Below are 72,089 nucleotides of genomic sequence, written 5' to 3'. Positions count from 1 at the left end.
CATTCACGGCTGGATGTGGCAGGACTGCAGAGCTTAGATCTGATCCATTGGTTATGGGATCGCTTACCTCTGTCTATCACATGCTGCTTACACAGTTTGGCATGCAGATAGTCCTGTATTGTAGCTTCACCAGGTTGAGACCTCATTTTGAGGTATGCCTAGTGCTGCTCCTGGCATGCCCTCCTGCACTCTTCATTGAACCAGGGTTAGTCTCCCGGCTTGATGGTAATGGTAGAGTGGGGGATATGCCAGGCCATGGGGTTACAGATAGTGGTTGAGTACGATTCTGCTGCTGCTGATGGCCCACAGCGCCTCATGGATGCCCAGTTTTGCATTGCTAAATCTGTTCGAAATCTATCCCATTTAGCACGGTGATAGTGCCAGACAACACGATGGACGGTATCCTCAATGTGAAGGCAGGACTTCGTCACTCCTACCAATACAGTCATGGACAGGAGCATCTGCAGCAGGCAGATTGGTGAGGACGAGGTCAAATATGTTTTTCCCTCGTGTTGGTTGCCCCACCACCTGCCGCAGACCCAGACTAGCAGCCATGTCCTTTAGGACTCGGCGAGCTCGGTCAGTAGTGGTGCTACCGAGCCACTCTTGGTGATGGACATTGAGGTCCCCCACCCAGAATACATTTTGTGCCCTTGCCACCCTCAGTGCTTCCTCCATGGTGTTCAACATGGAGGAGTACCGAGTCATCAGCTGAGGGAGGGCGGTAGGTGGTAATCAGTCGGAGGTTATCTTGCCCATGTTTGACCTGATGCCATGAGACTTCATGGGGTCCAGAGTCGACGTTGAGGACTCCCAGGGCAACTCCCTCCCTACTGTATACCTCTGTGCCACCACCTCTGGTTGGTCTGTCCTGCCGGTGGGACAGGCCATACCCGGGGATAGTGATGGCAGTGTCTGGGACATTGTCTGTAAGGTATGATTCCGTGAGTATGACTATGTCAGGCTGTTGCTTGACTAGTCTGTGGGACAGCTCTCCCAACTTTGGCACAAGCCCCCAGTTGTTAGTAAGGAGGAATTTGCAGGGTCGACAGGGCTGGGTTTGCTGTTGTCGTTTCTGGTGCCTAGGTCGATGCCGGGTGGTCCGTCCGGTTTCATTCCTTTTTATTGACTTCGTAGCGGTTAGGTACAACCGAGTGGCTTGCTAGGCCATTTCAGAGGGCATGTAAGAGTTAACCACATTACTGTGGGTCTGGAGTCACATGTAAGCCAGACCAGGTAAGGACAGCAGATTTCCTTCCCTGAAGGACATTAGTGAACCAAATGGGTTTTTACAACAATCGACAATGGTTTCATGGCCATCATTAGACTAGCTTATAATTCCTGATTTTTATTAATTAAATTCAAATTCCACCTTCTGCTGTGGTGGGATTTGAACCCATGTCCCCAGAGATATACCCTGTCTCTCTGGGTTACTAGTTTAGTGATAATACCACTATGCCACCGCCTCGCCCTTTTGATAAATATTGATAATATTGATAAAATGGTTAAAGTGTGATTGTTGAATATCTAATATCCAAACAGAAAATGTTGGAAATACACAATAGTTCTGTCAACATCCGGAAACAGAAAAGGGCAGGTTAATGTTTTGGTTGGAGAATTTGCATCAAAACATCAAAATGTTCCCTGATAATATTACATGCATAACACAACTCCTTTGCAATAATTTTTTGAGTGTTCTATAGATATATTTATACCTGCATGCCAAATATTTCATTTACTTCTATTACAGTACCGAGGTGGAAACTACAGAATGAAGGTTTACGAGAGGCCTGACTTTGGAGGACAGATGATGGAATTCATGGATGACTGTCCATCTGTCTATGATCGTTTCCGTTACCGTGACATTCACTCCTGCCATGTGATGGATGGTTACTGGATCTTCTATGAACATCCCAACTACAGAGGCCGACAGTACTTCATGAGACCCGGTGAATACAAGAGATACAGTGACTGGGGCGGCTACAACTCAACTGTCGGATCTTTCAGGCGTATGAGGGATTTCTAATTCCTTGTTGAAAATTAGCTGTTTTCATGCTGAAATATTCCTAAACATAATAAATGTGCTATCATCAGAACTGATTTCCTTTTTGTTATTGTATCTCAGTGCCTCTGCTGTTACAGACATTTTATGATCTTGAGAGGACAATAATTATGGAGAAACATTTTTTGACCATGACATTGAAAAAAGAGAATACAAAGGAACGGATGTTAATTTTCTTTCTTTCAGTTATTCATTCAGACAGCTATTCAGATGGATGGACCCTACCATGTTTTATGCAAAGTGAAATGATTTAACTTGAAAGCAACATGTAAAGAAATTGTAAGATCAAATTTTAAAAACGTACCATCCAGCTAATAGAGCCCATTCCTTTCCATCGGCCTTTAACTTCATTTGCAATATACTTTGGCTAACCTATTCATTTACAAGAGGCAGCAAATAACATTAAAATGTTCCATTCAGTTCCAGAAGGAAGCACGTGGTAGGTACCAACGACCTAGGTAGGACCAAGAAAGAGGTTCTGCTTAGACAGTATGAAGAGCTAGGCACCAGGCTGAAGAGCAGAACCTCAAGGGTAATAATCTCTGGATTAATACTTCAGCCACGAACCAATTGTCAGATGGCACATAGATTAGTGAAATGAATATGTGGCTCAAAGACTGGTGTGGGAGAAGTGGGTTTTGGTTTGTGAGGCACTGGCACCAGTACTGGGAAAAGTGGGTGCTGTACTGTTGGGATGGTCTGTACCTGAACCGTGCTGGGACCAGTGTTTGAGCAAACTCAATAACTAGGGCAGTAGCGAGTACTTTAAACTAACAAGGGGGGGTGAGTGATCAAGCCTGGATAAATGTAGCAAACCAAGGGGTAGAGTCAAGGCAGGAGAGCAGAATAGTAATATGGGAAATGAAGGTCAGAGAATGGCAGGAAGGGACAGATAGAAAAAAAACTAAGAACACACAGTCATGACTAGATGTTACAAAGATATCAAAAAGACAAAACTAAAGGCTCTGTCGCTGAACGCACAAAGCATTCACAACAAAGTAGGCGAACATTGAAGTAAATAAATATGACCTGATAGCCATTATGGAGACGAGGCTACAGAATGAAAAGGATTGGGTCCTGAATATTGAGGGGTATATGATGTTCAAGAAGAATAGGAAACTAGGTAAAGGTGGTGGGGGGGTGGGGGTAGCACTTTTAATCAAGGATGGCATTGGTGCAATAGTTAGAAACGACCTTGGTTCAGGAGATCAGGATATAGAATCAGTTTGGGTGGAGATGGGGAAAGAAGTCACTAGCGGGAGTGATGTACAGGCTCCTAATAGTAACCATAATTTAGGACGAAGTATACTAGAAGAAATATTGGGTGCTTGTGATAAAGGGATGGCAGTAATTATGGGTGATTTTAATCTACATATAAACTGGAAAAATCAGATTGGCAATAGTAGCCGGACTGAAGAGTTCATAGAATGCTTTCGAGTTAGTTTCTTAGAGCAGCATGTTCTGGAACCAACCAGAGAGCAGGTTATATTAGACTTGGTATTGTGTAATGTGACAGGATTAATTACCTCAGAGTAAAGGCATCTCTAGGTAGCAGAGACCACAATATGATTGAATTTTACATCCAGTTTGAAAGAGAGAAAAGTGAATCTAAGACTAGTATTTTAAACTTGAATAAGGGTAACCATGCGGGCATGAAAGCTGAGTTAACTGAAGTGTACTGGGTTGCTATGCTAGGAGATAGATCAATAGAGAAGCAGTGTCAGATATTTAAGGGGATATTTCAGAATACTCAGAATAAGTATATCCCTACTATAAAGAAAATTTCTAAGGGGAGGACCCACCATCCATGGTTAACTAATGAAGTTAGGGAAAGCACCAAACTTAAGGAAAAAGCATATACTTGCGCAATGATGTGTGGCAGGTCAGATGATTGGTCAGAATATAAAGAACGGCAGAGAATGACTAAAAGATTAATCAGGAGAAAGAAACTATTGTATGAGAGGAAGGTAGCTAGAAATGTAAAAATGGAGAGCAAGAGTTTCTATAGGTATTTAAAAAGGAAAAGAGTAAGTAAAGTGAGTGTTAGTCCTCCAGAGAGTGAGAATGGGGAGTTAATAGAAGATAATAAGGAAATGGCAGGTGAAATAAACAAATATTTTGCTTCTGTCTTCACTGTAGAGGATACAAATAAAATTCCAGTAATAGCTGTAAATCAGGAGGTGGAAGGAAGAGAGGAACTTGGTGAAATTACAATCACCAGGGAAGCAGTACTGAGCAAATTGATGGAGCTGCAGGCTGACAAGTCCCCAGGTCCTGATGGGTTTCATCCTAGGGTCTTAAAAGAGGTGGCTAATGATGTAATAGATGCATTGCTGCTAATTTTTCAAAATTCGCTCAATTCAAGAAAATTTCCACCAGACTGGAAAATAGCAAATATTCAAGAAGGAGGGGAGGCAGAAAACAGGTAACTATAGGCCAGTTAGCTTGACGTCTGCCGTGGGGAAGGTGTTAGAATTGATCATTAATGAGTCTATAGCTGGGCATTTAGAAAAACACAAGGTAATCAGGGATAGTTAGCATGGCATTGTGAAAGGGAGATCGTGTTTAACCAATTTATTGGAGTTCTTTGAAGGACTAACATTTGCAATGGATAAAAGGCAGCCTATTGATTTCCAGAAGGCATGTGACAAGGTGCCACATAAAAGGACATTGCACAAAGTTGGAGCTCATGGTGTAGTGGGTAACATATTCGCATGGATAGAAGATTGGTTGGCTGGCAGAAAACAGAGAGTATGCATAAATGGGTCCTTCTCTGATTGGCAGGATGTGACAAGCGGATTCCGCAGGGGTCTGTGCTGGGGCCTCAACTTTTTACAAATTATATCAATGACTTAGATGAGGGGAGTGATGGCATGGTAGCTAAGTTTCCGAATGACACAAAGATAGGTAGAAAAGTACATTGTGAAGACGACAAAAGAAGCTTGCAGACCGATTATAGATAGGTTTAGTGAGTGGGCAAAAATCTGGCAGATGGAGTATAATGTGGGAAAATGTGAAGTTGTTCACTTTGGTGGGAAGAATAAAAAAGCAGAGTGACACTCAGCAGAGTCAATCATACACACAGGACTGAATTTTCCTGCCCCTGAGCTTGGAGGTGGGGACCGGGTTAATAGGGGGAGTTATGTTGGGACTGGTGAGGAACTTTCTTGGGGGCGGGAGGGGAATTGGATCGGCTGCCCACTCCACGGAGCTGGGCAGCTCATTAACATTGTTAAGACTCCAATTAGGGTGATTTTGTGGACTCAGCAGCATTTTGCTGACAGCGGAGGGAGCTCTGTCGCGTGTAAAGGTGTCCAGCTCAATGTAAGTGGCCTCCCTGTGGCAGGCCCAGGGTCCATCGCAGCCACCGATGTGATCGCTGGCAGGAAAGGATGCACCCACAGCCCAAACTATCAACCCTGGCGTCTTCCCCTCCGCTCCGAGGGGACTACTTTTCTGCCCCTCAGAATTATTTATTTAATTTTACCCCTTCAAGGATGCCTCCATGTTGAGGTCCCCTCGCAGTCTCTGTACTGCCTTAGCAGTGGCCACCTTGCCCCATGAGGCTCCCAAGACTCTAAAGCTGCCAGCAATCTGATTGAGAGACCGCCCACTGTCTTTAATTGGACAGGAGCGTCTAGTCAGCCAATTAGGAGGCGTCTTTCAGGAAGATTGTGTCACCGATCTCACTGCTTGCAAGTGGGGGCTCAGAATCCTCATTTTGTCCCAGCGTCAGGGTCACGAAGCCTTCTGGAAAGTTCTGCTCAAAGTTTTCAAGGATGGTATTACCCAAACCTTTGGCAACAGTGCAACATGAACTGTCCTGTTCAAAAATCTGCTGCATTTCGCTCTGTTCGTGCTCTTACACTCGATTCCTTTTCCTTATAGAGGTATACAGCATAAATATTCTTGCATCGGCTGAAAATCACTGGCTCCTCCCTATCTAGTTTGAACCTGCCACTCTCTTCCACACAATATGGCCGGAATTTTACAGCCCCCCATAGGAGTGGGCTGGTGGTGGGGGCCGTGAAATTGAGTGTAGAAATTGAGTGTAGATGGGGAGGTGCCATTCCCGATGCCTTCCTGCTGCTGTTTTATGTGGGGCGGTGGCGGCGAGAAATGGCTCGCCTGACTCAGGCCAATCAAGGTCCTTAAGTGGCCATTTAACTGCCACTAAAGGGCCTCCTCCCGCTGCCGCTGGAATTTTACAAGTGGCGGTCGAGCAGCAAAGACCCCCAGAACGCCGCCAGGTTTTACCTGGCGGCCTTCTTGCGGGCTGGAGGGGGCCCTCCTGATTGGGCAGCCTGTGGCCCACAGAGCGCCCCACCGATGGCGTCACCCCCACTGCACAACACTCCGCATCCCCTGCTAAGCAAACGCCCCTGCCTCGCCAGAGCCTGGCCGATTGTCTCCGGTGATGCCCCAAAGACGTACTTTCTTTCCAGGGCTGTCATTCCTCTTGCTGCCTTTGGCTGGGTGCTATTCTAGCAGTGGCCACTGCTCCTGTTGGCGCTGCTGGGACTGAGAGCTGCTGACCTGCTGATTGGCCGGCAGCTCCATTAGGTGGAACTTCCTGCCTCAAGGAGGTGGAATCCTGCCCAAAGCCAATTAAGGGCCTGGGGAGTGTAAAATCCCAATGGGGCTCCCCAGGCCTGGCGGAGGCGGGCTCGCCCCTGACCTTTTGGCTGGTGGGCGGGGCCTCCCGCCCAACATAAAATTCCAGCCTATGTCTCCTTGTTTGCCTAAAATTAGGTCTAACTTGCATTTAATCAACCATCAAAGCATCCAGTTGATACATTGATAACAGTTGACAATGTTAAGGCCATCTAACAGTCATTGATGTGCTGTATGTACCCTGTGTGGCTCCACTCTGTCGAGCTTTGACCATTTTTTTTCATTTGTTCATGGGATGTGGGCATTGCTGGCAAGGCCAGATTTATTCGCCACCTCTACTTGCCCTGGAGAAGGTGGTGGTGAGCAACCTTCTTGAATCTCTGTTGTCTGTGTGGTGCAGGCCTCTCACAGTGTTGTTGGGTAGGGAGCTGTAGGATTTTGACACAGCGAAAATGAAAGAAAGGTGATACATTTCAAAGTCAGGATGGTGTGTCACTTGTAGGGGAACTTGCAGGTGGTGGTGTTCCCATGCACCTGCTGACCTCATTCTTCTAGGTGGTAGATATAGAATCGCAGAATCGTTACAGCACAGAAGAAGGCCATTCAACCCATTGTGTCTGTGCTGGCCCTCCTTAGGAGCAATTCACATACTGCCACTGCTCCTCCCCCTCCCTACATCCCTGCGCATTCCTCCTCTTCAGATATTTAGAATATCTGGAAAACATAGAAAAATTTACAACACAGAAGGAGGCTACTCTGCCCATCCTGTCGTGCTGTCTGAAAAACGAGCCACCCAGCCTAATCCCATTTTCCAGCACTTAGCCCGTATCCCTGGAAGTTACAGGACTTCAGGTGCATATCCAGACACCTTTTAAATGAGTTGAGGGTTTCTGCCTCTACTACCCTTTCAGGCAGTGAGTTCCAGACCCCTACCACCCTCTGGGTGAAAACTCTTTCCTCATCTCCCCTTTAATCCTTCTCCCAATCACTTTAAATCAATGCCCCCTGGTCACTGACCTCTCTGCTAAGGTAAACAGATCCTTCCCATCCACTCTATCCAGGACTCTCACAACCTTGTACACCTCAATCAAATCTCCCCTCAGCCTCCTCAGCTTCAAGGAGAACAACACCAGCCTGTCCAATCTTTCCGCATAGCTGCAATTTTCCAGTCTTGGCAACATCCTTGTAAATCTCCTCTGTACCCTCTCTAGTGCAATTACATCCTTTCTCTAATGTGGTGACCAGAACTGCATGCAGTACTCAAGTTGTGGCCTACCTAGTGTTTTATATAGCACCAACATACCCTTCCTGCTCTTATATTCTATGCCTCGGCTAATGATGGAAAGTATTCCATATGCCCTCTTGACCACCTTATCGACCAGTCCTGCCACCTTCAGGGATCTGTGGACATGCACTCCAAGGTCCCTCACATCCTCTACTCCTCTCAGTATCCTCCCATTTATTATGTATTCCTTTGCCTTGTTTGACTTCCCCAAATGCATCACCTCACACTTCTCCTGGCTGAATTCCATTTGACACTTTTCTGCCCACCTGAGCAGTCCATTGATATATTCCTGCAGTCTATAGCTATCCTCCTCACTATCAACCACATGACCATTTTTTGTGTTGTCTGCAAACTTCTTGATCATGCCCCCTATATTTAAGTCAAAATCATTAATATATACCACAAAAAGCAGGGGACCTAGTACTGAGCCCTGCGGGATGCCACTGGCAACAGCCTTCCAGTCGCAAAAACATTTGTCAACCATTATCTTTTGTTTCCTGCCACTGAGCTAATTTTGTATCCAATTTGCTACATTCCCCTGGATCCTATGGAATTTATTCTTTTAACCAGTCTGCCATGTGGGACCTTGTCAAAAACCTTGCTAAAATCCATGTAGACCACATTAACAGCACTACCCTCATCAATCTTCCTGGTGAACTCCTCAAAAGATTCAATCAAGTTAGTCAGACAGGATCTTCCCTTCACAAATCCATGCTGACTGTCCTTCATTTCTCCATGCCTTTCTAAGTGACAGTCTATCCTGGCTCTCAGAATTGATTCCAATAATTTTCCCACTACTGAGGTTAGACTAACTGCCTGCGATTATTCAGTTTATCCCTCACTCCACTTTTAAACAAAGGTACAATGTTAACAGCCCTCTAATCCTCCAGCACCACACCTGTATCCAATGAGGATTGGAAAATGATGGTCAGAGCATCTGTTATTTCCTCCCTGACTTCTTTTAACAGCCTGGGGTACATTTCATCTGGCCCTGGTGGTTTATCCTCTCTCCCTATGTTTATCACATCCAATATTCCTACTCCTCACTCCTACTCCTTAACTACAATGCCTGCATCATCCCCTTCTTTTGTGAAGATAAACACAAAGTATTCATTAAGAACAATACCCACATCTTCCGCCTCTACACATAGGTTACCTTTTTGGTCTTTTAAGGGCCCTACTCTTTCCTTAGTTATCCTCTTACTCTTAACGTATTGATAAAACATCTTTTGGTTCTCCTTAATTTTACTAGCCAATATTCTTTCATGCCCTCTCTTTGCTTTCCTAATTTCCTTTTTGATTCCACCCCTGCACTTTCTTTACTCCTCTTAGCTTTCCGCAGTATTGCGTTCCCAATGCCAGACATAAGCTTTCCATTTCTTATCTTACCCTGTAAGCTCCTTGCCACCCAGGGGGCTCTAAATTTGGCCAACCTACCCTTTTTCTTTGTGGGAACATGATTACCCTGAACCCCTTGAATCTCCCCTTTGAATGCCTCCCACTGCTCTGACACTGATTTACCTTCAAGTAGCTGTTTCCAGTCCACTTTTTCTAAATCACTCCTCAGCTTAGTAAAATTGGCCTTACCTCAATTTACAACTTTAACTCTTGTTCTATCTTTGCCCTTTTCCATAATTATGCTAAAACTATCTGAATTATGATCACTACCACCAAAATGCTTTTCCACTGCCACTCCTTCTGTCATGAGTTTCTTTGTGTTATCTAAAGCAACACAATGCGGTACATGGATTCCAGTTCCTTGAAGATCTCTGGGTTTATTAACAGCTAAACTAGTATATACAATACAGAACAAACTATATATAGAACGTTTTGTCCAGGGTGTCCCTGTGCAGAGTGACTATGGCTTCTAGTCACATGACTACATCCTGGTACTTAGCTCATTGGCATACTGAGTTTTTAAAGGGACATCACTCTTAAAGAGATCATACAACATCCCCTTTCTTTCCAAACATAAATTTCATATGCTACAAATAAAAACACATAGAATTGGATAATATCAAAATTATTATACAGGATAGAGATTTTAAAATTTACAGGTATAAGGATAGGGATTGTGACATTTATGAGTGTAGAAGCTAAAGAGTCCTTATATCATTCCAGTGGTTTGACATCCCTTCCAGATCTTGTTATGGCATAACCTTCTGGGGTTGTGGATTTCACCCTTGGCTGTTCTTGGCTTGCAGATATGTTGTCAGTATGTTGGTTGTTGTCTTGTTGTTCCGTCATGCCCTCATCGCGGAGTGTGTTCTTTCGAGTCCACTGTGCGCAATTGGAGTATTGCACACTTCTCTTAATTGGCTTAGGTTCCTCCTCAACACTGCTCCATTAGATGTTGTAACCTCGTAGGACCCAGGCTCACTGCATACTTTGGATACCTTTGCAGGTAACCATGTTCTCATTGTGGGATGTATGTCCCTGATCTTTTGTTCTATGTGTAGTTGAGGTAGTTCCGCCCCTGCATGTCAGTCATGCACCATCTTCATTCTCCCTTGTTTGTCAAGCAGTGTCTCCTGCATCTCGGAGAATTTGGACTGATGATGGTTTTGAAGAATCGTTCTCATCTGTCTGCCAAACATGATCTCTACTGGTGACGGTGAGCCCATATCCATATGTGTAGCTCTGAGGTGTAAGATGGCAACATGAAAATCTTGTTTCATTGTCCTGCATTTAAGGATAAGTGATTTAACTGTGCGAACCATTTGCTCGGCAAGACCATGAGATCTAGGGTAATGTGGTGAGGACATCACATGGTTTATGCCCCATTTAGCGCACATATTCTTGAAAGGTCAGCCTGTATACTGTGCCCATTGTCTGAAATAATTTCTTCAGGTGCACCAAATAGACTGAATGCACTCAATGTGTCTGTACTTGAAATATCTTTTACCTGTCTGACAACTGGAAATTTGGAGAAATAATTGGTGACTAAGATAACGTCGTCTCTATTAACGGTAAATAGATCACTGGTGATTTTGGACCATGGGACTGACGGAAATGCGTGAGGGTGTACAGGCTCTTTACGTAATTGTGGCTGGTGGCTCTGGCATGCCTCGCACATCCTCACTAAATTTTCGATGTCACCATTGATCACTGGCCAATAAACTGTGTCTCGTGCCGGTCATCTCATTTGCTCTACATCCGTATGGCCTTGGTGAAGTTGTGACAAGATGTCCTGTTGGAGAGCTTTAGGCACAATCACTTGTTTTCCTTTGAAGGTCATACATGTTGAGATACCGAGTTCATCTCCATAAGGCCAAAAGCACCTGAGAGTTTCTGGCATCTCTTTTACCGTATCAGGCCATCCTTCTATGATGACTCTCCACAGTGCCTTCAGTTGTGGGTATTGGCTGTTTCTAATTGTAGTTGATCATATTTGTGCTGACCAAAATGCAATAAATCTATTTTAAGCACATCTTCCACCTCGATGTCCATGCTGTTGACTTGTAGATCCAGTGAAATTCACAGAATCACAGAATAATACAGCGCAGAAGAGGCCCTTTGGCCCATCGAGTCTGCACCGATGCATTAAAGACACCTGACCTGTCTACCTAATCCCATTTGCCAGCACTTGGCCCATAGCCTTGAATGTTATGATGTGCCAAGTGCTCATCCAGGTACTTTTTAAAGGATGTGAGGCAACACGCCTCTACCACCCTCCCAGGCAGTGCATTCCAGACTTTCACCACCCTCTGGGTAAAAAAGTTCTTCCTCAAATCCCCCTTAAACCTCCTGCCCCTCACCTTAAACTTGTGTCCCCTCGTAACTGACCCTTCAACTAAGGGGAACAGCTGCTCCCTATCCACCCTGTCAATGCCCCTCATAATCTTGTACACCTCGATCAGGTCACCCTCAGTCTTCTCTGCTCCAGCGAAAACAACCCAAGCCTATCCAACCTCTCTGCATAGCTTAAGTTTTCCATCCCAGGCACCATCCTGATGAATCGCCTCTGCATCCCCTCCAGTGCAATCACATCCTTCCTATAACGTGGCGACCAGAATTGCACACAGTACTCCAGCTGTGGCCTTATCAAAGTTCTATACAACTCCAGCATGACCTCCCTGCTTTTGTAATCTATGCCTCGATTGATAAAGGCAAGTGTCCCATATGCCTTTTTCACCACCTTATTAACCTGCTCTTCTGCCTTCAGGGATCTATGGACAAACACGCCAAGGTCCTTTTGTTCCTTGGAACTTCCCAGTGTCAGGTCATTTATTGAATACTTCCATGCCACATTACTCCTTCCAAAGTGGATCACCTCACACTTTTCAGGGTTAACTTCCATCTGCCACTTTTCTGCCCATTTGACCATCCCGTCTATATCTTCCTGTAACCCAAGACACTCAACCTCACTGTTAACCACTCGGCCAATCTTTGTGTCATCCGCGAACTTACTGATCCTACCCCCTACATAGTCATCTATGTCGTTTATATAAATGACAAACAATAGGGGACCTAGCACAGATCCCTGTGGTATGCCACTGGACACTGGCTTCCAGTCACTAAAACAGCCGTCTGTCATCACTCTCTGTCTCCTACAACTAAGCCAATTTTGATTCCACCTTATCAAGTTACCCTGTATCCCATGTGCATTTGCTTTCTTGATAAGACTCCCATGTGGGACCTTGTCAAAGACTTTGCTGAAATCCATGTAAACTACATCAACTGCACTACCCTCATCAATCCTCCTGGTGAACTCCTCACACGCTCAAAAAATTCAATCAAATTTGTTAGGCATGAACTCCCTCTGACAAAGCCATGCTGACTATCTCTAATCAAATTTTGCCCCTCCAAGTGGAGATAGATTCTCTCCTTCAGAATCTTCTCCAATAGTTTCCCTACCACTGACATGAGACTCACTGGTCTATAGTTCCCTGGCTTATCGCTACAACCTTTCTTAAATAGTGGGACAACATTAGCTGTTCTCCAGTCCTCTGGCACCTCCCCGGTGGCCAGAGAGGAATTAAAAATTTGGGTCAGAGCCCCTGCAATCTCCACCCTCGCCTCCCACAACATCCTGGGACACTAATCATCCGAACCTGGAGATTTGTCCACTTTTAAGCCTGCCAAAACCTCCGATACCTTGTCACTCCCTATGACAATTTGCTCAAGAACCTTACAGACTCTCTCTCTGAGTTCCATATCTACTTCCTCATTCTCTTGGGTGAAGACAGATGTGAAGTATTCATTCAACACCCTACCAATGTCCTCTGGCTCCACTCACAGATTTCCCCCTTGGTCCCTAATGGGTCCTACTCTTTGCCTGGTTATCCTCTTTCCATTGATATACTTATAGAATATCTTGGGATTTTCCCTACTTTTACCAGCCAGAGCTTTCTCATGTCCCCTCTTTGCTCTCCTAACAAACCCGCCAGCAAGGATGTTAGTCCCCCTTCGGTTCAGATGTAGACCGTCCCGCTTGTACAGGTCCCACCTTCCCCAGAAACGGTCCCAGTGGTCCAGGAATCTAAAACCCTCCCTCCTGCACCAACTCTTAAGCCACACATTCATCTGTGCTATTCTCCTATTTCTATACTCGCTAGCAGGAAGCACTGGGAGTAATCCAGAGATTACAACCCGAGAGGTCCTGCTTTTTAGTCTGCTGCCTAACTCCCTGAATTCTTGATGCAAGACCTTATCCCTCTTTCTACCTATGTCATTGGTACCAACATGTACCATGACCTCTGCCTTATCACCCTCCCCCTTCAGGATTCCCTGTAGCCGTTCAGTGACATCCCGGACCCTGGCACCAGGGAGGCAACACACCATCCTGGAGTCACGTTGATGGCCACAGTAGCGCCTATCTGTTCCCCTGACTATAGAATCCCCTATTACTATTGCTCTGACTCTCTTTCCCCCTTCCTATGCAGACAGGCTGCTTGTTGTGCCAGAAGCTTGGCTCTGTCCGCACTCCCTGGAGGAACCAGCCTCATCAGTCTCCAAAATGGAATACCGATTTGCAAGCGGGACCCCAGGGGACTCCTGAACTACCTGCCTGATTCTTTCATTCTTTATTCTTTCTCGGGTTTGGCAATCTGCTCAGTGTATCTGAGGTAACCAGTAGCAGACTTTGAAGTCGTACCCCTGTACTTTCATTAAGTCGTTGTAGTTGAGGTGTTGCGCTTGTCAGTGGTTTGCGCCAGGTCATCTCCAGGTTTATGAATGGTTTCCACAGTGAAGTGCTTACCAAACAGGTAGGTGTGGAACCTTGTGATCCCAAACACCAGAGCAAGTGTTTAACCCTCTATGAGTAATTTGATTCTGCTGAGGATAAACATTTGGACCTGAACGCAATTGGTTTACCATCCTGCAGGACGTATGCTCCTAGCCCTTTTTGTGAGGCATTGACTTCCAGGATTCTCTTCTTCCTTGGATAGTAGTGCTGCAGGGTACAGGTTTCTGCTGACAATGGTTGTTTGAGAGACTCAAACATATACTGATGGTCCTCCTGCTATCTATATGGCATGTCTTTCTTTAAGAGTTCTCTCAGTGATGACGCTTTGTCAGAAAAATTTGGAATGCATGGTGCCAAGAAGTTGAAACATCCAAGACATCTCTGTAGGTCTTCTTTGTCTTGTGGGGTAGGCATATGCCTTACATCTTCAACATTGCCTGGGTCAGGACGGATTCCACAACCTGAATAGATGGAACCAAAGAAATTGATCTGACTTACATTCACCTGGCACTTCTTGTTGTTAAAAATGAGCCCTTTGTGATGAGCTACTGCCATCAGTGAATGAAGATTTCCATCATGTTCTTCTTTGGTTTGGCCCATTATCGCAATATCATCAGCAATGCATATACATCCAGGCATGTTTTCTATAATTCTGTCCATATGTTGCTGAAACGGATCTTGACTGATAGATAAGCCAAAGGTTAGTCTCTGGAAACAGTATCTTCCAAATGGTATCCTGAAGGTGGTGACTTCTTGAGATTCCTTCGCGAGGTGTACTGAGAAATATCCATGTTTCGCATCCAACCTGGAGAAGAATATGGCTCATGTGAATTTGGGATTCAGTTCCTTTAATGTCGGAATCTTGTGGGGTAAGTTTAGATGCCTCGGACCTAGACATGCCCTGATTGCTCCATCCTACTTCAGTACGCACATAATTGAACTGCACCGGTCTGTATGACGATGGACACGACGGATGATGCCGTTGCCTTCCATGTCGTCTAACTCATGCTTCAACTTTTCTTGTATGTGCATGCTGCACTTTCTGGGAGGGTCGATTGATGGAATTGCATCCTCTCTGAGGTGCAGTATGGCATCGCCTTTAAAATCTTCTATGGCGTCGAACCTGTCCGGGTATATTTGTTGGAGGTCGTGAACTGATTCAGTCGCTTCTGCTGTAATGGGTACCTTGGTAACCTCGTGGATAGTTCCGATGTTGAGGTCCTTACACTCTGGTAGTCCTGCCACTGCTGGTCCGCTCGTGTCTACTGGGTAAGATATTTGTGGTTTCCATGCCGACTTGCCATAACTGCATTACACTGTTAGTGTGCCACTGCAAGGGATAGGTCACCCATTGTGTGCAGATAACCTTGCAGTTGTCAGCTGTATCATTAATTTCCAATGACTCCGGTACATATCCTTCATGATTCAGACTGGTAGGATATTTACACCAGCTCCGGTGTCAATCTTAACCCTGAGTGTGTGTTTGCCAACTTTCTTTGGGCCAGTGATGTTAATGGTAGCAAAAGCTTCCAGTTGGTTGACTTCATCAACACAATGGGCTGGATTTTAGCATTCGGGGCAGCAACATTTTCGGCCCGCATGCATGGGCCACACGTCACGGAGCCGCAGCGATTGCAAACGTGACAGCTCATTTTCATTGGTGCGGTGCCCGCCCTCCCCAATTACGCAGAAGGGTGGGCCAAACGATGTCGCGAACAGTGTCAGGTGATGTAGAAAGAAAAATTGTGGCCGATGCAGCTATATAAATACACACACGTATATATATATATATAAGATGAAAGTATAGCCACATATTGTTACAAAATGGAGTACTTACCCGAGGCACTGTGGGAACAAGATTGGCTAAGTTTTAGTTTTAGTTTTAGTTTAGAGATACAGCACTGAAACAGGCCCTTCGGCCCACCGAGTCTGTGCCGACCATCAACCACCCATTTGTACTAATCCTACACTAATTCCATATTCCAACCACATCCCCACCTGTCCCTATATTTCCCTACCACCTACCTATACTAGTGACAATTTATAATGGCCAATTCACCTATCAACCTGCAAGTCTTTGGCATGTGGGAGGAAACCGGAGCACCCGGAGGAAACCCACGCAGACACAGGGAGAACTTGCAAACTCCGCACAGGCAGTACCCGGATTTGAACCCAGGTCACTGGAGCTATGAGGCTGCGGTGCTAACCACTGCGCCACTGTGCTGCCCTTCATATCCCTGAGAATGGTACTGTGAGACCCAGACAGTTAGGCTGACCAAGCAGGGCCCCTCATATCAGTGTATAAGACAGCTGCTTTGTGTAACTGCAGACTGCACGAAGCAATCAGGAATGCAAGCTTGATAAAGGTAAAAGGATTCATTGTGAAGACTCAAGGATAGTTGATAAGGGGGTCTGGGAAACATCACAAGATGATCAGGGGGCTTGCATGAGCTGATCACGTAGCCACCTGATGCCTAATGAGTAATCTAATTGGTGATATGTGTAATGTATGTAATCAATAACCATTATGATTGGATCATGTCCAGCCAGGATGGGCTGAGTAACTGTGTGAAAAATGTCTAAGTATGCATGATTTTCCTTTGTTCAGTGGAGAGGCATCTGGACAGACCAGTAACCTGCTCCCCGCTGGCGTAACTAAATAAACTGTTTGACATTGGAGCAGACCTGAGTGTCGAGTGATTCTTCTAGATTCATTCGTCACGAAGCCGCAGCGATTGCAAACGTGGCAGCTCATTTTCATTGGTGCGGTGCCCGCCCTCCCCAATCACGCGGAGGGGTGGGCCAAACGATGTCGCGAACAGTGTCAGGTGACGAATGGTCAGGTGCTGGTGCCATATTTAAACAGAAGCCAGCCCTGCATCACTGACAATGCTGAAGTTTCAGCGTTCTGTCTGAACATTTAAACTGCCAAATCAAGACAACCATTGACAATAACAACCCTGCTGCCTAGAAAGATGTCAGAGGTGCAATCCAGGGTGGCCCAACAGTTCAGCGATGCCTCCCTGCTCATTCCCCTCCAGGCAGTGCGGGCAAGGCGAGAGGTCCTTTTTCCCAGCAATGGCAAGAAGGGGTCCTCCTGCCTGACCAAGCAAGCCTGGGTGGAGATTGCAGAGGAGGTAAGCTGCTGTGGGGTCACCCGCTGTGACTGGAACCAGTGCCACAAGAGAATGAACAATCTCATTTGCTCGGCAAAGGTAAGTGGCACTATTTTTGGGGGCCCCATCTGACCCGGGTTTGCCCACACAGAGTGGCATATGTGTGTCACTGCTGTGTCAAACACAAGGAGGCCGACCGGACTGATGCCACATGAGTGCCTGCATGTGTGAAAAACTCAATCCGTCATTTGCACCCCAGAGCATGGCACCTTCATGGCAGGCTGAGATCGTCTGACACACAGACTGTCACCCGACTTTTGTTGTAGCGCCCCTGCTGTGCAAAGTGCCATGTAGTTGCACGTCAATATTTAACATCTGCATCCTTGTTCTTCCAGGCAAAGAGTGCACATAATGTGAGGGAGTCCTCCAGGACTGGAGGAGGGGTGCCTGACCTTTGACCACTGACCCAGGCTGAGGAGAAGTCCCTCGAAATATGTGGTAGTCATGGAGGACATCCAATTTCAGAAGTGGAGCTTGGCTTCCGGGGTAAACATTCATCTCTTTGACAAACGCAATGATTATTCGAAACATTTCCTTTGCGGACACAGTGCTATCATATTCGTGATATGTATACCAGTGAACCTAAAACTGTGCTCTTCACGTAGTATCTTGCTGGGAAACAATCTGAGGAGGAATCGGAGGCCCCGGAGAGTGCTGGCACCTCTGAGGAGGAGATGGCCTCAGAGGAAGCAGCGTCCCATGACACTCCCACACCTTTCACCAGCGCAGAGACACTCACCTCAGTGGGAATGCATTCAGCTCTAGAGTCTGGGTCACAAGCTGGTGAGAGCACCACACATGAGCCCGAGCAGCTGGTAGAGGCTGTGTCAGCCGAGGCCTCTGACAGTCGGAGGACTGTGGCTGGCCAGGCCCATGCTGAGTCTGAGGTTGATGATGACCATTTGGTATCGACAGTGCAGGGCATGCTGGAGCTGCAGGGAGAGGTAAGGCAACATGTGATGGAGATGCCACGAGTGGACGATGGGGGAGACCATCCGGTCCACGACAGCTGCCATGTCCCGGACAAATGAACGCATGGCTTCCTCCATGAAGAGGATGGCGACCCTCATGGACAGCCAAATCCCATACTGCGCGCTGACCTGAAAACCAATGCCTCTGCCATGAGCTGGATGCAGCAGAGAGGGTGGCAGCCTTGACACTGTCTCTGCACCTGGTCCTTCTCAGGAGAGCAGTGAGGTTCCCACGAGCCTTGAGAGGGAGGAGGCTCTTGGCTCAGGGCTCTTGTTGGCACATAACCCACAAAGAAGGGGTCATGGAATATTATTGCTCCCCCCTTCACCAAATAGTGTTGTCTGAGTGCAGGGTCAACTCCCTTCACCGCCCTGCCAAACGCTAGTGTGCAAGAGTGACCCCCTTTATGGCAAAAGGGCACGGGCTCCCTCCCTGATTTCACACAGAGTAATGTCCTGGTCATTGGAGACCCCACCCACCCACATTCGCCTGTTCTGAGGGCTGATGCTTCGTTGCCGCCATCTTTTCACGGATGTGAAGGTGACGGCACGAGTGCTGCATGTCTCAATAAAGATTGAAACCTGTTGCCTGGATTGCTGCGGCCTGCATGGTAAGTAGCAATTAACGTATTTTAATGTGGGTCCCATCCCCAAATGGCGGGGCGGCCACAACGAAGCCTCGCTGCTACTGCTGAGATCAGTATGGGGCCTGTCGGCGTCGGGGTGGGTGGCAGGCCTCCACTGTACCAATCTTCATTGCCCCCCTGGCACCATTGCTGGTAGCAGAAGGCCTTTAAAATCCAGCCCAATGTGTCAGGTTCACAATGTGAAACGCCTGATCGTCTTTTGGCTGAGAATTACTTCTCTCTGGGACTTGTCTCAGGTCTGTTTCACTGTGGACTTTGTGTAGTGGCTTGTGTTTACATCGGTCTCCGAAGCTCTCCTTGCTGCTGTTGCCCTATTGCTGTTCCTGTCTTCTGTTTGTCTGTGTCTTATTGTGACTTCTGGCTGCATCTTTGGAGACAGATTTCTTTCATAGGTGGCCCAGTGTCCTTTTGCACTGCACGCCTTGCTTAGATCTTGACATGCAGGACAACTTCACGGTGAGTGGGACAAACCACACTTAGCACACAGCTTGCTTGCTCTTTGTGACCTGGCTATCATGGCAATACTGTTGGCTGCTTCCAATGCTTGCAGATGCTATTGTCCAGCTTAAACGGTTTTGTATTTCCTGCCTTCTTCTAGCAGCGCATCAATGCTGTGACTTTCCTTTTCCCTAAGAGGTCTTTCTGAAATGCTTCAATGGGTGTGGAGACAATCACCAGCTCCATTAGTCACTCCAACAGCTCAGTTTCTGAAAAATCACATTCATTGCCCTTAGTAGGGCATCTGCTGACCAACTGGTTTATTGATTTTTGTGGCTGTAGGATATCAATTCCAGGTGATGAATTCTAAAATTCACTCTTACCCAAACTGATCTTCCAGCACTTTCCATTTCTTTGTGGGATCTTTTCGGTCCTCTGCAGATAAGCCACAGGTACTAATTCTGTATAACCCCTCATTTCCAACTGCTGACAGTACTTTTACAGCTGCTTCTCTGGTTCTACAATCACTTGGTCTGTGAAGCATAACTGCATTCTTTGTTTAAAAAGTTTGAACTCAGATAGATATCAATGGCCTTCCAGTTCATGCTGGGAAATTTGGTATCCATCTTTCTGCTGTTATTTTGCTTTCTGGTCTTTATTTAACTTTTCTCTATTCACTCTGTACTGTTTACCCTTTAAGAAATTCTCTTTTATTTAGACTGGCTGCTTTGATGGAGAGGAGCAGGTATTTAACAGTATTCTGTGTTTATCTTGCCTTCAGTACTCCAGCTTGTCTGTTTGCAGAGCTGTTCAATAAGCAGTTCAATTGCTTTTCTTTAGAGTTTGTTTATGCTCTTCATGCTCGTATGGTTTAATGATTGTTTTTAGCTGTTACTGTGTGAATGGAAACTTTCCTTCATGCTTGAGTGGTTGGATGATCATTTTTTTAAATTTGGCTGCATGGATGGAGACTCTGCAATGTTGGGTGTTTTCCCATGCTTTTTGCGATCAGACGCCTCCTGTAATGGTACCTACCTCGATCAGCCTAGGAGAGGAATCGGGTTTTCCTTATTCGCCTCCCACGGAGGTTTTGAAAGAAAAAGTAATAATTGTTAAGCACTTCAAAGATTGTTTTTTTAAACGAAGATTCCTCAACCGTTGGCACAATGATTCACCCGATCACAGGAATTTACCTGAAGCCTGTTGTTCTGAGCTCAGTCTTCTACAGCTGGAGGTGAGTCCTTTATTCTTTCTACTGTTTGGGCGAGCATTTCTTTTGTACTTTCTCTCTAGCGGCTGTAGGAATGGTCATTTTCTCGGCTGTTTTCCCTGTTTCCCCTTTGAGCTTAGACTTGTCTTTTCACCACAGCTGCCACCATGTAATGAGTTATTTATGTTGTCTGATGCAGCATAAATGGGATGCGTGCAGTCCAGTTTGCTGAAGATCTCAAACAGGTTTATTAACAGCTAAAATATTATAGACAATACAGAGCAAGCTATTTACAGAACCTTCAGTGGGTTTTACAGTTGCAGAGTGACTCTGGCTCTGAGTTACATGACTACATCCTGGTACTTAACTCATTAGCATACTGAGATCTTAAAGGGGCATCACTCTTATGGCAATCATACAACAGGGTCGAGAGATGTGAGAGTGAGGTAGAACTGGATAGCATCAGGGTACATTTACAAAGGGACGCTGTGTCACCAAGGCACTTCATGTAGATGAGAAATAGGACAGGGCCATGGATAGATCCTTGGGAGTCATCAAAGGTGCAGGAGTGGGAAGAGGAGCCATCGCAGGCAATTCCTTGACAATGACTGTATAGATAAGAATGGAACCAGGCAAGTGCAGTCCCAGACAGTTATATGACAGTGGAGAGGTGTTGGAGGAGGATGATGTAGTTAATCATGTCAAAGGCTACAGACAGGTCAAGAGGGTGAAGAAGGATAGTTTACACTGAACACAGTCAAATAGTATGTCATCTGTGGCTTTGTTAAGAGCCTTTTGAGTACTATGACAGGGCAGGAACCTGATAGGAGGGATTCAGACATGGTGTTCTGGGGAAGATGGACATGGATGTGAGAGGCAACAACATTTTCAAGGACTTTGAAGAGGAAAGAGAGGTTGGGGATGGGGCAGTAGACTGCAAGGACAGAGGAATCAAGAGTTTGCCTGAGCAGAGGGGTGATGATGGCAGATTTGATGAAAAGGGGACCATAGCCAAGGACTGAGAACAGGTAACAATATCAGCTAACATAGAAACAAACTGGGAAGTTGGGTGGCCAGTGGTTTCATGGGAAAAGGGTCAAGGGAGCAGGAGCTGTGTCCCATGGACAAATTGAACTTGGGGAGGGCATGAAGGAGAGAAACTAGAGAAAGATGCAAGATCGGGTATTTTCTGATCAAATGTGCAAAGCTGATATTCTCTAATCCAATCTCCACAGTATAAAATGCAGTTTAATAATATTTGGCACTCAACTGTTTTAAGGAGGGTTTATTTTGTGTGATTGACGTGAAATGTATCAGTGTTATAGGATGAAGCTTGTTTGAATCTCTATAAATGCCAAGCATTCATAAGCCAATGCAACAAAAGTCAAATGCAGAGAAAGCTCTCATTTTTCTGCCCTAACAATGTGCTCTAACCTCACTCTCAGAGCACCACACACAACTGCAACCAATATGACATTATTTTTCCAAATACCATCTTTTGGATTCTAAATCAGTTCAAATGATTGCAGATTGCTTCAGTACATTGAACTGGATTCAAACTCATGCAGTAGAACACTTCAAACTTCGATTCCAGATGATTGACTGTGTATATGTATCACTAATTATAACACAAATATAAATTCAAAATACCAGAGCTCAGACTGTTAAAATACATTGATCAAAGCAAAGATTATAGATTGCTACTGAAAGGGAAGTGACTGAACTGTTCAAGGCACAGTAATAGGGTAAGATCCCCAGGACCAGAGCACTAGGGTGCTTAAGCAAAAGGCCAAGAAAACTGATCATGTTTTGGGGGATGTCTTTTGTATCAGGATTTGTACCAAAGGAATAGAGAGTAATGAAAATGAGCATCAACTTTAAAAGTGGGAGAAAGGGAGGTGCTAGGAATAATAGGCTATTGAGTCTGACATCTGTTGTGGGGCATATGTTAAGAGACTCTCTTGACTAAGGCCAATATTTAACACCAAGGAGCACGAAGTCATCAAGACAAATTACCATGTCTTAATATAAAGGATGCCAGTTCGAATTCCTTAAGGTGGTATTGGAGCTTGTGGATGAAAGTAACTTTATGAATATTGTTTATCTACACTTTGATATGGTGCCATATAGTCAGTTGGTGAGTAGTTTTTAAAGTTGATTTGCAAATGACTGCACCAAATAAGATAGAGAATAGTGAGAGAGAGAGAGGGAGAGAGAGAGAGAGAGAGAGAGAAGGAGAGTGTGCAAACGGAGCTGTGTCAGAGTATTGAGAAATAATTGAGGACACCCCAGGGGTCAGAGCTAGAACCTTTACTCTTCACATTGTACACCAATATCTGGAAAGTGGAAATAGAGACAAAACTGCCTGAACTTTCTGAAGAAATCAAGGTTGGGGTGGCAAACAATCAAAAGCAGGTTGGTCAGGTTCAAAGTCATAAGATTAAGGAATTAAATGGTGTTTCTGCACAGAATGTAGCATAAGACAGGATCTGGGTATATCGATGACTGGCATTGCTGTGTAATGAAAAACATCTTGGGTTAAATGGCACATGGAATGAAACTCAAATCACATTCACTGGAATTTGCAACTTTTCAGGTGCTTTAGACAAGTAATAGGGGAGTGGTTGCTTGTTGTATAACCCACCAGAATTACCTTCATAGTGACTGCAATGAAAATGAAATTCTGCGGGTTGGATTTTGTGGAATTGGCAGGGCTCCTGGTGCTGGGCCAAAAATGTGGGAGGATCTCCGCCTTGGCATTTTCGTTACCCTTCCTAGAGCGAACCTGCAGTGTTTTGCTACCTAAGTGTCCTGTCCCGGGATCCCCGTCCCTTTAAAGATGGGGAGCCCACCTCCAAGAGCTGCCGGTAAATCACTACCCAGGACCCAGGCTCAGTGCTGGAAAATAGGACCTCAGGCAAGTGAAGCAGCATCGCTGGGACCAGTCCAGAAGGTCCCGGCGGGAGAGGATGAAAGGGTGAGCATGAAGTCCAGGGGGAGAGGGGGGGGTCCGAGGAGGTGGGGATTTTGCCAGCGCAGGTCTTCCGTTGGTACAGATTTCCCCAGAAGGAGGGAACCCCATAAGCCCACCTGGGAGAGCGCCTCAGTTTACAAGGTGCCCTCCCCATGTGGTGGAGGCACTCCCTGCCACTGGTTAGATCCCATCTGTGGCAGGAAGAGGCCTTGAAGTAGCCATTTATGGTCCACTGAAGGCCTCAATTGGCCTCTGGGCAGGCATGCCATCGTCAGCCGATCATGCCCAGAAGCAAAATTGCTTGGTGACGGGGCGGTGACGGGCCCTCCACCCGCGCCAGCCATTGTGATTCAATGTGCCCCTCAACCTCCAACCCCACCTTGGGGGGCCCATAAAATCCAGACCTGCATGTGTGTGTGCGGGGGTGGGTATAATGGGCCATTGTTCAGATAATGTTTATTATCAAATTTGAAAGTTCCACTCATAAAAGTCTCAACCCTTCTCAGCTCCCTCTCTCTGGCCTCAAGCTGCTCCTCTCTGAATCCTCTCAGTAAGAAATGTTATCATGACAGCAGCTGCCTCAGTTTCTATGCTCCCTTTACCCACACTAATCTATCTTCCTATGAACTTGTAGCTCCCCACACTCTCAGCTCCCACCCTGACAGTACTGATTTTAAATCTAGGCAGAAGGTTAGTGAGGAAAGTGAGGAAACCTTCCCGTCGTCCCAGAAAAGATCCCTGGGCCATTCTAACTCCCATGCCTTATTCCTGATGGGAACTGATGGAAAATCACACAGCACAGAGGCTTCCCACTGACAAATGATAAGTGGTGGACTCGGATTCCAGGTGCTTCTTGCTGTGGTTTTGCCTTCTATAAGTGGTGGGAGTCTGGGGCAGGGGAAAGCTTAGCTTTCCTTGTTGGGCTTGCAGGAGTACTCATGCTCGATTGGCTGAGGCTGTATGCCTAACTATCTGCTAACTTCTCCTATCTCTCTCGAAACCACTGCCTGATGACCAAACATGAAGCCATAATTTCTCTGACTGTTCTTCAACTTGTCTCCTGAAATCTCTAATTGCCACTGCCTCTAATATTGTTATTCCCAAACCTCACACAAGCTGTTTCTACCTTCTCCCCAACATACATAAACAAGATTGGTTTGACAGAATAGTTATTTCTTGCTTTTCTATCCAGTTAAACTATTACTAGATAATCTATGCTCTATTGTTCCACTCTCCAAATCAGTTCCTTCTACATATACCTGTCACTCATCAGTACATAAATACCGTCATTACCTAAAGAAAGACATTACATGATACTGGTGAGATTGGGAAATTCTCACAGCTGCCTATGCTGACATTGCAGCATCTTTGGATTTGCAGGCACTGATGTAGCTGATAACTTCATGAAGCTGACCAACTCTGGGAAGAATGATCAACTCTAGATTTTTAAGGAAGCTGACTTAATAAGCCTTCATTGTTTTGGCGAGTTGTCTGCTTCTCTGTCTGTAGAAAGCAATAAAATCTGAACTGTATGCGGTTTTGTTATGGAATGCAATGCCTGAAAGGGTGGGGGAAGCAGGTTCAATAGTAATCTTCAAAAGCAAATTACATAGTGTTACAAGTGTTTTGGTTTTAAAGAGAAAACTTAGAATTAGAATTAGAATATTACAGCGCAGTACAGGCCCTTCGGCCCTCGATGTTGCGCCGATCATCTGACCTACACTATTCCATTTACATCCATATGTCTATCCAATGACCACTTAAATGCCCTTAAAGTTGGCGAGTCTACTACTGTTGCAGGCAGGGCGTTCCACGCCCCTACTACTCTCTGCGTAAAGAAACTACCTCTGACATCTGTCCTATATCTTTCACCCCTCAACTTAAAGCTATGTCCCCTCGTGTTTGCCATCCTCATCCGAGGAAAAAGACTCTCACTATCCACCCTATCTAACCCTCTGATTATCTTGTATGTCTCTATTAAGTCACCTCTCCTCCTCCTTCTCTCTAACGAAAACAACCCCAAGTCCCTCAGCCTTTCCTCGTAAGACCTTCCTTCCATACCAGGCAACATCCTAGTAAATCTCCTCTGCACCCTTTCCAAAGCTTCGACATCCTTCCTATAATGCGGTGACCAGAACTGCACGCAATACTCCAGGTGCGGCCTCACCAGAGTTTTGTACAGCTGCATCATGACCCCGTGGCTCTGAAACTCGATCCCCCTACTAATAAAGGCTAACACACCATATGCCTTCTTAACAGCCCTATTAACCTGGGTAGCAACTTTCAGGGATTTATGTACCTGGATACCAAGATCTCTCTGCTCATCTACACTACCAAGAATCTTCCCATTAGCCCAGTACTCTGCATTGCTGTTACTCCTTCCAAAGTGAATCACCTCACACTTCTCCGCATTAAACTCCATTTGCCATCTCTCAGCCCAGCTCTGCAGCCTATCTATGTCCCTCTGTACCCGACAACACCCTTCGACACTATCCACAACTCCACCGACCTTCGTGTCATCCGCAAATTTACTAACCCACCCTTCTACACCCTCATCCAGGTCGTTTATAAAAATGACAAACAGCAGTGGCCCCAAAACAGAACCTTGTGGTACACCACTAGTAACTAAACTCCAGGATGAACATTTGCCATCAACCACCACCCTCTGTCTTCTTTCAGCTAGCCAATTTCTGATCCAAAGCTCTAAATCACCTTCAACCCCATACTTCCGTATTTTCTGCAATAGCCTACCGTGGGGAACCTTATCAAACGCCTTACTGAAATCCATATACACCACATCCACGGCTTTACCCTCATCCACCTGTTTGGTCACCTTCTCGAAAAACTCAATAAGGTTTGTGAGGCACGACCTACCTTTCACAAAACCGTGCTGACTATCGCAAATGAACTTATTCTTTTCAAGATGATTATAAATCCTGTCTCTTATAACCTTTTCCAACATTTTACCCACAACCGAAGTAAGGCTCACAGGTCTATAATTACCAGGGCTGTCTCTACTCCCCTTCTTGAACAAGGGGACAACATTTGCTATCCTCCAGTCCTCCGGCACTACTCCTGTCGACAATGACGACTTAAAGATCAACAACAACGGCTCTGCAATCTCCTCCCTGGCTTCCCAGAGAATCCTAGGATAAATCCCATCTGGCCCAGGGGACTTATCTATTTTCACTCTTTCCAAAATTGCTAACACCTCCTCCTTGTGAATCTCAATCCCATCTAGCCTAGTAGGCTGTATCTCAGTAATCTCCTCGGCAACATTTTCTTTCTCTACTGTAAATACTGACGAAAAATATTCATTTAACGCTTCCCCTATCTCCTCTGATTCCGCACACAACTTCCCACTACTATCCTTGATTGGCCCTGTTCTAACTCTTATCATTCTTTTATTCCTGATATACCTATAGAAAGCCTTAGGGTTTTCTTTGATCCTATCCGCCAATGACTTCTCGTGTCCTCTCCTTGCTCTTCTTAGCCCTCCCTTTAGATCCTTCCTGGCTAGCTTGTAACTCTCAAGCGCCCTAACTGAGCCTTCACGTCTCATCCTAACATAAGCCGCCCTCTTCCTCTTGACAAGCGCTTCAACTTCTTGAGTAAACCACGGCTCCCTCGCTCGACAACTTCCTCCCTGCCTGACAGGTACATACTTATCAAGGACACGCATTAGCTGCTCCTTGAATAAGCTCCACATTTCGTTTGTGCCCATCCCCTGCAGTTTCCTTCCCCATCCTACACATCCTAAATCTTGCCTAATCGCGTCATAATTTCCTTTCCCCCAGCTATAATTCTTGCCCTGCGGTATATACCTGTCCCTGCCCATCGCTAAGGTAAACCTAACCGAATTGTGATCACTATCGCCAAAGTGCTCACCTACATCTAAATCGAACACCTGGCCGGGTTCATTACCCAGTACCAAATCCAATGTGGCATCGCCCCTGGTTGGCCTGTCCACATACTGTGTCAGAAAACCCTCCTGCACACACTGGACAAAAACAGACCCATCTAAAGTACTCGAACTATAGTATTTCCAGTCAATATTTGGAAAGTTAAAGTCCCCCATAACCACTACCCTGTTACTCTCGCTCCTGTCGAGAATCATCTTCGCTATCCTTTCCTCTACATCTCTGGAACTATTCGGAGGTCTATAGAAAACTCCCAACAGGGTGACCTCTCCTCTCCTGTTTCTAACCTCGGCCCATACTACCTCAGTAGACGAGTCCTCAAACGTCCTTTCTGCCGCTGTAATACTTTCCTTGATTAACAATGCCACACCCCCCCCTCTTTTACCCTCTTCTCTGTTCTTTCTGAAACATCTAAATCCCGGAACCTGCAACATCCATTCCTGCCCCTGCTCTACCCATGTCTCCGAAATGGCCACAACATCAGGATCCCAGGTACCAACCCATGCTGCAAGCTCACCCACCTTATTCCGGATGCTCCTGGCGTTGAAGTAGACACACTTTAAACCAAGTTCTTGCTTGCCAGTGCCCTCTTGCGTCCCTGTAACCTTATCCCCTACCTCACTACTCTCAACAGCCTGTACACTGGAACTACAATTTAGGTTCCCATTCCCCTGCTGATTTAGTTTAAACCCCCCCGAAGAGCACTAACAAATCTCCCCCCCAGGATATTGGTACCCCTCTGGTTCAGGTGAAGACCATCCTGTTTGTAGAGGTCCCACCTCCCCCAGAAAGAGCCCCAATTATCCAGGAAACCAAAACCCTCCCTCCTACACCATCCCTGCAGCCACGTGTTCAACTCCTCTCTCTCCCTATTCCTCTCTTCGCTAGCACGTGGCACAGGCAACAACCCAGAGATAACAACTCTGGTTGTTCTCGCTCTAAGCTTCCACCCTAGCTCCCTGAATTTCTGCCTTAAATCCCCATCTCTCTTCCTACCTATGTCGTTGGTGCCTATGTGGACCACGACTTGGGGGTGCTCCCCCTCCCCCTTAAGGATCCCAAAAACACGATCGGAGACATCACGTACCCTGGCACCTGGGAGGCAACACACCAACCGTGAGTCTCTCTCGTTCCCACAGAACCTCCTATCTGTTCCCCTATCTATGGAGTCCCCAATGACTAATGCTCTGCTCCTCTTCCCTTTTCCCTTCTGAGCAACAGGGACAGACTCTGTGCCAGAGACCTGCACCCCATTGCTTACCCCTGGTAAGTCGTCCCCCCCAACAGTATCCAAAACGGTATACCTGTTGTTGAGGGAAACGGCCACAGGGGATCCCTGCACTGCCTGCTGGTTCCCTTTCCTTCCCCTGACGGTAACCCATCTACCTACTTCTTTTACCTGAGGTGTGACTGCCTCCCTATAACTCCTGTCAATAATCCCCTCCGCCTCCCGAATGATCCGAAGTTCATCCAGCTCCAGCTCCAGTTCCCTAACGCGGTCTGCGAGGAGCTGGAGTTGGGTGCACTTCCCGCAGATGCAGTCAGCAGGGACACTCTTGGCGACCCCTACCTCCCACATTCTGCAGGAGGAACATACAACTGCCTTTACCTCCATTCCCACTATTCTAGATTCCCAATAAATCTACTGAAAAACCAAACGAAAAAAAAAGTCAAAACTTGTTCGCTTAGCAATCCGACGGACTGAACTTTTTAAATAAAAAGCTTACCTTATCAACACACTAGAGTCCTTTTTTTTTGGTTAGAGGAGGAGGGTGGGTGGGAGACACTACACGTGTAGTGTCTCGGGTACTGCCACTGCCCAAATAAATAGTTTTCCCCTACCCAGCAGTCCCCGGTCCTCCGAAACAAAAAAGGGATTAACTTGTAACTTACTGAAATTGACTGCTCAGCTGAAAGTCCGCTCCGCACCCCGTTCTATCAAGGCTGCTCCTCGCAAAAGACAAAGATTTTAAAACTGCCCAAATAAATAGTTTTCCCCTACCCAGCAGTCCCCGGTCCTCCGAAACAAAAAAGGGATTAACTTGTAACTTACTGAAATTGACTGCTCAGCTGAAAGTCCGCTCCGCACCCCGTTCTATCAAGGCTGCTCCTCGCAAAAGACAAAGATTTTAAAACTGCCCAAATAAATAGTTTTCCCCTACCCAGCAGTCCCCGGTCCTCCGAAACAAAAAAGGGATTAACTTGTAACTTACTGAAATTGACTGCTCAGCTGAAAGTCCGCTCCGCACCCCGTTCTATCAAGGCTGCTCCTCGCAAAAGACAAAGATTTTAAAACTGCCCAAATAAATAGTTTTCCCCTACCCAGCAGTCCCCGGTCCTCCGAAACAAAAAAGGGATTAACTTGTAACTTACTGAAATTGACTGCTCAGCTGAAAGTCCGCTCCGCACCCCGTTCTATCAAGGCTGCTCCTCGCAAAAGACAAAGATTTTAAAACTGCCCAAATAAATAGTTTTCCCCTACCCAGCAGTCCCCGGTCCTCCGAAACAAAAAAGGGATTAACTTGTAACTTACTGAAATTGACTGCTCAGCTGAAAGTCCGCTCCACACCCCGTTCTATCAAGGCTGCTCCTCGCAAAAGACAAAGATTTTAAAACTGCCCAAATAAATAGTTTTCCCCTACCCAGCAGTCCCCGGTCCTCCCAAACAAAAAAGGGATTAACTTGTAACTTACTGAAATTGACTGCTCAGCTGAAAGTCCGCTCCGCACCCCGTTCTATCAAGGCTGCTCCTCGCAAAAGACAAAGATTTTAAAACTGCCCAAATAAATAGTTTTCCCCTACCAAGCAGTCCCCGGTCCTCCCAAACAAAAAAGGGATTAACTTGTAACTTACTGAAATTGACTGCTCAGCTGAAAGTCCGCTCCGCACCCCGTTCTATCAAGGCTGCTCCTCGCAAAAGACAAAGATTTTAAAACTGCCCAAATAAATAGTTTTCCCCTACCCAGCAGTCCCCGGTCCTCCGAAACAAAAAAGGGATTAATTTGTAACTTACTGAAATTGACTGCTCAGCTGAAAGTCCGCTCCGCACCCCGTTCTATCAAGGCTGCTCCTCGCAAAAGACAAAGATTTTAAAACTGCCCAAATAAATAGTTTTCCCCTACCCAGCAGTCCCCGGTCCTCCCAAACAAAAAAGGGATTAACTTGTAACTTACTGAAATTGACTGCTCAGCTGAAAGTCCGCTCCGCACCCCGTTCTATCAAGGCTGCTCCTCGCAAAAGACAAAGATTTTAAAACTGCCCAAATAAATAGTTTTCCCCTACCCAGCAGTCCCCGGTCCTCCGAAACAAAAAAGGGATTAACTTGTAACTTACTGAAATTGACTGCTCAGCTGAAAGTCCGCTCCGCACCCCGTTCTATCAAGGCTGCTCCTCGCAAAAGTATTCTGTGTGTTTAAAAATACTAAGAAAAGGTTTTTTTTTGCTTAGTGGACACTAACCTGCAAATAGTTGGAATTCCTGTAATGTTTTGAAAGGACGTCGCAACAAAAGTTAAACTTTATCGGTGCTTTGAAAGGAAGTTGAACTTGTACAAGTACAGGAAAGCCAGCAATTTCAAGGAAACCACAGGGGTTTGACCTTTCTTCAGAGCAGCTTTTGAGTGACAGGGGGAGACACTGGGCTGAAATTTATTAGCCCGCCGCAAATCGTGGTGGCGCGTTTTGAACTTGATGGCTTTCTGACACGGAAGTGCCACCGCTGAGATCCCGTCATATTTCACGCGGGGGCTCATTTAAACGGAGGGGGCAGAGCGGCCACCCCCGATGATGTGGAGGGTGCGGCCACACTGTCCCCTGCAACAGCATCCAACACCACCGCGCAGGCGCCGGCGCCATTTTTAAATGGCTTCAAGCCCTAATGAACAAATTAAATTCTTAAAGTCACACTCTGGGCAAAGTAAAACGGAAAACTTTATTAACAGATCGAGGCCCCTCCCCCACCCCCACAATGGTCATTTCATGTTATTTACACACCAGAAAATCTCTTATTCCTAACAATCAACTTTGCCCCCCGAACTTTATAACTTTGTCCCACAACCCCTTCCTATCATCATCACAACCAATAGAAAAGGTTTCCCCCTTCCCACCCTCCTACCCTAATAATTTCACTCCTCCTCCTTCCCCATCTGTGTCTCGCCTTGGAACCCCGTACGGAGTTCTGAAGGCACATGAGTTGTGGCCAGCAGCCGTAATATCAGCGTGGGAAGGCCGCCGGGACAGGGTCAATATATTGTAATTTATTTGCATTGATTTTACAATTTTAATGAAGGTCCCACTGCCGAGCAGTGGGGGACCGCACTGAGGCCTCGCCACTGACGGTAAAATATGATGGGGCCTTCTCGGTGTTGAGGGTTGTGGTGGGCCGCTCCCACAAGCATTTTATGGCCCCCCCGCCATGACACCCGAAGTCTACCGGCTGGTAAAATTCAGCCCACTGTGTCTGGACATGTGACCATGTTCAGGAATGTTAAAAGCCTGTGAATTGGACGAAAGGCAGGCATTTGAAATCTTTGCTTTGACTTGACTGGAGCAAGAAAGGAAGACCCAGAAAAGTGTTCCCTTTCTTTGTAATGGAGACTTGCATCTCTTAAAAATGAATCCTGTATTTTAAAGGTGGCCGATTCCTATTGCCTCCAGTCTCTGAAGAATTTCTGCATCCAGTGTGGTTCTTGCTGCCTCCTGTGTTTTGGAAGATCCTGAAATCTTAAGAAAGCTAGACTGCTGTTTTTAAAAACCCAAGCAGATGGGTTGCTTCACTCCTGCTGAAAGACCTGTGTGATGCCTGCTGCAGACAATTTACCTTGAAGGCCTACCCATCACCGACTGTTCATCAACCTCGCCTGTTGACACTTCGAATGGCATCCAACTATTCAACTCTGGGACACCTCACCGTACCGAAAACATCCTACCAGAACATAATAAACTCAATTATTTTTATTATTCCTTCTATTCCTAAGAAAGAGCTGAAAACCAAAAATCCTTTTCCCCAGTTAACCATTTTTTAAAATGTTTGTGCGTGTGCATGAGGGTGAAGGAAATAAGGGATTTTTCATATATAGATCTATCGCGTTAGTAGTTAAGAGCTATTAGTTCTTTTTTAATAAATGTTAATATTGTTGTCTAAAGAAACCTGGTTTGGTGTGCTTTATTCTGGGGGGAAAATAAAGTGTTTAATTTGGTTGTTCTTCGGTAGGTGGGAAACTTCATCTGATATGCTGTGACCTGTGGAGTAGTGGGACTGAATTAACAGCGCATCACTCCCGCCTTGGTCGTAACAATAGAGAATCATAAGAATGGGAGGAGGCCATTTAGCCCCTCTGGCCTGTTCCAACATTCAGTGAAATCATGACTGCTCTGCCACCTAACCCTAAATGCCTCTGTCTTTTATCCCTTAATTGGTTAACATAAATCCATCAATCTCAGATTTAAAATTTACGATTTCTCCAGCAAGAGTTAGTTTACGAAAGATATTTCCAAACTTCAACAATCCTTTCTGTGAAGAATTGTTTGCTAATTTTAATTCTAAAATGTTTGGCTCTAATTTTTAAACTATGCCACATGGTCTCAGACTCCCCATATAGTGGAAATATTTTCTATCTATCTTGCCTATCTGTTTCCCTTAAGATCTTGAAAATGTCAATCAACTCACCACTTAACCTTCTAAATTCAAGGAAATAAAATCCCAGTTTGTATAATCTCTCCTCATAATTTAACCCTTGGAATCCAGGTAGCATTCTGGTAAACCCACTCTACCCTCCATCCGAGGCCAATATATTCTACCTAAGGTGAGGTGCTCAGAATTGTTCACAGTACTCCAGGTGGGATCTAACCAAGGCTTTGTATAGCTGAAGCATGACTTCTGTCCCCTTGTATTCTATTCCTCTAGATATAAAGGCCATCATTCTATTAGCCTTTTTGATTATTTTCTGTACCTGTTTATGACATTTTAATGATCTATGTACCTGGATCCCCAATTTTCTTTGGACCTCCGCTGTTTCTAGTTTTTCACTATTTACAAAGTACCCTGTTCTATCCTTTTTAGATCCAAACTGAATGGTCTCATATTGCCTACATTGAAACCTATTTGCTGCAATTTTGCCAATTCACTGAATTAATTCATATCACTTCAGAATTTCATGCTTCCATCGACACTGCTTGTAATGCCTCTTATCTTTTAGTCATGGTAAATTTGCATATGTGGTTTTCGATCTCATCATCTAAGTTGCTAATAAATACTGTGAATATCTGAGGTCCAAACATAGATCCTTGTGGGATACCACTAGTCACATCATGCCAATTAGAGTACCTGCCCATTATCCCAAATTTCAGTCTCCTGCCACTCAGCAAATTTCCTAAGGATGTCAATAATTTGCCTTCAATTGCATGAACTTCAACTTTAGCCAGCAGTCTCTCATGAAGGGCTTTATCAACTGCCTTCTGGAAGTCCATACTAATAAAATTCACAGACATTCTACTGTCCATTACTTTCATCACCTCTTCAAAAGATTCAATCAGGTTTGTCAGGCATGACCTACACTTTACAAATCGATGCTGGCTCTCTCAGATCAGTTGAAAATTTCAAAGTGTTCACTCATCCTACCCTTAATTATAGACTCCAGTAATTTACTGTCAACAAGTGTTCAGCTAACTGGTCTATAATTCCCCGGTTTCACTCTGTCAGTTTTCTTAAATAGTGAAGTGACATATGAAAGTTCCAATTGAAAGGAACGGTTCACACAAAAGAAAAAAACTTTAGAAGATTAAAATTAGGGCATTTTAAAAAATTAGTTCATGGGATGTGGGTGTCACTGGCAAGGTCAGCATTTATTGCCTGGCCCTAATTGCAATGGCCTCACCTACTTCTTTGAAATCTTGGGAAGTGAACCATCTGCTCCTGGGATTTGTCATGCTTTAGTGCCATCATTTCATATTACTGTTATTTTGCTTAAGTTAATTTGGGTGAGACACTGTCATTGATCCAATATTAGTCTCAGCAGGATTTCTGACATGCTGACCTCTTCCTGTACTACAGGGTTGTCCAACATACAGCGGGCCGACCCAGCAAAGGTTCCTATCTGGCCTGTAGCTGTATTTCAGAGATGAGAAATTTTCCAATGTCTTCTTCTTTGAGCGTTGCTTTTTGAAAAGATTTGCACTGTCAGTTTCACAGCCAACAGGTGCTGACATCAGGAAGAGTGATTTCCCAACTTCGGACAGATTCGGGGTTTACTGGCAGATTCCAACTTTTTATAAAAGGCTGCTGGATAACCCAAATCTGTTTGAAGTTGGAAAACAGCTGTTCCCGCTCCCAGCACCTGTCAGCTGTGAAACTGACAGCGTGAATTTTTTTCAGAAAAACTACCCAACCACAAAGCTGTTGTGCTAAGGGCTCCTGCTCCCTGCAACTGTCAGAGAGAGAGAGAGAGGGGGGGCAAACAGAGAGAAGGGGGGAACTGAGAGAAAGAGAGGGAGCCGAGAGAGAAGGGGAGAACAGTGAGAGAGGGGGAACAGAGAGAGGGAGTGAGGGGGAACAAAGAGAGAGGGGGAACAGAGAAAGAGAGGGAGGGGGAAACAGAGAAAGAGAGGGGGGCATCAGAGAGAGAGGGTGGGGAAAAGAGAGAGAGGAGGAACAGAGAGGAGAGAGAAAGGGGGAACAGAGACAGAGAGAGAGAGGTGGGGGAACAGAGACAGACAGGGAGGGAACAGAGCAAAAGAGAAAGAGGGGAGCAGAGAGAGAGAGGTGGCAGTGAGAGACAGGGGGCAGATGGAGGGACAGAGAGAGAAAGGGGGGACAGAGAGGGGGAACAGAGCAAGAGAGAGAGAGAGGGGAGCAGAGAGAGGGGGCAGAGAGAGACGGGGCAGTGAGAGACGGGGGCAGGTGGGGGGGGGGACAGAGAGAGAAAAGGGGGACAGAGAGAGGAGGAACACACAGATCAAGGAACACACAGGACAAGGACAACACAGGGATGGAGGAACACAGAGGGGGGAGACACAGGGAGAGAGAGAGAGGAAGAGAGAGTGAACAACATCACTCCTGACAGATGGACACCTATCTGGAATACTCTGCATCGCTACAAGAAGTGTGCGGGCAAACATTGACTACTTGTGCAAGCAAACAAATGCCTGCTATTGCACTAAATCACTGCCCAACATAGTGACGAGAAAATAAGTCAATAAATTAATCTTTTAATTTAAAGCTTCTTCACAAAAATGCACATTGGCTATTGTTTTGATTAATGGTAAGATAAATTTTTATTGCCTTTATCTTTCCAAAATTGTCTCACTGGCCCCCTATGTAAGACAAACATTTTAATGTAGCCCCACAGACAATAAGGTTGGACACCCCTGCTCTCCTATAAATACTGATGCAAAATAATTATTCAGCTTGTCCACCATTTCCTTATTAACATTGACAACATCACGGCAATCAGTATTCAAGGGGCTCACATTGCTCCTTACCACCCTCTTTTTCCAAAAATAATTATAAAACATATTTGTTTTGATCTTGATGTTGTCATGGTCCTGTAGTTTTTTTTCAGAATATGCAGTTTGCCTTTATGGCTTGCAAGGGATCAGTATTTCTTTAAGAGCCGGCAAGCCTGAGGAGTTATAGGAAGGTGCATTTTCGTTGCCTTAGAAACAGCCATTTGGAGACTACGATTCCAAGAGTGCATTCTCGATACCATGGAAACAGCCACTGGGAGTGAGTCTCATGTGATACATTTGTTACAATTCAGTTTTGAACTGGCTTTTAGTTGAAAACAGTTTGTTCTAACAAAACACACAGACAGAGGACACAGACATAGACAGCTGTGGTGTTTAGCACTTGAAAAAAGAGCTCTCAGCCATTTAAACAGAAGGAATAGGATTTTAGTCTGTTTAATTATTATCTCTCAAAATTCTAAAAAAGTCAAGCCAAAACAGAGATCTCTGGTAATTTAAATTGAAGAAAGGAAAGTTTGACTGTGACAGTCTTTTATCCCTCAAAAACTCTAAAGTCAGATTGCTTCTCTTGTAAGTGCTTGCAAGTCGTTAATTGTTGAAATTCGCTAGAGAAAGAAAGCAACATTCTGTGAGGACTTCAAGCAACATTCCCTGAGGACTTCAAGCAACATTCCCTGAGGACCTCAAGCAACATTGGACTGTAAATTTGTAAGGACTCTAATTTTTCTATTTTAAATGTTGTTTATATCTTCATAGTGTTTAAGAATTTAGTTCTTCTAATTAAAGAGTTAATTTGTTGATTTAAAGACACCTGGTTTGGCTAGCCTCATTTGGGGGTTAATAGTTGGTACATTTGGCTGGGTCTTTCTTTAATTTGGAAAGTTTTAAATGATATGGTGGCGCATTGGTTAGCACCGCAGCCTCACCGCTCCAGCAACCCAGGTTCAGTTCTGGGTACTGCCTGTGTGGAGTTTGCAAGTTCTCCCTGTGACCGTGTGAGTTTCCACTGTGTGCTCTGGTTTCCTCCCACAGCCAAAGATTTGTAGGTTGATAGGTAAATTGGCCATTGTAAATTGCCCCTAGTGTAGGTAGGTGGTAGGAGAATGGTGAGAATGTGGTAGGGAATATGGGATTAATGTAAGATTAGGATAATGGGTGGTTGTTGGTCAGGACAGACCCAGTGGGCCAAAGGGCCTGTTTCAGTGCTCTATCTCTTTATGACTCTATGATATGTCAGGCAATCTGTGGAGTGACAGGATTGAATTAACAGTCCGTTGGTCCCATCAAAATCGTATATTTTGATTGGGGGCTTTGACAGGAGTGGTCATCGTAACAATATCCATTACAACTTTCTTTTCATACTTTGTGTAGCTCTATCTGTTTTGCCATCCTTTGTTGTTCTTTGTGTCCTTGCCAATTGCCAGGACCTTTGTTTTTATTCCATTTTCGGTAACTGAATTTGTGATTATGTCAAAAATGTATTAGATTTCAGTTGATCTGTGTCCCTTGAACAGGGTCAACCCAAAGCCTCTTTTCTCCTTTTTATTTAGTACCCACTAAAGAATCAAGATCCCCTCCCCCAGTATGCACATTCAAATTAAAATTGACTTTGATCACACGACCATCTGCCTTTCTATTATTCTTTTTACTGTTCTAATAATGACTTCAGCTAACCTACAAGTTAGAACAAAATGAGAGGTAGTATGCAATAAAAATTTGCTGATTAAAATATGATGCTAAACATGGACTGTAACCAGTGTTAATAAAGACCACCGTTAATAAACACCACCCTAACATCGCACTAGTAATGTCTCCAAATAGATACATGCAATGATAAAAGCCTATGGACTTTGGAGCACAATGTGGAATCGAAATACACTGGCAGTTAGATGTCAGTCTATTACGTAAAACGCTGAAATTAATACAGCTTATTCTGGATATGTACACCTGCATCTTGACCAGTTTTGGAGTAAACTTCAGCCATTACACTGAACTGCTGGAAATATACCTGGTTGAATGTGTAATGACGGCTGTTCGAGAATTTCAATGGAAGCAGTGTATAGGGAGCACAATGGCCTCCAATGCATTGTTACCTTCTTTCACACAATTAAAATGACATGAAGGCAAAATGCAATCAATGATATATAGGTGCCTTAAAATGGTTTTCTTTACAATCAGTGTATGTGTCATGTGTTTTGTTGCTTTTCTGCTGATTTCAAACTATTGCAATCATTAAAATAACAAAAGTACAGCTCAGCGAAGCCTTTCTGCCAGCATATAAATACCAAGCTGTGTGAAGCAATGAACCATTCAGTCAGTTACAAGCTAACTGTGATCTCAAAATGGGAAAGGTAAAGAATACTCAGAGCTTATATATTGTATTAGAATTCTACATTCAGTATTGCCTAGTTTGAGAAATTATTAATTTACAAACATGTATCTTTCCACAGATTATCTTTTACGAGGACAGGAACTTCCAGGGTCGGCACTATGAGTGCAGTAGTGACTGTGCTGACCTGCACTCTTACTTCAGCCGTTGTAACTCCATCCGTGTTGACAGTGACTGGTGGGTGCTGTATGAGAGACCCAATTACATGGGATACCAGTATGTTCTGAGCAGGGGAGAATATCCTGACTACCAGCGCTGGATGGGATTTAATGACAGCATCAGGTCATGTCGCACCTACCCACATGTGAGTTATCTTTGGTGGCTTAGAGGTTCTACCCAAAGTGACACTTAGAAAATGATCAGTGACATTTGAGTTTATGTGCATCAGCAGTGAAGAGTCATCAGCTGTTTCCACAGGACTGATTTTAACTTCCGGCAGTGGTGATTAACAGGTAGTGGATTGTCTGCCTGTCACACATCCTGCCCGAATTACTGATCCACTACCACCCATTTGTGACACTGCCAGAAGTTACTATCAGCCCTTGTAATTTTGGATCTGTAGTTAATTTATATGGGTTGGTTCTTACGTCAATAGTTGCACGAACTGGGAAGGAAGTTCTGGGTGTAGATGACGGCAGCCTATTGCAAAAGTCTTGAATATCTGAGATATAATTGGATACATTTGTTCATAATTAATCAGATATTCAGAACTGAAAGCCAAATTGGTGCATTGACAGTGTAGGAAGTAATAATGTCATCTACAGCTAGACTAAGACATGATTGGTTACAACATGCTGACAGACAAGTTTTCACTCACCCCATTCACCTTACTGTAATTGTTTACTACATTATGGGAAAGAGAAAGCTGACCCACACAGAGAAACTGTCTCTTCACATTAGGAACAAGAAGAGCATTTAGATTTTTACTGATATTGATAAACCACTGTCAGTGTGCACTAACTAATATCAATCCCATATACATTCTTACAGACCGTTTACTGATTCAGTATAAAATTACAGAAGCAGCTTGCTGGTAACAGTTACTCCCTCCACCACCGACGCACAGTGGCAGCAGTGTGTACCATCTACAAGATGCACTGCAGCAACTCACCAAGGCTCCTTCGGCAGCACCTTCCAAACCTGCGACATCTACCACCTAGAAGGACAAGGGCAGCAGATACATGGGAACACCATCACCTGCAAGTTCCCCTCCAAGCCACACAGCATCCTGCCTTGGAAGTATATCATCGTTCCTCCACTGTCGCTGGGTCAAGGTTTTGGAACTCCCTTCCTAACAGCACAGTTGGTGTACTTACACCCAAGGACTGCAGTGGCTCAAGACAGCAGCTCACCATCACCTTCTCAAGGGCAATTAGAGATGGGCAATAAATGCTGGCCTAGCCAGCGACGTCCACATCCCCTGAACGGATAAAAAAAACAAGCCTCATACATAATTTACATGTTGAACTGGTGTTAATAAATCATCTCAGCTTTGCTCTCATTGTTGATGTCATCATCTGGGCCCCGTTAAATTCCTTCCTTTACCATGTTTATCTTTTTCTACATATACCAAATGTATATTTGCAGTTTTATCACTAATGTCATCTCATTTCTATTACAGTACAGGGGAGGCTCCTACAGAATGAAGATTTACGAGAGGCCTGACTTTGGAGGACAGATGATGGAATTCCAGGATGACTGTCCTTCTGTCTATGATCGTTTCCGTTACCGTGACATTCACTCCAGCCATGTGATGGACGGTTACTGGATCCTCTATGAACATCCCAACTACAGAGGCCGACAATACTTCATGAGACCCGGTGAATACAGGAGATACAGTGACTGGGGCAGCGACAACTCAACTGTCGGATCTTTCAGACGTATGAGGGATTTCTAGTCTTACATTGTAAAACATGAACTGATTTTGTTGAATCATTTATCAACATAATAAAATACTCTCTATTACATTGTCATCTTGTTTCATTCACTTATTTTTAGATCCTCATACAAATTGTCCAAAAAAGTGCTGGTATCTGGTAGTCTCATGCAGAATATTTTACCACAATGATCTCAGTTATATGATTATCATTAAAGTGAATAAATGGAGAAGCAGAAAATGTGTGGGCCAGGAGACTGCCAGAAAAGCTGTGAATGGGCCAATAGCACCATCCACTGCTGATCTTGCTGGAGTTTGCGCAGTCAATAGGAGGTCTTCTCATTTGTATGGGACCTGCATGCATTTCTGGGAGTTTCCATTGACCAGACACTTAACTGCACCTGTCCTGAAAATATTCTGGCTACAAGAGCAGGTCAGAGGCTGGGAATTTCAGTGGTGAGTAACTCATCTCCTGACTTCTCAAAACCTGTCCATCATCTACATAGCACAAGTCAGGAGTGTGATGGAATACTCTCCACTTGCCTGGATTTGTGCAGCTCCAACAACACTCTGGAAGCTTGACACAATCCTGGACAAAGCAGCCCACTTGAGTGGCACCCCATGTACCATCTTAAACATTTATTCCCTCCACCACCAGTGCACAATGGCAGCAGTGTGTACCATCTACAAGATACATTGCAGCAACTTGCAAAACATTAATTGCCCACACAGGCCAACTTTTCCAACATAGAAAGGGAAACACTGGCACTGATATTTGGGATAACCAAGTTTCATACTTATCTCTTTGGCAAGCATTTCATAGTCGAGATGTATCACAAACCATTGGCAATGATATGGCAGAAACCACCCATCAGCATGCAACATCGACTACAACGTCTATTAACTATGGTGCAAGTCTATTGTGAGGTCAGATATAAGACTGGTAATCTTCCACGCGCTATAAGATTGGCCTTATTGGCAACCTCACAAATAGGGCCCAAGCCATTTGCTCACCATGCAAGCTTGATGCTGAAATAGGGCGAATCAAAGGCATTCTGCATGACAATGGCTACCCTGAACAGATCATTTCTCGCTATATATCACGCACACTTACGAATGGGCCTAACGCTGCCATTTTCGGCCCTGAAAAGTGCCCAGTCCACCTCCAATTACCCAAGAAGGGTAATGTATGCCAAAAATTTGAGCAACAGGTGAAGCTGGCCGTTACATGCTTCTACTATACAGTAGCAACACATACGGTGTTTGCCACTAACAGGATGCTGCCGTCAAGCCAAAAAATATTTCTTCCTACCACACAAATGAATAATGTGATTTATGAATTTCAATGCCAGTATGACATTAGGTATATAAGCCATACATCCCAAAGGCTGGCGAGTTGTATCAAACAACATGTCCCTTCCGCTGTTCGCTTTGGGCAAGGTACAGGCCGTACCCAACCAGCTTATGCTTGAAAAACTCAAAACACAGTGTCCAACATTAGATGTGATCCTGCGATTGGACAACATTTGCTAAATAATCCTCAGTGTGCTAAGAATTATGCTGTCAACCAATTTAAGATTGTTAGTAGGGCTCGCAGTGTGGCGCATTTGCGCATACCGGAAGCTCCATATATTAATACACAGGGCCCTGTTCTTTGCAGACAGAAAGAACATGTACACACATTGCGCCTGTTTCAGCTAAACAAAATAAGTGACAGCCATTCACTGGTTCATTCCCCAGGGCAATGCCTTGACCAATCAGAGTCAAGCTGCTTAGTTTAAATTTCAAACAAAGCTTGGCAGTTAACTGTCAGTCACCATAAACTGGTGCATTCTCCATGGCAATGCCTCTATCAATCAGAGTCCGCTTGCCCACCAATCAGCACTCTCTTCTCATGTAGTATAAACTTGTTGCTTCCTTTACCTTGGTATTCTTGCAAATTGTCCTGATGAGTGCAAGATAAAAAGTTTCGACAAAATGTTTCTGTTTTCAGCAATATTATTGATTGAATCTGTCTACCAAATCCTTCCATCATTCCCTGCACATGGTGCCAGTTGTGAAGGAATTATGACAACTCATTGCCAAAGGATGGCCTGACACAATACAAGAAGTTCCTACAGAACTCAAATTTTTTTGGCCATATTGAGATGAGTTTGGGGTATCTACTGGTGTTATCTTCAAAAGAAAACAAGTGTTAATTCCACAAACGCTTCATCTTGACATTCTTTCACAGTTTCACCAAGGTCATAAGGGTGTTGAGAAGTCCAGAAGACTTGAACATGAAACTGTCTACTGGCCAGGAATTTACAGTGACATTGAGCAAGTAGTACAGTTATGTGATGCAAGCCAAGGGCTTCAACCAAACCAACAAAAGAGCCACTCCATCCTCACGAAGTTCTGTCACATCCTTAGTCAAAGATAGCCACTGACCTCTTCTCTGTTAATAATGACAATTTTCTGTTGATTACTGACTACTTCTTCAAGTTCCCCATAATCCGTCAATTAAGGGATACATCAAGAACATCAGTTGCTAATGCTATCAGTGCAATCTTCAGTTTATTTGGTCCCCTGGAGGCGATAGTGTTGGACAATGGCCCAAAATACACTGCCAAACCATTCGAAGACATATGTAGGTGATGGGCTGTGAACTATTTTCCATTGTTAATGCATTATCCTAGGCCGAATGGCCTAACTGAAAGAATGGTATGCACAGTCAAGTCATTGATTGTGAATGGTTGAGAAATGAAACAAAATCTGCATGTAGCCATGTTACACTTAAGGGCAATGCCAATTGGCACGGGATCACCAACACCTGTGGAAATTGTATTTGGAAGACAATTCTTCCAAGTCATCATTTCATGAAATCTTCGTTAATACAGGACCAACTGTTGGCAAAACAAGAAAAAATGAAAGCGGCAGACGGTAAACATGCGGGCAAGGAACTACCACCGTTACAGATTGGACAGAAGGTCAGAGGGATCCATCCGCAAGAGAAGGCATGCCTCCCTGTGAAAGTATTCAAAATCTGCAACACGGCAAGGTTGGATGAAGTAACCACCCTAATGGAGCAGTATTAATAAGAGACAGATGTCAGCTGAAGGAACTAGCTAACAACATTGTGCCAGTCTAACAACCCTATTGCTTTGAGAATAACATTCACATTCGAATTCACAGAATGTAGAGAAGAAAAGTGACAAGTGTAATGCTCAAGCACAAGATGACTATCAAAACTCACACACAGGTCAAGAGAAAAAAGTTGACAAATCTAGTTCTCAAACAAGCTACACAGTGACAAGATCAGGTTGAGTCAGTAGACCACCTGTACATTTCAGAGACACTTAATTAAAGGACATAAGAGTCAATGCATATGCAAATATTGTTCAAAACTGCTCTGTTTCATTATGTACATAGTTTATCTTTTGTGTACTTCTTTTTGAAGAAGGGGCATGTTGTGATATCACTTTAACAGTTTGAGTACGTCACACAGCATCACAGGAAGTGATGTCAGCCAACATGTGATCGGGCAGTTGGAGTCATGTTAGGCACATAGTCACCCATGTATGATAGAGCTCTTTTGTAAACTTGTTACTTAACAATAAAGAACCCACTATTTAACTACCATTCAGCTTAAAGTTGTTTGGTACCTTATTGCTGAAGAAAGCAATAACAATAACTATTTCCTTGTTTTCACAGATAGCTGTGCATACAGCCGCTGCCTCATTGGTCTTTGACTCTCGCATAACATGTGTCTGGGTAAAGGCTGAGGCAGTGAGCACAGTACAGAACAGCAAAGCATGTTAGGACATTGATACATGTTATTTCTTTTGAAGCCACAATCCTCTATTCTTCTCAATCCAGGTTGCATTGCTGTGGTGAAATACTGAGAAAAGGCCATGCTTTCTGCAAAAGGAGGGAGAGCTAAGAAGGAAGAAATAACTCAAAATTGTAGGCCTGTGTTTGGCTGGAAAAAAAACAGCATCTGAATGCTACAGTCAGACAAATTGGACAACAATTTGTGGTGAGGAAGAGTTAGTTCATGAATTGTGAATCGCTATGTGTTACTCGCTGATTTGCACCACTCCATGCTACCATCGCGAAAACAGCATTTCCCCCTTAACCTCCATGTGCTTTTTCTGAAGTTGCTGAGTTTGGCCATTAATTGGTAAACTCACCACAGAATGTTACGGCATGTACTTAACAGAGTAAGTACCCTTTAAATTACACAATAACTGTTAATGACTGCTAATCAAAGTCTCTTGCCTAAAATGTAAACAGTTAACAGTGTAGAGTCTCATTACTGCAGGTTGTGAATTAAGGAAGAATTTAAAAATATTTAAGAAGGAGATTCATGGGGGTTAAATTGGTTAGCCTCTGCAAATGGGCACAGGGATCACAATGTGTGATAACCTGCCATCACTTGGTGTAATGTAGACAGCACACCAACTTTGTGCTGCTTGCTAATTATAGTCATTGTTGTGTGCAGCCAGCACTGTCAACGCCATTCATTGACTGATTGCATCAGCAGGGGGGGGGGTCAATATCATGAGTGTCTAGTCGTAATTAAATTTAGCCTGTGCTGCTTCAAGTTGCCTGCACCTCTTAAAGGGAGCTGCCTTTCGGCTTGAATAGGTGTTGGCAGTTGTTCGACAAGTGAATCAGACCTGGAAAAGAGCGAAGAATGGCTGACCATGACAAAGAATGGGCACCAAGATTTTCAGATGCTGCACTGGAAATCTTGGTTGAAGAGGTGTACTGTATCCTCAGAGAGGCAGGAGGCATCCCAGGAATTTACAGAGAAGGCAGTGGAAAGAGATAGCTGTGGAGGTCCGTGCTATGAGTATAGCTCCAAAAACAGGGCAGCAAAGACAGAAGTTTAATGATCTACATGAGTAATGAAGATAAGAGAATGCATCTTCAAATTCCGTATCATACCAACTGCAGCACAAGCATCTGTTCAATTCACCAGCACCAACATTCACTTGCCAACAATCTCTATCAATCAGGACTCAACACTTATATGCTTCACCTCACCCTCACACACTTAGCACTGTTACAAGCCTGAAAAACACAACTCCAGCTTCCACATACTGGTAGCTATTCAGCAATGACAGCCACATCACCCAAATAAATTGTACAATACTTACTGACTTACTTCCCACTCTCCTGCAAGACAAGGTCATGCACATTCAGAGAGAACAGGAACTAACTGGATAGAGAGGTGGGCCTGCATTTTTTAACCCCCATGGCAGAGCTGGCGCATTTATATAGTACCTTTAACATAGTAACATTACAAGGTGCTTCACAGAAATGCTGTCAAACAGAATTCGACATCAAGCCACATAAGTAATATTAGGACAGGTGACCAAAAGCTTGGTCCAAGAGATAGCTTTTACAGGGTGTCTTAAAGGAGGAGAGGGAGGTAGAGAGGTGGAGTGGTTTAGGGAGGGAATTCCAGAGCTTATGGCCTAAGCTACTGAAGGCCCAGCTCCCAATGATGGAGTGATTAAAATCAAGTATGAAGAAGCAGCCAAAATTGGAGGATTTCGAGATCTTGGATATTTGTAGGGCTGCAGAGGTTATAGAGATAAGTGTTAATAATATATTAATTGGGTGTTCATTTGTATTCAGGTGGTGGGCATTAATTGGGAACTCACCTGTGCTCATAATTATAGGCTGAAACTGTGATTATTGGTTTGCAGATGCATGATATATATGTCTCCCTAAATCAAAGATTGTAAGTCCATAAAGACAAAGTTCCAGTTTTATCATTCACCGCATGGCTATCTGAGTTGTAACATATGGAGGGGCAAAGACATGGACTGGAAGCTAAGCACATGGGTGATGGGTAAATGGGACTTGGTGTGAATTAGGGAATGGGAAGCAGGGCTTTAGATGAGCTGTACAAAATTATGAGGGGCCTAGATAGAGTAGTCAGGAAGGACTCGGAGGGATCAATTACCAGGGGGCACGGATTTATGATGATTGGTAGAAGGATTAGAGGGGACAGGGGGAAAAACCTTTTCACCCAGAGGGTGGTGGGTTTCTGGAATTCACTGCCAGGAATGGTGGTGGAGGCAGAAACCCTCAATTCTTTTAAAAGGTACCTGAACATGCACCTGAAGTGCTATAACCGGCAAGGCTAAGGACCAGGTGTTGAAAGGTGGGATTAGATTGGGTGGCTAGTTTTTGGGTTTTTTTCGGCCAGCATGGACACAACAGGCTGAATGGCCTCCTTCGGTGCAATAATTTTTCATTGGTTCTACGAGTTGATGTTTACGAAGGGTGGGAGGTGGGAAGGAGCCAGGAGTGCACTGGAATCATCAAGCAGTGTGAAAAACCAAAGGCATTGGAAGGGTCGAGAGAGGTGATGGTGAATTACGATATAATAGTCTGCTGATTATGAAACCCTAAAACATCAAAATAGTTGTGTCAAAGTGACAAGTATTCACCTACTCCATACTTGTATTCAAAATAACTAATAAACAAAACAATAATATCCAGGTTACGACAGCTCAGCGGAGTTCACAGTTCAATGTTTTTTGTATATTCTACTTTGGGAATAGCTCTGGCCTCTCATCCTTTGTTTCTTTTTTCCTACAGGACAATCAAAATGACATGAAAGCAGAACAGAAAGAACAATAGGAATCTACTGCTTTGAATAAAGGTGCTTTGCTGAAATATCTGTGACACATTTTAATTCGTGTTTTTTTTTTGCTGATGTGTGCTTGGGATTGATGAAATAACAAAGGTAGTCTCTGCAATGGCCTCTCAGTCAAACATATAAATACTGAGCATCCGGAGCAATCATACATCCAGGCTTTTGCTTTTCCAACTGAGAATTCAAAATGGGAAAGGTAAGGTTACCTCTCATATTTTTCACATTTTATTCACAATGCATTGGAAAATAGAAATATTTCATCAAATTTGCTTTCCCTACAGATTATCTTTTACGAGGACAGGAATTTCCAGGGTCGGCACTATGAGTGCAGTAGTGAGTGTGCTGACCTGTCCCCTTACTTCAGCCGCTGTAACTCCATCCGTGTTGACAGTGACTGGTGGGTGCTGTATGAGAAACCCAATTACATGGGATACCAGTATGTTCTGAGCAGGGGAGAATATCCTGACTACCAGCGCTGGATGGGATTCAATGACAGCATCAGGTCATGTCGCAGCTACCCATATGTGAGTAATGAATTCACGGTCCTTATAGGCATAAATGAACTTGTTCACTGTATTATATTTGTAATGGTCTGTTTATCTATTATTTAATTAATAAATCAAAAATTCCAAAAGTTTATCATTCCCACTTTAATGGATTTCCTTAATCATTAAGCAAAATTTTAATTTGAAATCTATGTTGTCAGCTGCAATTGTTGGCCTACAATGTAACATTTCCTCAGGGTTGTCCTGAATGATCGCGATAACTGTGATGAAAATCGGTGGAAACGCTGGATACACCGGTCGGTGTGCGGCAGCGGGGTATCGGTGCCAATCTTCCACAGAAATTACGGCAACCAATCAGGACAATCTCTGAGCAAACCGCCAGTGAAATATGTCCTAGGAAAAGAATGAATAAAGAATCCAATACTGGTCAAACTAGCTCTCTTGGAGAAACAGATGAAAAAGCAAATTGATTCACAATTGAGATGGGTTTCAATGTTTGAAATGTGACTACAAAACGAAACTATGATAAGCAATCTTCTTCTCGTCTTCCATATCCGGTGGCACATGAGGTAACCCATGTCTTCCACTGCTGAAACATCCAGCAGATGACACTTGGGATTGTTTCTGTAATGCCTTTTATGTAGCTGTATCATTAGCCTGACCCAGACTGGGAGGCACTGGCTAGGGGGTTTGACACCTCATGATCGAGGAGTAGATAGGGTAGTTAGAGAGAATGTATTTCTGCTGGTTAGGGAGTTGGCTAAATAGTGCAATAGTTAAAGCTGGACTGAGTAAAACTAGAAAACACTTCTACATGCAAAGACTGGTAGAAGTTTGGACTCTCTTCCACAAATGGCAATTGATGCTAGATCAATTGTTACTGGAGTTAAACAAAGGTATTTCAGGATATGAGGTGAAGGCAATTATATGGAGTTATGTCACAGATCAGCCATAAACTCATTGAATGGCAGACCAGGCTCGAGGAGCTAAATGGCCCATTCCCGTTCATATGTAAATATGTTCCCATCAAATGTACAGCGAGCTCGCCACTGGTATCAGACCCACCGGCCGTCCATGTCTCCGTTATAAAGACGTCTGCAAACGCGACATGAAATCGTGTGACATTGATCACAAGTCGTGGGAGTCAGTTGCCAGCATTCGCCAGAGCTGGCGGGCAGCCATAAAGACAGGGCTAAATTGTGGCGAGTCGAAGAGACTTAGTAGTTGGCAGGAAAAAAGACAGAGGCGCAAGGGGAGAGCCAACTGTGCAACAGCCCCAACAAACAAATTTCTCTGCAGCACCTGTGGAAGAGCCTGTCACTCCAGAATTGGCCTTTATAGCCACTCCAGGCGCTGCTTCACAAACCACTGACCACCTCCAGGCGCGTATCCATTGTCTCTCGAGATAAGGAGGCCCAAAAGAATCAAATGCAAGTATCGCACTGAATGCCAAATCAGTATTCAGAGACTGAATTCTCATTTCCATTCACCAGGTCTGTCTGGAGTGGGACTTCAAACCAAAACCTTCCAGCTCAAAGATTTTAACAGTTAATAACATTTATTGGTTGCTTGATAATATTGATAAAATGGTAAAATTTTGATTGCTGAATATCTGATAACCAAACAGAAAATGCCGGATATACACAATAGTCAACATCTGGAAACAGAAAAGGCAGGTTAATGTTTTGTGTGGAGAATTTTCATCTAGATTGTTGATGGATTCCCTGATAATATTACATGCATAACAAAATCCATTTACAATAATTTTTTGAGCATTGTATAAACATATTTATACCTGCATTCTTCTATTACAGTATCGAGATGGAAACTACAGAATGAGGATTTACGAGAGGCCTGACTTTGGAGGACAGATGATGGAATTTATGGATGACTGTCCATCTGTATATGATCGCTTCCGTTATCGTGACATTCACTCCTGCCATGTGATGGACGGTTACTGGATCTTCTATGAACATCCCAACTACAGAGGCCGACAGTACTTCATGAGACCCGGTGAATACAGGAGATACAGTGACTGGGGCGGCTACAACTCAACTGTCGGATCTTTCAGACGTATGAGGGATTTCTAATCCCTTGTTGAAAATTAAATGTTGTCATGTTGAAATATTCCTAAACATAATAAATGTGCTATCATCAGAACTGATTTCCTTTTATTTTTGATTGTATTTCTGAGACAACGATAATTATGGCAAAATAAATTTTGACCATAACATTGAAAATAAGAGAATACATAACAACAAATGTTATTTTTCTTTATTTCAGTTTTTCATTCAGACAGCTATTCAGATGGATGGATCCAGCATGTTGTATGCAAAATGCCAGGCCTTTTCATGAAAGCTACATGTAAAGAAATTGTAAGATCACATTTTAAGAAAGTATCATCCAGCTAATTGAGCCCATTCCTTTCCATAGGCCTTTATCATCATTTGCAATAAACATTGGCTAACCTATTCATTTCCTTGAGGCAACAAATGACATTAAACATTTTTCATTCACCTCCTGAAGAAAGCACGAGAACATTCGATGGCCTTTATTTGCACTAATTTGGGCTTTTTTGTGATAACTGTCATTAACTGTGTTGTGTTATTCCTTACTTCAGGAAATATTGTTGAAGGGTTTCCTCTTGTCAGGGATGCTTTGCCCTAGATTACCCTCTTAACGATTTGGCTTTGCAATCTCAACTGGGTATAACAAAGCTGTATTGTGACACTTGGCAGAATCAATCATACACACAAGGCTGAATTTTCCGGGCCCCAGGCTTGGAGATGGGGGGCTGGGTTAATGGGGCAGCCATATCGAGACTGGTGTGGAACTTTCTTGGAGACGGGAGAGGAACCAGATTGGCTGCCTGCTCCACAGAGCTGGGATGCCCATTAACATTGTTAAGGCTCCAAATAGGGTGATTTTGTGAACTTGCCAGTGTCACATCTCAAGCTGAAATGATCACACTTGAAATCACAGCTTTAACTTTTACAAAGATTTAACAAATGTCTCGTTAAAGACTTCTGTAGATTTCTGGTCAATGTTCTCACTACAGCAGCATAAGTTTATCTGACCTTCCAACAATCTCCAGGTCTGGTGTTTCCCCAATGCATGAAGCTACTTTCAGTTTCTCTTCCAAGTACCATATATCCTCTAATACCCAAACCCATACATACATTCATAGCATTCCTCCCTTATCAGACCAAAACATGTCCATGATTTTTGAACATAATCACAACACATAATATTCATATCATTTTGGTGGTCTGCTCTAGCGCCGTGATCTTCCTGGTGTCTCAGGAACTCTGGTCACCATGTCCGGATTAGGAAATGTCGTCAGCCCCTCTGAAGTTGATGCTTCTCCCTCTGGACAGCAAATTGTCTGCCTATCAACAGCATCACTGGCTTGAACATCTGAATTGCTGGATGTCAGCTTCGCCTCAGCTCCTACATCTGGTTCATCTGCTATCTTTGTGGTCTTAGTCACCATGACACTTTTTAACGCATGAAAAAATTTCTGTCATGCAGTACTCCTTCTGATGATTGCACAGTCATACTGTTTCCTTTCTTGGCAATAACAGTGTATGGCTTGGGATAATATGGTGTATCCATCTTACTCTGACTCTCCCATCTCAGCAATACTTCATCATCTGGCATACAAGAAGACAAGAACACAAGAAATAGGAGCAGAAATAGACCATATGGCCCATCAAGCCTGCTCCACCATTCAATACAATCATGGCTGATCTTGGGCTTCAATTCCACTTTCCTGCTCACTCCCCATATCCCTTGATTCCCAACCTTAAATGCATTCAATGATGGAGCATCCACAACCCTCTGGGTTAGAGAATTCCAAAGATTCACAACCCTTTGTAGTAATTTCTCCTCATCTCAGTCTTGATGATTGGCCCATTATCCTCGACCAGCGAAAGCTATCTCTTAGCTTCTACCCATCACATCAGACTGTCTAGCTTTCCTTCTGTGGTCTGCATAAAAGTTTGCAGCACCCTTTTTCTCAGCATCAAGATCTTGGCCCTCCTGATCAACTCTAATGTCCCTCTGTTCTGGTATCTTGCTGCATATTTTGCATCCAAGTAATAACTCAGCTTGGCTCTTTTTCATTGCCCTATACATGGCCACATATGACAACATCTCCTTCCAGTCTTTACCATCAGCCTAAGCAATCCTCATTCATTTCTCTAAGGATTGGTTTTGTCTTTCCAGTTCCCCATTTGCCTGTGGCCATTTAGGTGTTACTCTGTGATGGTGAATGCCTGTGGCTTGCATGTAATCTGCAAAGGTCTGTGAAATAAATTGTGGCACATTGTCCAAATACAAAGTGACTAGTACACCCTGCCTTGCAAATATTTCAGTCAATGCAAATATTGTTTTCTCTGCCATTGTAAACTTCATTACCACATACTCATAATAACAGCTGTAATAGTCAATCACTACCAGTATGGACTCTCCTGATGGAAATGGACCTAAGGAGTCAACTGCTACATCCTCCCAGGGTCCAGCCGGTAACAATGTACTGCATACTTGTTCTGGTGGATTGGATCTACTGACAAGTTGACATCCATGACATGCTTTGACAAACTGTTCCACATCTTTCTGTATCCCTGGCCATCATAATTTGGCTTGTAACTTTTGCTTAGTACCAACCACTCCCAAGTGACCGTCATGAGCTAGCATCACTAGCCTAGGCCTAAGCTTTTATGGCACTATAAGTCTGTTACCTCTGAGAATAAACTTCCCAATTGTGTACAGTTCATCTCGTATAATAATGTATGCTCTGAATGGGAAATTCTCACAATTTCTAGCTTGGATTCTCTGTCTGATGTCATTTAATTCTGGATCTTTGACTCTCTTTCATTCTTTCTAGTTGTCATTGTTCTGGGTATAGCATGACCTGTCACAAACCACACAAATGATTCAGCCTCCTTCGTTAGTGAAGATCTGTGTGTTTGTCCCTGAATTGGCTCCATAATATCTTGCTCAACCAGTTTCTTGCCCTTTGCCTCAACTTTCCTTCTCAGACCAAAAGGTGTACTATATACAGGTTGAACTACAGGTTTCATGTTTTCATCAATTTTTAATATCACTTGGCAGTTGCATAACTTACCAATTCCTTGAAACACTGGTCCAAACTCCTCTCGAAGATCCACATAGGATTTCACAGAATTCACTTGCAATCCGATGTGCAACACCCCAAGGCTTGGCCACTTTCTCTACTCAATCACTATGAATTCTGCCTCCTCACTCTGATCTCCAGCTCTTACACTCGTTGTGAAGCATCCAACAGTTTGAAGTAGGGTTTTAGATGTGTAAGGATAAAGCTGTTTGACATATTTTCACAATGTGCACTTGATTCTCTTTGTCTTCAGTTCCTCCTATAGTGCTCTGCTGATGACATTACTGACACTGCCTGGATATATAATAATGCTCACTTCAACACCCCCTACAATCACTGGAACTTTCTCATGATTGCTTCCATTGACAGAAAACATGTATCTACAATTGCTATTCACGTCCTCACTCACTGCATCTTCTTCAACTCGTCTCACAGTTGTATTACTTTCATCTCTCTTTCCATTACATGGTTTGCCAGGCTTGTCAATCTGTTCAGCTTTGCTTCTGTACTTCTTGGCAAAATGGTCTCTGCCCCCACATTTTCGGCATACCTTTCCCTTGGCAGGACAGCAATCATCTCTTCCACAGTGTCCCAAGCTGCCACATCTGAAACACTGTCTCTCAGACTTTTGCTGTTTACATTTATGCATACTTGGATTCTGTTGTGTCACTCGATTAACCTCAGATTTTGTCATGCTGATGGCAGAAATGGGACTAAATTTCATGCTGTGAACTTGCCCATCCACTGCTTCCAATGTAGCCGCTATCCTCAAAGTGTCATCCAACATTAAGGCATCTCCTCTTTCCAGCAGCCTGCGTCTCAACTTATCTGACTTGCATTGTTCGACCACCTGCCCATGATCTGGTTATTCAAATCCATCACAACATAATTGCATCCATCTGACCCTGCCTCAAACCAGTCACAAATTGAGCTACTGTTTCCCCCTCCTTCTGTCTCATTTGACAGAAAACATGCCTTTGGACTGTGGCATCTTGCGTCACCACATAATGGTCCTTTAAAGCTTTAACTGCTTGTTCATAATCTGCCTTTTCTCCCGTGTCAGGCGACATCTTGAAAGTCTCCTTCACTGATGCACCCACATTAAACAGCAATAAGGCCCGTCGCTGTGCTTTCTGCACCTTCGTCACCCTGTCCCAAAACAAACTCCGACTGTCAGCATTCGCTTCAAACTCCTCCAGCCATGCTTTCTATTTTACACTGAAAGAACTGGCATCACCCGTCAGATCAAATGTCTCAATTTTCTGGACTGCAGACATATCAGCTCCAGCAAATGCCATGACACAATCCTAAATATCTCTGAATTTGCCTCGTTGCCAATCTCAAGCTGACATGAATCACACTTGAAATCACAGCTTTAACTTGAACAAAGATTTAACAAGTGTTTTATTATAGACTTCTGTGGAGTTCTGATCACCATTCTCACTACAGTAGCATAAGCTTATCTGACCTTACAACAACCCGCAGGTCAGGTGTTTTCCCCAACGCACAAAGCTACTTTCAGTTTTCCTTCCAAGCACCATGCATTCTCTAACACTCAAGCCCACACATACAATCATGACAGCCATCATTTTGCTGGCAGCGGAGGGGCCCCCGCCATGTGCGGAGTCGGCCAGCTCAATGGAGGTGGCCTCCCTACGGCAAGTCCATGTTCCAATGCAACCAAAGGCTCCATGCCCCACTGATAGGGCTGCCGGCAGGAAAAGATGCAAACAATACACCCCAGGGTACTCTCCTCCGCTCTAAGGGGACGATTATCTTTGTCCCTCAGAATTGTTTATTTAATTTTACACTTTCAAGGGTGCCTCCATGTTGAGGTGCTCTTGCAGTCTCTGTACTGCCACATCAGTGCCCATGAGGCTGCCAAGACGCTAAAGCTGCCAGTTCTCTGATTGAGAAGCCACCCACTGTCCTTAATTGAACGGGAGTGCAGAGTCAGCCATTTAGGAGGCCCCTTTCGGGAAGATTGTGCCACTGGTCTCATTGCTGGCAAGTGGGGGCTCAGAACCCCAATTTGGTCCCAATGTTAGGGTCACAAAGCCTGCAGAAAAGTTCTGCTTAAAGTGTTCAAGGGTGGTACTACCCAAACCTTTGTCAACAGTGCAGCATGGACTGTCCTGTTCAAAACTCTGCTGTGTTTAATTCTGTTCGTGCTCTTACACTTAAAGCCTTTTCCTTATATTGTGTGGTGTATGAATATTCTCCTATCAAGCTGTAAATCACTGGCTCCACTCTGTCTAGTTTTAACCAGCCATTCTCTTCCACAGACTATGTCTCCAGGTTTGTCTCGAATTAGGTCTAACTTCCATTTAAATCAATTGTCAAAGCATCAGTTGATAAGTTGATAACAATTGACAATGTTAAGGCCGACGAAGGCCATCTAACAGGCATTGAGGTATTGTACGTACCCTGAATGGCTCCACTCTGTCTACTTTCGACCATTTTTTTTTTCATTTGTTCATGGGATATGAGCTTTTCTGGCAAGGCCAGATTTATTGTCCATCTCTACTTGCCATGGAGAAGGTGGTGATGAGCCACCTTCTTGAACCTCCACGGTCTGTGTGGTGTAGGTCTCTCACAGTTCTGTTGGGTAGAAGATGTCGAAATTTGACACAGTGACGATGACGGAAAGATGATATATTTCCAAGTCAAGATGGTGTGTGACTTGAACGGGGACGTGCAGGTGGTTTCCCCATGCACCTGCTGCCTTAGTTCTTCTAGGTGATAGAGATCACAGATTTGGAATGTGCTGTTAAAGAAGTCTTGGTGAGTAGCTGCAGTTCATATTGTAGATGCTACACACTGTAGCTGTGGTGCATCAGTGATGGAGGGAGTGAATGTGTAAACTGGTGGATGGGGTACAATCAACAGGCTGCTCTGCCCCCTGGATGATGTTGCACTCCTTGAGTGTTGTTGGAGCTGCACTTATCCAGGCAGGTGGAGAGCATTCCATCACCCTCTTGACTTTTGCTATGTAGATGGTGGAAAGGCTTTGGGGAGTCAGGAGGTGAGCACCCTGCCATAGAAAAGGCAGTCTCTGACCTGCTCTTGACGTCAAAGGATTTCTGTGGCTAGTCCAGTTAAGTTTCCAATCAGTGGTGACCTCCAGGATGTTGATGGTGGGGGATTTAGCGATGGTATTGCTGTTGAAAATTTGGTGGAAGGTGGTTAGGTTCTCTGTTGTTGGAGATGGTTAATGCCTTGCACTTGCATGGCGAAAATGTTACTTGCCACCTAGCAACCCAAACCTGAAAGTTGTCCAGGTCTTGCTGCATGCTGGCACGGTCTACTTCAGTATCTGAGGAGCTGTGAATGGAACTGAACACTGTGCCATCATCAGTGAACATCCCCACTTTTAACATTATGATGGAGGGAAGGCCATTGATGAAGCAGATGAAGATATTTGGGCCTAGGACGATACCCTGAGAAACTCCTGCTTCAATGTGTTGAGGCTGAGATAAACCACAACTATCTTCCTTTGTGCCAGGTATGACTTCAGTGAGTGGAACGTTTTCCCTCTGCTTCCCATTGATTTCAATTTTACGTACTTCTTGATGCCAGGGTCAGTGAAATGCTGCCTTTACGTCAAGGGGAATTCACTCTCACCTCATCTCTGGAATTCATCTCTTTTGTTCATGTTTGGATCAAGGCTGTAATGAAGTCTCAAGTTAAGTGATCCTGACAGAACCACACCTGAGAACTGATGAGCAGGTTATTGGTTGGTTAGTGCTGCTTGATAGCACTATTTATTTGATTTTTATTTATTTATTTAGAGATAGAGCACTGAAACAGGCCCTTCGGCCCACCGAGTCTGTGCCGACCAACAACCACCCATTTATACTAACCCTACAGTAATCCCATATTCCCTACCACCTACCTACACTCAGGGCAATTTACAACAGCCAATTTACCTATCACCTGCAAGTCTTTGGAGGTGGGAGGAAACCAGAGCACCCGGCGAAAACCCACGCGGTCACAGGGAGAACTTGCAAACTCCGCACAGGCAGTACCCAGAATCGAACCCGGGTCCCAGGAGCTGTGAGGCTGCAGTGCTAACCACTGTACCACTGTGCCGCCCCATTGATGACACCTTCCATCACTTTGCTGATTGTAATTATCCGGATTGGATTTGTCCTGCTTGTTGTGGACAGGACATACCTGAAAAACTTTTCACTTTGTCAGCTGGATGTGAGTGTTGTAGCTCTACTGGAACAGATTGGCTATGAGTGCCCCTGGTTCTGGAGCACAAGTCTTCAGCACGGATGTTGTTGTGATCCATAATCATTGCTGAACCCCGTGTGTATGGCCATTTCTTCATATCACATGGAGTAAGTAGAATTGGCTGAAGACTAGTGTTATGATCGAAGAGGAAGAACCCTACCCAAGATTACCAGCTTTGAACCTCATGTCAGCAGTGACTGAAGTTTGGCCTTGATCTCCCGACCTAAGAAATCATACCAGGACTTTGCCATTGACCATTGGCTGGAATATAACAAGAGCAGTCTGCAACAATGCATCCATCTTCCTGAAGCTCCCAAGTAGTTCTTCAGTGAACAAGGGAAAAGATTACAGGTCTGCACCGTTTCAAGTCTTCACCCCGGGGGAAAGCAAGTTCAACAGATAACTTGTTAAAATCGTCAGATCTAATGCATGCTATCTTTATAGTCTCTATCTTTTCTTGAGTGTGTGTCTATCTGTATGAGTGAGAGAGTGGGTGTTGTTGCATATATTTCAAGTGTCGGATAATAATCATTCATCTTTCTTTAAACTTATAAGAAAACCTGTCATTTGTCTGTTCTTGATCACAAAAGCACTCAGGATTAAGAAACACTGTTTTTAAAAAGAAACATACTGTTTTTGGTCAGTCGAAAGGTTGAAAGGAAGAACCGTCCCTATCATCTTTCACCTGTCCGTAACAATATCCCTATCCTCAATGATGGCGGCATCTAGCACTTCAGTGCAAAGGACAAGGCTGAAGCATTTTGCACCCATCTTCAGCCAGAAGTACTGAGCCGATGATCCATCTTGGCTTCCTCCTGAGTTTCCCACCCGTTCTCTGTTGTTGGAGATGGTTAATGCCTTGCACTTGTGTGGTGCAAATGTTACCTGCTCCATAGATGGCATAGATGGATCTTCTTTGTCTTCCCAGAATATACCTTGATTAAAGCTCCTTATCAGATACCTAGGCTGGGATTTTACAGGCCACTCCGAGGTGGGATCGAAGGTGGGGAGGTGGGGAGCACGGAGAATTGTGATGGCTGGTGGGGGTGGTGGTGGTGGGGCGGAGGGCCTGTCTCCTCTCTGTCACCCAGCAATCTTCTCAGGGGCAGGCTAGACCGACAATGGCCTACCCGCCCAGAGACCAATCGAGGCCCTTAAATGGCCTCTTCATGGCCAATTCAGGGCCTTGTCCCACCGCCGCTGGGTGGGAACCGACCAGTAGTGGGTGGTGCCTCCGCCGCATGTGGAGGATGCCATTTAAAATTAGGCACTTTTGCTGCGGGCTTGGGGGTGGGGGGGCATCTTTCCACCTTGGGCAATTTGTGGCCACCGGAGGCCCCCTACTGGAACAACTTTACCCCCCCAGGAACCGCCCCTCCCCCCCCAGACTGAATGAGAAGCTCCCCACCCCCCTTGCCAGGGCCTTCCGAACTGGCCCCTGCCACCCCGCCTCACCTACCTCTGTACCAAGGATCCACTGCTGGGCCTGGATCCAAGGCTTCTGCAATAATGGCAGTGGCCACCGCTCCCGGTGGTGCTGCCAATACCGCTGAGCTGCCAGCCCTCTGATTGTCTGGCAGCTCTTGGAGGTGGGAATACCCATCCCTTTGAAGTTTTTAAGTTTGAGGCGGGATGCCTCCCACAAAATTCAGCCCCTAGTTTCTGTCATGTGACCATAGTTTTTCCTTCCATTGTCCTCATAAATGGTTGCTGATGGTAAGACAATGGAGTCTGGGTGCCATTCATCCTCATCTCACCTTGATAAAGTAAGGCTTTTCACACCCATCCTTTGGAATTTGAGTTTGGTGTCAATCATCTGTGACAGTATTGTTAACCCATTCAGTTGGAGAGAATCAGTCATTTCCACAGAAAGGATGTAGCTCTATGCGTATTGGCAGGAAAGGAAGGGTCACCTGACCTCTTACTCCACTTGGTTTACAAGAAAAATGTCCATTTTGGGTTTACTTCATAAGCTCATTTTATAGCTCATAATTTCGGATTGCATGGGCATGACAATATTCAATTAATGTTCAATTTTCCATTACATTTCACAACTGGATGTGACAGGACTGCATAGCTTTGTCCTGATGAATTGCTTGGCTTTGTCTATAGCATGTGGTTTTACTCTTTAGCATGCAGGTAGTCCTGTATTTTAGTTTCACCAGGTTGGCATCTCATTTTTAGGTATGCCTGGTACTGCGCCTGGCATGCTGTCCTGCACTCCTCCTTGAATCAGGGTGGATCCCCTAGTTTGATGGTAATGCTAGAGTGAGGGATATGCCAAACCATGAACTTACAGATTGTGGTGTAATAAAATTCTGCTGCTGCTGATGGCCCAAAGCACCTCATGGATGCCTAGCTCTGAGCTGCAAGATTTGTTCTGAATCTATCCCACTTAGCACAGTGGTATGCCCAACAACACAACGGAGGGTATCCACAGTGTGAAGACGGGACTTAGTCTCTACTAGGACTGTGCGGGGTCACTCCTCTCAATATTGTCATGGGAAGGTAGAACTTGAACAGGTAGATTGGTGAAGACAAGATCAAGTAGGTTTTTCCCTCGTGTTGGTTCTCTCACGACCTGCCGCAGGCCCTGTCTGGCAGTTACGCCCTTCATGACTTAGACAGCTGGGTGAGTATTGGTACTACCATGGCACATTTGGTGATGGACATTGAAGACCCCATCCAAAGTACATTCTGTGCCTTTGCTACACTCAGTACTTCTTCCGAGTGGTGTTCAATGTGAAGTAGTACTGACTCATCAGCTGAGGAAGGAAAGTAGGTGTTACTCAGAATGAGGTGCCTTGACCATGTTTGACCTGATGTCATGGAACGTCGTGGGAACCAGAGTCAATGTTGAGAACTTCCAGAGCCACTCCCTGCCAACTATATACCACTGTTTTGCCACCTCTGGTCGGTCTGTCCTGTTGTGGGAGAAGACATACCCAGGGATGGTGGTGGAGGAATTTGGGATGCTGGCTGTAAGCTATCACACAACATTCCTCTTCTATGCTCTTGGGTTTTCTATTATCGCTCTTGGGTTTTCTATTATAGCTCTTGGGTCTAAAGGGATCAAAGGGTATGGGGCGAAGGCGGGAACAGGTTACTGAGCTGGATGATCAGCCATGATCATAATGAATGGCGGAGCAGGCTCGAAGGGTCGAATGGCCTACTCCTGCTCCTATTTTCTATGTTTCTATGATTTTATGATTACGACTATGTGAGCCTGTTGGTTTACTAGTCTGTGGGACAGATCTCCCAATTTTGGCATAAATCCCCAGATTATAGTAAACAAGAACTTGTATGTTCATGTTGCTGGATGTGCCTTTGTCGTATCCATTGCTCGGTGCTTCCTCTGGCTTTATTCTTATTCGACTTTTTCATAGATAATTGTTACAACTGAGTAGCTTACCAAGCCATATTGGAGGAGGGTTAAGACTCATATAGGCCAGACAGGTTAATAATAGCAGATTGCCTTCCCTAAAGGACATTAGTGTACATGTTGGGCATTTATCAGGTGGTAAGACATTCAACTAGCCATTGATTGCTAGCCTCAGTAATCATGTGACAAAACCCTCATTACACTCCCAAAACCAGGGCGAATATATTACTTCAGTGTTCTTCTTGTCTGTGCTACTTCACCTAATGGGAATTCACAAGAAATAGGAGCAGAAATAGACCATATGGCCCATCGAGCCTGCTCCGCCATTCAATATGATCATGGCTGATCTTGGGCTTCAATTCCATTTTTCTACCCGCTCCCCATGTCCCTTGATTCCCTGCAAGACCAAAAATCTATCTATCCCAGCCTTAATTGTATTCAATGTTGGAGCATCCACAACCCTCTGGAATAGAGAATTTCAAAGATTCACAACCCTTTGAGTGAAGTAATTTCTCCTCATCTCAGTCCTGAATGTTTGGCCCCTTATCCTGAGACTGTGTCTCCATGTTCTAGAGTCCCTGACCAATGGGAACAATCTCAATTCTATATCTCAATTCGATCACCTCTCATTCTTCTAAATTCCAGAGAATATAGGCCCAATTTACTCAGCTTCTCATCATGGGACAACCCCTTCATCTCAGGGATCAATTTAGTAAATCTTTGCTGCACTGCCTCCAATGAAAGTATATCCTTTTTTAAATGTGGAGACCAAAACTGCACACAGTATTCCAGATACGGTCTCACCAAAGCCCCGTACAATTTTAATGAGACTTCTTTATTCCTGTACTCCAATCCCCTTGAAATAAAGGCCAACATGCCATTTGCCTTCCTAATAGCCTGCTGCACTTGCATGTTAACTTTATGCGTTCCTTGTACGAGTACACCCAAGTCTCTCTGAACATAGACACTTACCAGTTTCACACCTTGTAAAAATATTCTGCTTTCTACTTTTATGACCAAAATGAACAACTTCACACTTCCCTACATTATACTCCATTTGCCATCTTCTTGCCCACTCACTTAACCTGTCTATATCCCTTTGCAGCCTCTCTATTTCCAACCCACAGCTTACCTTTACACCGAGTTTTGTATCATCAGCAAACTTAGATACATTACTCTCTGTCTCTTCATCCAAGTCATTAATATAGTGTGTAAATAGCTGAGGCCCCAGCACTGATCCTTGAGGCATCCCACTATTCACTGCCTGCCAACTTGAAAATGCCCCATTTATGCCCACTCTCTGCTTCCTGTCTGTTAACCAATCCTCTATCCACACTAATATATTACCCCAACGCCATGAGCCCTTAACTTGGCTATGAATCTTTTATGTGGCACCTTAATGAAAGCCTTTTGAAAATCCAGGTATGCTATGCCTACTGGCTCCCCTTTATCTACCCTGCTCGTTGCATCCCCAAAAAACTCTAATAAATTTGTCAAACAGGATCTCCCTTTAGTAAAACCAAGCAATTGTTCTAATCTTACTATGTTTTACCAAGTGCAGTGTTAAGACTTCTTTAATATAGTTTTCAGCATTTTCCTAACGACTGATATAGGCTAACTTAGCCTGTAGTTCCCTGTTTTCTCTCTCCCTCCTTTCTTGAAAAGCGGTGTAACATTTGCCAACTTCCCATCCGACAGGACCATTCCTGAATCTAAGGAATTCTGGAAAATCATAACCAGCACATCCACTATCTCTGCAGCTACCTCTTTTAGAACCCTAGGATGTAGGCCATCTGGTCCCAGGGACTTGTCAGATTTTAGTCCCTCAAGTTTCTCCAATACTTTTTCTCGGCTGATATCAATATCCTTAATTTCCTCACTCTTTTTATCCCCCGGGTACTGCCTATTTCTGGTATGGAACTTGTGTCTTCTACTGTGAAGACAGACACAAAATATATGTTCAATGCCTCTGCCATTTCCTCATTCCCCATGATGATTTCCCCTGTCTCTGCCTCTAAGGGACCAATGTCTACTTTAGCTACTCTCTTCCTTTTTATGTACTTATAAAAGCTCTTACAATCTGTTTTTATATTCCTAGTTAGTTTACTCTCATATTCTATTTTTTCCCATTTTGTCAACTTTTTGGTGACCTTTTGCTGGTTTCAAAAGCACTCCCAATCCTCAGACTTGCTACTATTTTTTGCAACATTGTCAGCCTCTTCTTTTAGTTGAATACTCTCCTTAACTTCCTGAGTGAGCCACGGATGGGTGTTTCTTGATGCGTTTTTGTTTTTGAACGGAATCTACTTTTGTTGAACCCTTTGAATTGTTAATTAAATGTTCCCCACTGTTCATTTACCACCATACCTTCCAGTCTATTTACCCAATTAACCTTAGCCAGTTCTCCCCTCATACCTTCATAATTGACTTTGTTTAAGTTTAAGATCCTTGTTTGTGATTGAAATGAGTCACTTTCAAATTTAAAATGAAATTCAATGGTATTATGACCACTATTCCCCAGTGGATCTTGTACTATGACATTGCTTATTAACCTTGCTTTATGACACAATACAAGATATAAGATGGCTTTATCCCTAGTTTATCCCTTGTATTGCTCCAAGAAACTGTCATGAAAGCATTCTACAAATTCATCTTCTGGACCGCTGTTGCCAATTTGATTGTTCCAGTCTATATACAGATTAAAGTCGCCAACAATTAATACATTACCTTTTGTACATGCTCCAAAAATTTCCTGTTTAATGACCTGTCCAATAATATAACTACAGTTAGGGAGCCTATAAACTACTCCCACCAGTGTTTTCTGACTCCTGCTATTCCTAATGTCCACCCAAAATTCCTTGCCAACTTTTCTCATTCTCCCAAGTTTAATTCTATCTGTGGTGTTGTTATTTCTTGACCAGAAATGTGTACACATTGCCTCTGCAAGAGTCGGGTCTCAACAAACATAAAAACATTGAATACGGGCTTTCAGGATCTGGTATGTTATCACTTTGGTTTCATTCAGTGCAGAGTTCATAAGCTTTCTGTTCCCATTATGTAGACCTGATTGTGGCTCATCCACATGTGTTGGTTCCTCTCTGAAATTCATCTCCATCAACCTTGATGTAATATACTCGAGTCATTGGCTGTGGTCCCACCCCAGGTCAGATATCAGCCCCAGCAGTAGATGCTGTTGAATCTCCTTTTCTAATTTGGTAATAACCAAGCACAGCGCTTGTTACTATCTCAGTCTTAAACATAATTGTCAACCCGCTGTTTTAAGTTGGTTGACATGATACCATCACATTCTTCTTCCTGGTACCCTGGATCAAGTATACTGACAGGGTAGCTTTATTGACTATAGGGAACAGTCCCTTCTATCCAGGTGCAAAGTGATGTTCCTTTCTGCCACTGTTGTCCGCCGAGCTGATACTCTAAAGGTAATAAGTCTTTGTTGAAATACCTTCTATTTTGTTTTGTTCGATTTGCCCAATTGTCTAGGCACTTACATGTTTGTGGTTCTGATTGATTATTACATTTGTTGTACCCAATTGCAATAACTGCTGCCTGCATCATTTTGTAGTTGTTGGGTTGAACAAGTGATCAGGGGAGTGATTTTCAGCAGCACTTTCAGACACTAAATTTCCTCCAGTGCGGCTAAGGTGGGGTTATAACCTGAATCGCTAGTTTATCGCAGGTTTAGCACAAGATGCCATCTTGGTAAAGGAGCCGGTGAGCACTCATTAAGGAAGCTGCTTGGTATTTTCGTGGCTTGCACTTGTCCTAACACCCTCTCCTCATGGCGACCTGTTGTTTGGGAGTAAGCAAGGTGCTGATGTGCGATTCGAGGGCTACTTAAAGGGATACTCAACATGTCATGATCATTGTAGCCGCAGCTGTGAAGAGGACGTCTGAAACATATCAGTTAACTTTCTGGGACACTTTGTCAAGACTGTGCCAACACTCTAGCAACATTTATTCCAGAAATTCTCTGAGGTCTTCGCCTAACAAGATCAAGATCTTTGCTATTCCACCTTATTGGAAAACCTACAGGAGACACCAGGAGAAAGGGAGTGCTTGGTCATGGGTATCTTGTTAGGGGTCGCCCCCCAAACTGGACAAGGAATGTTAGGAGGACATGAGGTGAGGCAGAGTAGCGCCAGCTGCTGCAGGAGGGCGGAAGAGGAGGGCAAGGGTGTATACTTCCTCTCTGTCGGTACATGACATAGAGTCATAGTCATTTATAGCATAGAAAGAGGCCATTTGGCCCATTGAGTCCATGCAGGCTCTCCAGGGAGAATTCCAGTCGGTCCCATTTTCCCTCGAACCCGTAGCCCTTCAAATTTATTTCCTTCACGCGCCCATTCAATTTCCTTTTGAAATCATTCATTTTCTCCGCTTCCACCACTCTCATGGGCAGCGAGTTTCAGGTCATTACCACTTGCTGCTTAAAAAAGTGCTTCCTCACATTCCCCCTGTGTCTCTTGCCCAAAACCTTCAATCTGTCTTCCCTAGTCCTTGCACATCAGTTAATGGGAACAGTTTTTCCTTGTCTACTTATCTAAGTCTGTAATAATCTTGTACACCACTTTCAAATCTCCCCTCAATCTCCTTTGCTCCAGGGAGAAAAACCCCAGCTTTTCAAACCTAACCTTGTAACTGAAAACCCCAATCACTGGAATCATTCTGTTAATCTCCTCTGCACCCTCATATCCTCTGTGTGGTCGCCAGAACTGAACCCAATACTCGAGTTGGGGCCTAACCAGAGCTTTATAAAGTTTTAGCATAACTTCACTTCTTTTGTACTTTATCCCTTTATTTATGAAGCTTAAGATTCCATATGCTTTGCTAACCAATCTCTCAATATGTCCTGCCACTCTCAAATATTGATGTGCATGCACTCCCAGATCTTTCTGTTCCTGCCCACTCTTTAGAACTGCGCTGTTAAGTCTTTATTGCCTCACCCTATCCCTTCTGCCAAATTGCATCACCTCACAATAAATTCCATCTGCCACTTGTCTGCCCATTCTACTAGCCTATCTATATCCTGTTGCAGACGATTCATATCCTCACTGTTTGCCACTCCTCCAAGTTTGGTATTATTGGCAAATTTGAAATTCTACTCTGTATTCCAAGATCCAGGCCATTTATATATAGCAAAAAAAGCAGTGGTTCTAGCACTGACCCTTGGGGAACACCACTGTCTGCCATCCTCCAGTCTGAAAGCAACCATTTACCATGACTCCTTAAGCCAATTTTTTATCCATCTGGACACTGACCCTCCTATTCCATGAACAATTTTGTTAAGCAGCCATTTATGTGGTACTTTATCAAACGTTTTCTTAAAATCCATATAGACAAAATCCACCGTATTCCCTTCATCGACTATCTTTGCTACTTCATCCAAAAATTCAGTTAGATTAGTGAAGCATGATCTGCCTTTTGGTCATCCTCCTTCCTCCTCTGGTCTTCTTGCACCAACATCAGTACCACATCTGAGAATCTGTGTGGCCTCCCCTTTGGTTCCTGAGCCATCTTGAAACATGCGAATGTGTGCTGGACAATGCACTCCACACCTTCAGTGGAAGTGAGTCCATGGCATCCGACCATCTACGAAAATGATGGACATACAGCATTTAGGTGGGGTGTCTTCACTTGGTTCACCTTTGCTGATGGCTGTGAAACCCAATCCTTGAGGGGCAGGTTCTGCCACAAGTGCCGCACATGAAGGTGCCAAGTGACGCTATGAGTTCTTTTCAGCATTAGCACCTGTTGCCAAGTTGCTGTAGCCACTGGTCATCATGATAGGGCACACCAGTCCAAAGGATGTGTCGCCATTTCCCTTTTTCACCAGCTAGTGACTCCCAGGTGTAATAGCCGACAGTTAGGGCCTTCATATCACGCTTGTAAGCATCCTTGAAGCGGAGCTTTGGTCCCTACACCATCAGTGGAAGTGGGTGCGAGGAGCCCACATATACAGCTCCACAAAAATTGTGGCTAATCGCCACTTGAGTAGTAAAACTGCAGGTGTTTTGTTAGGTACTTTCAAGCAAGTTGGAATTATGGTAATCAGCAATTAGGACCAAGATTGTGCGCTAAATCCAGAGCTTCAAATTGGCATATCTTATTAGCACAGAATCCATTTGGCATCTGTGTTCTCTCTTTGTCAAAATAAGACACCCCCGCCCCACCCGGGTATCCTCATCAACTTTCTGGTCATAGCCTGATACAATGATAGAAAATGTATACCTTCTGTTTGAGAGGTGGTGGCATAGTGGTGATCCCACTGCACTAGTAATCCAGAGCCCAGGCTAATGCTCTGGGGACATGGGTTCGAATCCCACCATGGCAGATGGTGAAATTTGAATTCAATTAATAAACCTGGAATTAAAAGCAAGTCTAATTGTGAACATGAAACCATTGTCGATTGTTGTAAAAACTCATCTGGTTCACTAATGTCCTTTAGGGAAGGAAATCTGCCGTCCTTACCTGGTATGGCCTACATATGACTCCAGACCCACAGCAATGTGGTTGACTCTTAAAATGCCCTCTGAAATGGCCTAGCAAGCCACTCAGTTCAAAGGCAATTAGGGATGGGCAATAAATGCTGGCCTAGATCCAGATCCCATAAAAGAAAAAAATTCCCACCATTACTTGCAGCTCAGCAAAATTTTCCCTGTGAGATATGACCCCCCTGACCACTGTCCACCAGTAGTGGTATTCCCCACCTGCAGATTACCTTGAATAATAATACACAAGCTGCAGTTAAAACTGTGTTGTTCTGTACCAGGAAATCCTCCATCCATTAACTAAACTGATCTAAGATGACCAGACAGTGAACAAAACCACCTGGAGGTTGTGGTAGTGGCCCAATAAAATCAATTTGAATGTGGCCCAAGAACAGTCTGGCAGAGGTACCAACCTTAAAAATGCTCAATTATCACTAGCACCTGGGTTATGCTGCAGGTAAACTGAACATCGACTAACTCTGTGAGCAATATCAGATTTAGAGTCCATCAGGCTGATCTTTTGATTTTAGAGATAGCAGTTTCCAATGACACTTGACTGACCAGAGGTGATAAGTGAAACATTAAGAAGTCATCTGTGTAACTCTGGGTAAACATACAACTGGGAAGTGGCACCCAGTCACTTCATACATGAGTATGACTCATGCATTAGCAGAATCAGTACAGTGGGCATACAGCATGGGTTGTGGAAGAGGTTTCCCTTTGCCGTGCCACTTGTGTGTCTGGCAGTAGGGCTCATATTCATTCTGTAAGGTGTGTAGGTCAACAGTGGAGGTGGGAGGTGAGGTGGGTAGGAGACAGGTGGTTGGAGAGCCCCTCACTGACACCTGATGCAAGGGAGTAGATTCACATGGCGTCGCATTTTGTACTGACACCTTAGCATATTGATCAGCTAAAGAGTTTCCATGTGCTTGTGGATGTCCTGTTTACCTATGAAGTTTGATTTTCCTGAGGTAGATAGGCACCTTCTTGTTTTGTAGTACCATCCAATGTTGGGAGAGCATTGCTGCTCATACCAGCGGTTTTCAGTCCGTGATGCAGTATCTTTGCTGGTTAGCAAAGCAATAACTACAGTGCTGTGTTGATGACATAAGCAGTGTCCGGATAGATGTTGGTAACCACACCAGATATGATGTGAACACCCAGAACTAATGCAGTAATTAATATGCTGTGTTGAGTGCATGTTATATTTATACAGAAATATCCATGCAGGAGTAACCACCGTGAATCTGATGTGGTTTTCTATTCATGTGATAGGATGAGCCAGCATTGTGGATACATTGTGCATCATCTATCGGGGTCTTTAGGACTGGATGATAATTAAACTGGATGATGGGAAAGTGGCATGTGTGTGACTCCCCTTGGTACAAAGAAAGTTGCGGAATGAGCATTGCCATTTCTGGCGTGATCTGGAATTCATGCTCCATCAGAAACAATAACTCGTGGTTCAGTGAGAACATTGTGTCATCAGGTTTTAGTAATAATTTCAGTAGGTTGTGGGGGGAATGTAACACCAAAGGCTGTAGCAGGTGATATAAGGAAAATGCTGTACTGTCAAGAAAGTTGCCAGAAGGTGTCACTCACATGTGTTGATCGTCTTCCTGACTCCCATCAGGATGTGGGCTGTATATGTGATCCATGTCAGTCTGCCATGCACCTCCCGGCAGTGTATGGTTGCCAGGCTTTCAGTAAGTAAACAGCTGAACTTGGTCTGGAGAGATCAAGCACATAACCAGCACAGCTGCTTGCGTCAGCCTGGTGACTGAATCAGTGTGCCCATCCAATCAATCCTGCTGAACTGAATCATCATCTCCCTTGAGTAAGTCAGGTATCAGATTAGTGAGTTCTGCAAACTTTGGGATGATTGATCATTGGTTCCTCGTAAGCCTCAGAAATGACTGAAGAGCTATCTTTGATGCTGGAAATAGTAGCCTCTTTATAGTATCCATCCTGTTTGTGTCAGGCGTCATTCACCTATTCAAGAAAGGAGGGAGATAGAACTCAGGAAACCATAGACCAGTTCAGCTGATATCTGTCATTGGGAAGATGCTGGAATCCATAATTAAGAAAGGAACAGCAGGACTTTAAAAAAATAATAATACAATGTCCCGACACCTTGCCCCGCCATATTGCCAGCTTTCGACCACCCAGCCCTTCTCCAATGGGCTGGGAAAATTCAGCCCAATGTATCCAAGACCCAGTCATTTTCCTCAACCTTTCAGCCAGATTCCCAGGAACATCAGAAGGAATTTGACCCAGTAAATTCAGCCAATTACTTTGACATTTCAAGTGACTTCAAGAAGCAGAGACTGAAAATGTAACTCTCTATAAACGAGAACTGCTTGTCCTAAGGTGGAATCAAAGGTGGTCAATTCTTGAGCATTTCAGTTTTCCGAGGAAAACGTCCTAAGGTGAACGTTAGCAAACGACATTTGACACTGAACCACGTAAGAAGATAGGAGGTCCAAAGACCAGAAGGCTGGTCAAAGAGGTAGATTTTAATGAGCATCTTAGAGGAGGAAAAAGTGGAAGTGAGGCAGGGAATTCCAGAGCTTCGGGGTTTGGCTGAAGGCATGGCTGCCAATGGTCTAGTGATCAAATTTGGGAAGGTTCAAGGGGCCAGAATTGGTTGAGCACAGATATCTTGGATAATTGCAGAGCTGGAGGAGATTACAGAGATAGAGAGAGGCGAGGCCTTGTGGGCATTTCAAGACAAACGTGAGAATTTTAAAATCGAGGTGTTGCTTAACTGAGAGCCAAAGTAGGTCATGACCACAGTGGTGATAGAAAATGGGACTTAGTGTGAGTCAGGGCACAGGCCGCAGAGTTTTGATTGACCTCCAACTTATGGAGGGTGGAATGTGGCAGGCCAAGCCAGGAGCACATTGCAATAGTGACATCTAGAGGTAACAAAGGACTGATCAAAGTGGTGTGGGTGGTGTCCACTTTTCACCTCTCAACTGATTGCAGATAGTGTTTTTAAAAATAGTGTTGTATTCCCTGAGTGCTTTACGGGTCAAATAAATAGAAAAACAACAGGTTTTCTTGTAGGTTAAAAAAAAAGACAGATATTTATTTTTACACAATAATTGGAAAATGTTCATGACTTCACTCACTTCATGCATTCACATACACACACACACATACAAGAAAAGATAGAGTGTAAAGGGTAGTGTGCAATTTTGAGCCCAATTATTGTAAAAGAGTTTGTTGTTTGAAAAAAAACTTTGGAAGCTTTTCAGGAGAAAATCTTTCAGTGGTGCAGCCCCGAATATTTGTTTTCTTGAAAAGGATGAAGTGTTGCAGGCTCCATGTGTTTAAGCCTCACCAGAAGTCAGAGGTGGGAAATCCTGGTTCACTTTCGCAGATGAGGAATTCCAAAGTCACCTTGCAATTTCTCTGTTGCAGTAATTAAAGGATCTTATCAACAGGGCTCCTGCTTAGTTGGAACACGCTCACAGCTGTTCTGGCGGAAGAAACCTCTCTGGCTGTTCCCTTGCTGTTCCCCCCCTCTCTCTCCAGAGAGATGACTTTTAAGATAGCAACTTGTCACGTTAGGGTGTCAGTCAGGTGATTAAGGGTTTTCTCCCCTGGAGTGATTCATACAATGTTCCAGGATAAGGGAACATTGTTACATGATAGTGTCTGAATGTGGCCCATTTTGATAAATAGGTCTTATTGGACACTTTTAATTTTGGCCTTAGCTTTGAAGTCAGTCTCTCTGCAAAAGTCTTTGTTCGCTCCATTCCTGCAGATAGGAGTTGTTTGCATGGAATGGGCTGTTTTTCCATTTCAGTGTGTTTTCCAAAAAGCTAATTCAGATGGGGATAATAGGTTCCATCTTCTTCAGACAAACATGTTTATTGATAGTACAGGACCTGGACTCCATTTTGTCTGTGGCGCAAATGTGTCCATTTTCTTGTAATTCAGTTCGACGGTTGACTTTTAGTTCATAATTCCTCCAGTTCATTTCATATTCCATCACTGTTCCTTTTGTGAGTGTGACAGCATGGATGAGACTTTCAGCAGTCGATGAGCCAAGGCAGGGCAGAGTCAGCCGAGTGACGGAGGTGGAAATAGATGGTTTTAGTTAGGTGTGGATTTGTGGTGGGAAGGTCACTTCAGGGTCAAATACAATGCCAAAACTGCAAAGTGTCTGTCTGAGCCTCAGACAGTTTGCTAGGGAGAGGGATGGAGATGGTGGCTAGGGAATGGAGTTTATGGCCGGGAACAAAGACAAGAGTTTTGGTTTTCCCAATATTTAGTCAGAGGAATTTTCTGTTCATCCAATATTGGATGTTGGACAAGCAGTCTGTCAATTTAGAGACAGTGGAGAGGTCGCGAGATGTGAAGGTGAGGGAGAACTGGGTGCCATCAGCGTACATGTACAAAGGGACATTATGTCACCAAGGGGCTTCATGTGGATGAGGAATAGGACAGAGCCATGGATAGATCCTTTGGGAACATTAAAGATACTGCTTCAGAAGTGGGAAGATGAACCATTGGAGGCAATTCCCTGACAATGACTGGATAGATAAGAATGGAACCAGGCAAGTGCAGTCCCAGCCAGTGGTATGACAGTGGAGGTGTTGGAGGAGGGTGGTGTTGTCAACCATGTCAAAGGCTACAGACAAGTCAAGAGGGTGAGGAAGCATAGTTAACTTTGAACACAGTCAAATAGCATGTCATCTGTGACTTTGATAAGAGCCGTTTGAATACTGTGGCAGGGTCAGGAACCTGATTGGAGGGATTCAAACATGGAGTTCTGGGAAAGATAGACATGGATGTGAGAGGCAACAACAAGGACTTTGGAGATGAAAGGGAGGTCGGAGATGGGGCAGTAGATTATAAGGACAGAGGAATCAAGGATTTTCCTGAGCAGCCCCTCTGATAGCAGATTTGTTGGAAAGGGGTTCATAGCCAATGATAGCTAACAGCTAACACTATCAGCTAACATGGGGGAAAACTGGTAAATTGGGTGGTCAGTAGTTTAGTGGGAAAAGGGTCCAGGGAGCAGGAGTTGGGTCTCATGGACAAATTGAGCATAGGGAGGGCATGAAGGAAGATGGGAGAGAAACTAGAGAAAGATGCAAGATCAGGGCTAGGGTGGGGAGATGCTTAGAGACATTTTGTCCTTGTGGGTGAGGGGAATGGAGGGAAATGGTGGAGGCAGCTCCACAGAGAATACTTCAAGAGAATGAGGTTCATTATAGAAACACATTTAGAAACACACCACATGACAAAAATATCTCAAGCAGCTTTGCTGGAATGCAAGCTTAAAAATATCTATTCCTGCTATTAGTCTATACAACTGGTTCCTACTTACAATATGTGAAGTGCTTTGAGATATCCTGAGATTGTCAGAGGCGCGATATAAATGCAAGTTCTTCTTTCTTTAGAACCAGTACCAATCAGTAATACTAAAA

General features: G+C 44.3%; 3 protein-coding genes across 8 annotated transcripts in view; all 3 read left to right on the top strand.

The window, feature by feature from the left end:
• LOC137372196 (gamma-crystallin S-1-like) overlaps positions 1 to 2,026 on the top strand; it is a 12,424-nt gene extending 10,398 nt beyond the window's left edge. For 3 of the 4 annotated variants that reach the window (XM_068035793.1, XM_068035792.1, XM_068035794.1), the window contains exon 3: positions 1,751 to 2,026. In XM_068035793.1, coding sequence (XP_067891894.1) covers positions 1,751 to 2,026 — 276 coding nt within the window. The remainder of the gene's footprint in view (positions 1 to 1,750) is intronic. The other variant, XM_068035795.1, reaches the window with a different exon arrangement.
• A 36,265-nt stretch (positions 2,027 to 38,291) lies between these two features.
• On the top strand, positions 38,292 to 40,235 carry LOC137372198 (gamma-crystallin S-1-like). 2 transcript variants are annotated; one of them, XM_068035796.1, is made up of 3 exons: positions 38,292 to 38,300; positions 38,400 to 38,642; positions 39,960 to 40,235. In XM_068035796.1, the coding sequence occupies exons 1-3, from the start codon at positions 38,292 to 38,294 to the stop codon at positions 40,233 to 40,235; spliced, it is 528 nt and encodes a 175-aa protein (XP_067891897.1). The 2 variants fall into 2 exon arrangements, with proteins under 2 accessions (XP_067891897.1, XP_067891898.1); XM_068035797.1 differs by having other exon boundaries at positions 38,400 to 38,646; positions 39,970 to 40,235.
• Positions 40,236 to 47,059: 6,824 nt separating this feature from the next.
• LOC137372195 (gamma-crystallin S-1-like) lies at positions 47,060 to 49,468 on the top strand. 2 transcript variants are annotated; one of them, XM_068035790.1, is made up of 3 exons: positions 47,060 to 47,068; positions 47,154 to 47,396; positions 49,193 to 49,468. In XM_068035790.1, the coding sequence occupies exons 1-3, from the start codon at positions 47,060 to 47,062 to the stop codon at positions 49,466 to 49,468; spliced, it is 528 nt and encodes a 175-aa protein (XP_067891891.1). The 2 variants fall into 2 exon arrangements, with proteins under 2 accessions (XP_067891891.1, XP_067891892.1); XM_068035791.1 differs by having other exon boundaries at positions 47,154 to 47,400; positions 49,200 to 49,468.
• Positions 49,469 to 72,089: the final 22,621 nt, after the last annotated feature.

Source organism: Heterodontus francisci, chromosome 7, assembly GCF_036365525.1.
Source record: "Heterodontus francisci isolate sHetFra1 chromosome 7, sHetFra1.hap1, whole genome shotgun sequence".
Taxonomy (NCBI): Eukaryota; Metazoa; Chordata; class Chondrichthyes; order Heterodontiformes; family Heterodontidae; genus Heterodontus; species Heterodontus francisci.
This window is presented reverse-complemented; position numbering and strand designations above follow the sequence as displayed.

Bases quoted from the DNA above. Each gene is read 5' to 3' on its own strand.
- LOC137372198 (XM_068035796.1), top strand. The intron at 38,643-39,959 runs GTGAGTTATCTT...TTTCTATTACAG, and splicing joins CATGTCGCACCTACCCACAT to TACAGGGGAGGCTCCTACAG.
- LOC137372195 (XM_068035790.1), top strand. The intron at 47,397-49,192 runs GTGAGTAATGAA...CTTCTATTACAG, and splicing joins CATGTCGCAGCTACCCATAT to TATCGAGATGGAAACTACAG.